We start from the raw sequence: 67927 nt of genomic DNA, 5'->3' as shown, positions 1-67927 counted from the left end.
CGCTGCGCCTCGACAGGGATGGCGATGGTGGAGTTGCTCGGCGCCTGGACCGGCGGCATGGTGGAGTTGAACGCGGCCGGCAACGCGACTTGGCCGGTGAACACGAGCTCCGATACGAGGAGGACGATGTGGAGGCTCATGATGCCGTGCGGTGGAAGAGGGGAGATGGGATGGATAGATGAAGGCGGAGCAAGTGGTATTTTATAGGGAGGGACTAGCTAAGCGCTTGTAAATAAATTATATTAAGCCAAATGCGCGCCCGTTTCTCAATCTCACGCGCATGCACTTGCACTTCCGAGTGGACATAGTCTCTGTTCTTGTCTTTTCTATGATACACAGACCCTCTCCCTCTAGTTGAATTTGCATGATGCACGTAGAATAATAAGATGCATGCATGATTATCAAGAGGGTGCTTGGATCCAAAGAACTTATTTTAGTCTGATTAAAAATAGTCTCTTTAAGAGGCTAAAGTTTTAAGCTCCCCTGACTAAAGAGGGGCTAAAACTAGTCTTGAGACTAATTTTTTTTAGTCAGAGGTACCCCTACTAAAATGTGGATTAGTCCTCTCTCTCTTCATTTAACTCTTCTCCTTTAACACAGACGAGTTCTGGATTGGAAGGGTTGGAGGATAATAAATGCTCATTAACTTGATTTTAGTCTCTTTAGTGTTTGGATTCAAGCATGGGTGAGGCTAGGATTGGAGGGGTTGGAGGATAATAAATGCTCATTAACTTGATTTTAGTCTCTTTAGTGTTTGGATTCAAGCATGGGTGAGGCTAGCAAGTTTTAGTCCCACTATTTTTAGTCATGAGACTAAAACGTATCCAAGCACCCTTCAACTCCCTTTTTCTCATTTCTATGAGTTATTAAATGTGCATGTGCCACGATACTCAAAGCATTTTAATTCAATTGGACTCCAAGTTTGCCTAATATAATGGTAATCTAAAAGATTTAAGACCGGAAAGGAGGATGTGTAATACCTTTTTAAGAGGTCATCTCGTGTAGTACTCCCTCCGATCCTTTCTATTCTGCATATAAGTTTTGTCCGAAGTACTTTGATCAAACTTAAAAAAACAATATTCACGTTGCCAAATCAATATTGTTAGATTCATCGACATGACCAAAGTACCGCCCACTTAAGACCGGCGGGCCATGGGTTTTGCGGGATCGTAGGATTGCATCCACACAAGGACGTGCTCCTTCTCCACGTCAACCGCAACTTCATGGCTTACCATTCCAGCACCTCGAGGATGCAATACCCATGCAAACAACCCATCGACCTCACCCAGAGCGATCATGTCGACCGCCCGTTCCCTCACCGCCTTGTGCCACGCTGATGCGCTCCCGGCAGGGAAGACGCCCCATCGCCGACATATATACTTTCAAGCAAGATGTACTTTTTCCCTGCGAATGAAGATGTAAGCATTTTGGTAGAACAGGATGTGATGGATAATATTGTGCGCTGCTGTGGAAGGCCATTTGAAATTTGAATTTCATAAGCGGCAGCGCACCGTAGCAGATCCTTTCTTGGGGCGGAGGTTGATGGAACGTACCAAAGTGCAAAAAGCAAACAGAAACGAATAAAGCTGGCGAAATAAGCGCATCCTGAGGGGCATAATCACAAAAAGACACGGGCAGGTGGTCTACTCATACCCACCCCGTGCTCCATTTCCTCCTCGTCATCTCAAAACGGAAGAATAGTACTACATGTAGTATATACTAACCAGATTAGATTCTTATGCACATTTTGTACAGGCACACCTAGCCTCGCTGCACAAGAATTGAAACTAACAGCAGCAGGTATTTCGTCACTACTTGATGCCTAGTTGATTCAAACATGTTGTGTCAAGATGCAAAGTCACGCACTGACCAACGAAAACATGCATAGTCAGAAACATACATATAAGAAACCCAAATCTTTCTAAAAAAAGAAACCCAAAATCAATTTTAGCCAACAACGTACCGAGACATGCAAAGTCACACGCTGACCAGCGACATCTTATGATAAGGAATCACATGCATGTAACAAGCAAATAATGCGATTATGTATTTTATTCAGCACAAATAACATTGTCCACGAATAAAAGGTCAAATCCTGAGATTCGAGTTACACACCACATATAACAAAACAAAAGTTTCTGTCATGCTTCCTTAGCAGCCACAAAGGAGATGGTCCGCAAACAACATATTACATTCTCGAGATCCAAGAATTACACACTATGACTGCTTAATCTTCACCTCTACTCTTATATAGATCCTACCACCAATAACAAATGGAGTTGCTTCACCAGTTAACTGCGCCCAAGAACACTAAAATAAATTGTAATTGCCACATAATTTCCTACTAACAAATGTGGTGGTGATTTTTATCTTTGTAATGTAATCCTCAGAGGGCTTTTGTGATTTATACTAAAACATTTTTACTAAAACTTTAATTATTTACGATATATTTTATTAAACACATGGTCTTGAGTAGAATGTTTATTATTTCCTAGTTAGTATAATTGACAACACAATGAAATTCTAAATTTAATCAACATACAAAATTGTTGACTTCAAAATATTTATTTCTCAATCACATGAGAAATAGTCTCTTTGTGTGTGCCTCTCTCTCTATGTGTGTGTGTGTTGCACCCATTTAATATTATTAATTAATATGGTAGAGAGCTCTAAAGTGTGTGATGTAGCAAAATATCTTGTTAAGAGTTTCTAGTGTTTGACTAGATATAAGCAATTAGACAGATCTGCATGTACATAGTGTTTACGAGGAGATTGTCAATTATTATTGACTTTAAAAATTAAATATATAATATCAAGGCGTACCAAGTACATACTGCGATATGTAACACCTCGGGGTCAAGGCACAATACCATGTTTTTTTTAGAAACGTGTCATTCAAGTATCATGTCGAAGCGATCAATGACACATAGCAACAAAATGAAACAACCAACTACTGTCCTAGGCAGCACACTACCTACAATACAGGTTATCTGAAAACATGTTCATTGCTTTTTACCGGGCGTGTCATGCCACCATGAGGTGTTCTTATTCCCCTAAACATTGACACCTTTGCGCCCCCCCCCCTAAAAAAAGGTGGTCCCACCATGTGATGTCAAAATAGAGAAGACATGTATGAAAATCTTCTTGAGGCAACTACTCTCATGTCGTTTGTTCAATGGAGAAGAGCAAATAACTGAAGAAGAAGAAGAATCAGAGGCGATCGAGGAGGAGAAGAATCAAAGACGAGGTTTTGTTTTTACTAGTGTTCTCATCACAGACTAATAGGGGGGGGGGGTCAAGAGTTTCTACCCAAACATTGTGCTCCCAAGCACCCATGTGACATATTCCACACTATGGTCACGAGGAGGCCTAATTAAATGAAATATATATAGAAAATTGGCTAAGTACCTGCGTGACCGGGGGTGGGGGGGGGTTGTTCTATGAGCATTGTCACAATAACATCCTTATGGCCGTACACAACTCACAAGAGGAGAACCTCATGGACATGGACCAAGTACTGCTCACCTAAGAGCGTCAGACCATGGGTTTGGCAGGATCGTAGGATTGCATCCTCCTCCACATCACCCGCGACATCACAACTTACCATCCCGACACCTCGAGGATGCAGTACCCAAGCAAATTAAACAACCTATCGACCTCACTTAGAGCAGTCGCGCTGACCGCCGGTTTCCTCACCGCCCCCTGTGCTACGCCGACGCGCTCCCGCCAGAGAAGACGCCCGTATCACCGACATATATACCCGCAAGCAAGAAGTACCTTTTTTTTCCTCTGAGAATGGAGATGCAAGCCTTTTTGGGAGAACAAGTTATATTATATGTTCGCTGCTGCGATGGAGAATGCTGTGCGTTGTGTGGAAGGCCACTTGAAATTTGAATTTCGTATGGGGGCGGCGCACTGTAGTAGCTGATCCTTTCTTGGAGCGGAGGTTGATGGAATGGACCAAAACGCAAAAAGGAAGCAAAAATTGATAAAGCCGACGTAAATAAGCGCGTCTTAAGGGGTGTGATCGCAAAACGGCACGGAGCGGTGGTCTACTCATACCCTCCCCGTGCTCCACTTCTGCCTCGTCATCTCATTTCCAGAGAGAGAGGGGGGGTTCGAGAGTCTTCCAGAGAGTGGATCCAGAGAGTGCTAGGGTTTTCTCTCCCGGCGGCGAGGGCGGAGGAGATGTCGATGGCGAGGGCGGCGAGGGCGGCGGCGAGGGCCCCGGGCAGGGCGGCGGCGCGGTTCGTGCAGACCAGGCTCCGCTCCTCCGGCAAGGTGCTCAGCGAGGAGGAGAGGGCCGCCGAGAACGTCTACATCAAGGTATACCGCCCCCGTCCCCCGTCCCCTTCCCTCCCGCTCCGGCGCGAGATGGTTCCTCGTGGACCCCGTCTCGTCTCGTCGGCCCCGCGCGGGTTGGGCTAGGGTTCCCGGCATCGTCATGATCTCCATCGTCACCGGCATGACACCATGATCTCCATCATCTTGATCTATATCAATGTGTCGTCACATGGTCGTCTCGCCAACTATTGCTCTTGCAACTATTGCTATCGCATAGCGATGAAGTAAAACAATTATTTGGCACTTGCATCTTATGCAATAAAGAGACAACCATAAGGCTTCTGCCAGTTGCCGATAACTTCAACAAAACATGATCATCTCATACAATAACTTATATCTCATCATGTCTTGACCATATCACATCACAACAAGCCCTGCAAAAACAAGTTAGACGTCCTCTACTTTGTTGTTGCAAGTTTTACGTGGCTGCTACGGGCTTATCAAGAACCGTTCTTACCTACGCATCAAAAACCACAACGACTTTTCGTCAAGTATGTGTTGTTTTAACCTTCAACAAGGACCGTGCGTAGCTACACTCGATTCAACTAAAGTTGGAGAAACTGACACCCGCCAGTCACCTGTGTGCAAAGCACGTCGGTAGAACTAGTCTCGCGTAAGCGTACGCGTAATGTCGGTCCGGGCCGCTTCATCCAACAATACCGCCGAATCAAAGTATGACATGCTGATAAGCAGTATGACTATTATCGTCCACAACTCACTTGTGTTCTACTCGTGCATATAACATCTACGCATAAACCTGGCTCTGGTACCATTGTTGGGGAACGTGGTAATTTCAAAAAAATTCCTACGAACACGCAAGATCATGGTGATGCATAGTAACGAGAGGGGAGAGTGTTGTCCACGTACCATCGTAGATCGAAAGCGGAAGCGTTATGACAACGCGGTTGATGTAGTCGTACGTCTTTACGATCGACCGATCCTAGTACCGAACGTACGGCACCTCCGCGATCTGCACACGTTCAGCTCAGTGACGTCCCATGAACTCCGATCCAGCAAAGTGTCGAGGGAGAGTTTCGTCAGCACGACAGCGTGATGACCGTGATGATGATACTACCGACGCAGGACTTCGCCCAAGCACTGCACCGATATGACCGAGGTTGATTATGGTGCAGGGGGCATCGCACACGGCTAAGAGATCAATGATCAACTTGTGTGTTCTAGGATGCCCCCTTGCCCCTGTATATAACAGAGGGAGGGAGGAGGAGGCCGGCCCTCGTAGGGTGCGTCCAAAGTGTGGAGTCCTACTAGGACTCCCTAGTCCTAATAGGACTCCACCTCCCACATGGAGTAGGAAAAGGGGAAGGGAGAAGGAGAAGGAAGGAAGGGCCCCCCCTCCCTAGTCAAATTCGAACCAGTCCATGGGGAGGGGTGTGGCCACCCTTGAGGCCTTTTCTCTCCTTTCCCGTATGGCCCTTTAAGGCCCAATACGAATTCCCGTAACTCTCCGGTACCCCAAAAAATACCCAAATCACTCGGAACCTTTCCGATGTCCGAATATAGCCTTCCAATATATTGATCTTTACGGCTCGATCATTTCGAGACTCCTTGCCATGTCCCCAATCTCATCCGGGACTCCGAACAAACTTCGGTCATCAAATCACATAACTCATAATATAAATTGTCACCGAATGTTAAGTGTGCGGACCCTATGGGTTCGAGAACTATGTAGACATGACCGAGACACATCTTCGGTAAATAACCAATAGCGGAACCTGGATGCTCATATTGGCTCCTACATATTCTACGAAGATCTTTATCGGTCAAACCGCATAACAACATACGTTGTTCCCTTTGTCATCGGTATGTTACTTGACCAAGATTCGATCGTCGGTATCACCATACCTAGTTCAATCTCGTTACCAGCAAGTCTCTTTACTTGTTCCGTAATGCATCATCCCGCAACTAACTCATTAGTCACATTGCTTGCAAGGCTTATAGTGATGTGCATTACCAAGAGGGCCCAGAGATACCTCTCCGACAATCAGAGTGACAAATCCTAATCTCAATCTATGCCAACTCAACAAGTACCATCGGAGAAACCTGTAGAGCACCTTTATAATCACCCAGTTACGTTGTGATGTTTGGTAGCACACAAAGTGTTCCTTCGATATTCGGGAGTTGCATAATCTCATAGTCATAGGAACATGTATAAGTCATGAAGAAAGCAATATCAATATACTAAACGATCAAGTGCTAAGCTAACGGAATGGGTCAAGTCAATCACATCATTCTCCAATGATGTGACCCCGTTAATCAAATGACAACTCATGTCTATGGCTAGGAAACATAACCATCTTTGATTCAACGAGCTAGTCAAGTAGAGGCATACTAGTGACACTCTGTTTGTCTATGTATTCACACATCTACTAAGTTTCCGGTTAATACAATTCTAGCATGAATAATAAACATTTATCATGAAATAAGGAAATAAATAATAATTTTATTATTGCCTCTAGGGCATATTTCCTTCAATCTCTAGTTAGAACAACGTCCTGAAAGAGTTGTCACAGGAGAACTTGAATTTTAAGGGGGTTTTGGATTTCCAAATCCACTTATAGCTACAATCAGCTATGTTCCTCTCCAAATACTCATAGACTGATTTAGTTGTAAACCTTTTTATTTCCCAGGGTCCAGATCACTTGGTTTGGATCCTCGGAGAGCAACCAAGATTCTACCATAGGTTGTAGTTCTTTCCATTGTTCTATCAAAGGAGAGTGAAGTTGCCTTCTAAAGAAATCACCATCCACCCCCCTTTTTAAACCCAACCATCGTAATCTCTTGATCATTACAAATATTGTAGAGAACTTGATATTTAGAACATAGAGGCGGATTATTATTCAGGGAATCAATCCACATTCTAGCAATATTGCTGGAATTCAGGACCACTCCTCTCCTAGCCAAGTAGTGATCCTTGACTTTCAGGATAGCTTCCCAAATAGGAGAATCGCCAAAATTACATTTCGTTGTGCTTACAGTATATGTTCTAAGGTACTTGGCTTGTATCACCTCTTGCCACAAGCCCTGTTGTATCTCAAGCTTCCACCACCATTTCTCTAAGGTTATAGCATCTTTTCTAAGATACTTGGGTTTAGTTCATCCAATCTCGTGGTGTATCAACTATGTAATGATCATACTGCACATCAACACAATCAAGGGAGGCGTAGGGTTTTACCTCCTCGAGAGGGCTCGAACCTGGGTAAACGTTGTCCCTACGTTCCTTGTTGTCCATCGATCCTAGACCCACAGCTCGGGACCCCCTACCCAAGATCCGCCCGTTTCGACACCGACACTACATATAATAAAACAAAAGTTCCTGCCATGCTTCATTAGTAGCCATAAAGGATATGGTTCGCAAACAACATGTTACATTCTTGAGGTTCAAGAGTTACACACTATGGCTGCATAATCTTCACCTCTACTCTTATATAGATCCCGCCACCAATGACAAATGGACTTGCCTCACCGGTTAACTGAGCCTAAGAGCACTGGAACAAGTTGTAATTACCACATAATTTTTCACTATCAAATGTGGTGTGATTTTGCCCTTGGTAATGTAATCCTCAAAGAGCTTTTGCCTCATGGAAAATGCAATCTCAACATTTATTGATGGCCAGGTGAAAGGGTGAATAGCTAGAAACAAGCCAAGAGAAGTAGGGGACTTGGTAGCAGCATCAAATCTAGTAATTGCTTTCACAGTTAACCAAAACTATCAAATGGAAATATCTCTAAGTCAATAATATTCTTGCCAGGTACAGTCATCTGAAGATAGTCATGAAGACTAAGGTCCAAGTACACAACAACCCCAGGGAATGGATCAAGGTTGACAAACTTGACAGGCCTCACAAGATAAGTTCTGCTCTCATAATTCCATTATGGTTCTAGAGTATACGAGTTAATCGTCTTGTACTGCAGGGCACTTATAACTCTTTCGACTGTTGAAAGCATATTAGTAAGGTGAAAACCTGCAAATAGTCGTAAAGCTGGGACTAACATGTGCATAAATCTAATCAAACTCACCAGGTTTGAAGTGAAGACAATCCTGATCTCATTATAATCCCGGTATTTTCCTGAAATTTTTCGCATCTTACAAGTCCTAGTAATTAAGAGTCTACGAGCATTACCTGATTAGACTACGACTGTTTAATGGTCACTTGGACTCTCAAATGGAATCGACCATCGATAACATAAATGATGTCATCGTTAATCAATTGAGCCCATGGGATTAAGAGTAAGGTTCCCTATCCGAATGACATGCCACTTGCAAAACTCATATTTAACATTTCCAACAAGTACTAAGAGTGGTTATAATTTAAATTTATACTGAAACATTTTTACTTATTTACAATATATTTTATCAAACACATGGTCTTGACTAGAATGTTTATCATTTCCTAGTTAGTATAATTGACAACATAATGAAATTCTAAATTTAATCAACATACAAAGTTGTTGACTTTAAAATATTTATTTTCTCAATCACATGAGAAATAGTCTCTTTGCGTGTGCCCCTCTGTCTCTATGTGTGTATGTTGCACCCATTTAATATTATTAATTAATTTGGTAGAGAGCTCTAAAGTGTGTGATGTAGCAAAATATCTTGTTAGGGGGTTTCTAGTGTTTGACTGGATATAAGCAATTAGACGGATCTGCACGTATAAAGTGTTTACGAGGGGATTGTCAATTATTATTGACTTTAAAAAATAAAAATATAATAACAAGGTGGTACTAAGTACATCTAAGATATGTAACACCTTGGAGTCAAGACATGGTATTATATATTTTTAAACGTCGCATCCAAGTATCATGTCGAAGCGATCAATGACACACAGCAACAAAAGGACCAACCAACCACTGTCCTAGGCAGCACATTACCTACAATAAAGGTTATATGAAAACATGTTAATTGCTATTTACTGTGCGTGTCATGCCACCATGAGTTGTTCTTATTCTTGGTATTCCCTTAAACATTGTCACCTTTCCACCCGCCAAAAAAAAGTTGTCCAACCATGTGCTGTCAAAACAGAGAAGACATGTATGGAAATAATCTTCTTGAAGGAGCTACGCTCGTGTCGTTTGTTCGATGAAGAAGAGCAACTATCTAAAGAAGAAGAAGAAGAAGAATCAGAGGCGATCGAGGAGCCCAAAGATGAGGTTTTGTTTTTTACACAAGCATTGTGCTCCCAAGACTAATGGGGGGGGGGTCAAGAGTTTGGACCCAAGCACCCATGGGACATATTGCACACTATGTCACTAGGAGGCCTAATTACATGGAATATATAGGAAATTGGGTAAGTACCCGCGCGAGGGGGTGGGTGAGGGAGTCCTGGATTAAAGGGTCCTCGGACGGCCGGACTATGTAGCGTGGGCCGGACTTTTGGGCCGTGAAGATACAAGATAGAAGACTCTCTCCCGTGTCCGGATGGGACTCTTCTTGGTGTGGAAGGCAATTTTGGCTCCCGGATATGAAGATTCCTTTCTCTGTAACCGACTTTGTACAACCCTAATCCCTTCCGATGTCTATATAAACCGGAGGGCTTAGTCCGTAGAGGCAATCATAATCATACAGGCTAGACTTCTGGGTTTTAGCCATCACGATCTCGTGGTAGATCAACTCTTGTAATACTCATATTCATCAAGATCAATCAAGCAGGAAGTAGGGTATTACCTCCATAGATAGGGCCCGAACCTGGGTAAACATCGTGTCCCCTGCCTCCTCTTACCATCAATCCTAGACGCACAGTTCGGGACCCCCTACCCGAGATCCGCCGATTTTGACACCGACAGTGGGGGCGGCGTTCTATGAGCATTGCCACAATATATAACATCCTTATGACCGTAACACAACTCACAAGAGGACAACCTCATCGGCATGGACCAAGTCTTGCTCACCTAAGACCGTCGGACCATGAGTTTTGGAGGATTGTAGGATTGCATCCACACAAGGAGATGCTCCTCCTCCACATCGACCACCAGCTTAGCTTACCATCCCAGCACCTCGAGGACGCAATACCCACGCAAAGAACCCATTGACCTCACCCCTCGCCGACCGTCCGCTCCCCCACCTCCCCGTGCCACGCCGGCACGCTCCCACCAGGGAAGACCCCTCATCGCCGACGTATACACCCGCAAGCAAGGTGTAAGCTTTTTTTTCTCCCTGCGAACGAAGATGCAGGCATTTTGGTACAACATGATACTACTATCTTTTTATGTACTTGTCGTCAGTTGTGAATTGTGATGGATAACGACGTGCGCTGCTGCGGGAGGCCATTTGAAATTTGAATTTCGTATCGGGGGTGACGAGTCTGGCGGAGCCTTTCTTGGGGCGGAGGTTGATGGAATGGACCAAAACGCAAAAAGGAAGCAGAAAACTGGTAAAGCCGGCGTAAATACGCGCGTCTTAAGGGGTGTGATCGCAAAATGGCACGGAGCGGTGGTCTACTCGTACCCACCCCGTGCTCCGCTTCCGCCTCGTCATCTCATTTCCAGAGAGAGGGAGAGAGAGGGTTCGAGAGTCTTCCAGAGAGCGGATCCATCCAGAGAGTGCTAGGGTTTTCTCTCCGGGCGGCGGCGATGTCGATGGCGGCGGCGGCGAGGGCGGCGGCGCGGGCCCCGGGCAGGGCGGCGGCGCGGTTCGTGCAGACCAGGCTCCGCTCCTCCGGCAAGGTGCTCAGCGAGGAGGAGAGGGCCGCCGAGAACGTCTACATCAAGGTATACCGCCCCCGTCCCCGCCTCCCTCCCTCCTCCCGCTCCGGTGCGAGATGGCTCCTCGTGGACGCGACGCGACGCCGCCCCGTCTCGTCTCGTCTGGGCTAGGGTTCCCGGCGCGATCCGCGCGCCCGCCGGGGGATTTCCGCCGGTCGCGTGGTCGTTTTCATGTCGCGTACTTCGTTAGCGATTTACGTACCCCGCGTTGGTTGGCGATTTGAAGCGCAGGGTTCAACTCCGCGCCAGCACCGGCTGTTTGGTTGGTGGCGTTGAGCCCTGCGCGGGTTGGGGACGGTGATTTGAGGCGCCCCTGGTCGAGTGGCAGAGCGTTCTCGGTTATGTCTCGGATTCATGATTGTTCGCTCGGTTATGTCCGTTGATGCAGTATAGCTCCTCTGTTCGTGTGGGTTTGGCCTTTGGGGGACCTTTGGCCACTGAAATTACTTTTATGTGTTCATCGAATTGGGTGGTTGCTCTGCTGTGTGAAGTTTCAGGTGGTTTGCTAGTGGGGATTGATTTGGGCAAGTGCAAATCATACCAGTATGCACTGGCAACAACCTGTCAATGTCAGCCTTTTTGTGTGTGATTATTATGTGAATCTTCTGATGCAGGTTGGTTGCTTTAGTTATGCCCATGGACATGATAGCTGTTCTGGTGGTGTAGTGGGGGAATTGGGGATCTGTGCAAATCTGCCTATAAATTGATTATATTTGCTCATCATGCTTTTTTACTACTACTATTGGAGATTCGGTTGGATGGTTGCTGCGATATGAGGCTTTAGTTTGCTTGGAATTGATGTTTGGTTTTGGGTTATACATATAGGATTGCAAATAATATCAGTAGGCACTGGCAACAATGTGTCAGTGTTGGCCTTCTGCGATTATGCGAACCTTCTGATGTAGGTTGGTTGCTCAGTTATGCCCATTGACACAGTAGCTGTTCTGACGGCGAAGTGGGTGATTTGGGGATCTTTTGCAAACCTGCGTGTGAACTTATTTTATTTGTTCCTCATGCTTTTTTTACTATTGAAGTTTCGTTAGATGGTTGCTGTGATATGGGTTTTAATTCGCTTGGAATTGGGGATTGATATTTGGATATACAGATATGATTACCCATACTATCAGTAGGCACTGGCTACTGCCTACTGATAGGCACCGTGATATGTGTTGGTGCTGTGTTTTTGAGGTTACGAAAATCTTCTATTATGTGTAGAGTGTTGAATTCTCGCCACTGCTGACCTGTTCCCTGAACCTTTTTCTTTAATTTTGTGGTCCAGTTGGGCTATAATTTTTGCTGTGGCTCTTGTGAACCCATCAGTTATGTTTATTGTTCATTATGGGAATGTGTAACTAGATGATTATGTTATAGCATAGGTTTGTGGTGAGAAGAAAAATTCTACCACCATGCTAGTTACTTGTTTGTGTGTTTTCTGTTAAGTCTCCTGAGAACCATTGTTATTTCATTATTTCTTCCGAACACTATTGGAAACCCTGTGCTTGATGCAATACCTCATTGCTTTAAATAATGCTTGTCTTACTTACCATATGTAATCATTGAACTGGAACTGTTACCTTATTAGTGGTTAAATTGTTTATACTCAGCAGTGACATTGTTCGGAAAGTACCATGTTCATATCATATAGTTATATATATGCCATTGTATATCCTGTGTTGAGTTGACAAATGAAGCACTATATGTTGAAGTAAAATTCAGCTAGGAATCCTTGATAACATTTGTACGGGTAGATGTAATTGATACTTCTTTCTGCAGCACATTAATTAACCGGTGCTTGATGCACCCATTGCTTCAGATAATGCTTGTCTTACATATATAATCATAATCATTGAGTTGGATCTATTACCTTGTTAGCTGCTTTCAGTTGAATTCTTGAACAGTAAAATGTTTATCTCAGTCCCTAGGATTCCTAGTTGTAGTCTTTCAGCTGTAATCATTATTGCTTGGACTGTAGTATGTATGTTCATATATGTGTATATATCACTTTCTATATGGTGTTATGCCCTGTTATCTCTGTTCAGTTGACGAATGAAGCACTAGGCTCATCCATAGTACAAGTTCAACTATGAACACTTGAAATTAGCCAGGACATCCAGAGGCACCAGTTTTTCCTGTTTCTAACTCTGAATCTGATATAAGCCATACTGTTGGGATAAGTGGTCTTTTGTTTATGTGTTGGTGCTTTGTTAATATAAAGCTATATTGTTGGCATAAGTGGTCTTCTGTGTATATGCTGATGCTTTATTAATACTTAATAACATGTCTGATGGCCTATTTCTGGTCTGTTTATGCAGAAAATGGAACAAGAGAAGCGGGAGAAGCTCGCACGCAAGGTATGTGAACACACAATTGCTTGAACCTCTCAACTCAACTGGGCATTGGTTGTTGATGTTATATTTCCATGATGCTTGTCTGCTCATGTTGCCATGTACAGCAAATTAGCATCCTTCTCTACAAAATTATACTCCTATATGCCTAATGGATATGTATGTTTTAGCTTCCTAAGTTGAAATGCATTACCCGTTTGTATGTGTTCTGCGTGGTTCATGGATCTGACTAGAGATTTAAAGTCTTGTGATGTCATGCACAATTTATTAGCATCCTTATTAACAAAGTTATATATGTCTAATGGATACATGTGATTTAGCTTTCTAAGTTAAGATACACTACTGCATATGTTCTGTGTTGGTTGTGAAACTGACAAGAGATGTGAAGTCTTTTGATGTTGTGTACAGCAAATTAGCATACTCGTTGGCAAAGTTTAGATGCACTAGTTGTGTCTGTGTCATGAAGCTGACAAGAGATACGAATTCCTGCGTTGCTTTGCACAGAAAACTAGTATCCTTTTGGATTCTGCACAAAATTATATATCCAGTGGATGTGTTTGATTTTGAAAATGTGCACTAGTGTATATATTCTGTGTGGTTGGTGGAACTTACTGACAAGAGCATTAAATTCCAGCAGGGTCCCAGCACTGGGGAGCAAGCTCCGTCCACCCCAAGCGCCGGAGCGGGTGACGTGAACACCGCAGGCGCCGGTTCGACCGCGTCGGCATCCGCAGCAGGCACCTCGACCGACAAGAACAGGAACTACGCCGTGCTGGCTGGCACCCTGGCCGGCCTGAGCGCCCTGGGCTGGTACCTCCTGTCGAAGCCCAAGAAGACGGAGGAGGTCGTCGACTGATCTGCCCGTCTCCGTCCTGCCCTGGTTTTTACTTCCTTACTGCACATGGACCTGCGCGATGATGATGATGATAATAAGTTTCAAACGTCGCCGAACAGCCTTGCCTTTGCCTTGTTAGCTGCCTGCTTCGACAGAATCTGAGACTTGAGATGATGATGATGATCTGTAGCGCTAGTTGCTTTGCTACCTGTGGTTGGTCTGGTATCGTATGGTGGTGGTTAACGAGTGAGGCGTCTTGGATGATGCGGTTTGGTCCTTTTGAAAAATATGCAATGCATGGTTTTTTCTGGTGAATTTTGTTGGAGTTGCTTACTTAGTTTGTTACCTTGGCCAGAGTGTGCATGGTTTCGAATGAGTGTCCTTACAGTTTGAAGCAAGTCTTCACCAGGAAATACATACAGTACATAAATGAGAAATACCAAACAAATATTTTGAAACGAAGGGTTTATTTTGGTGTCACATTGAAGGTACGGAAGAAACGTTGGCATTTCATTGATTAAGTAGTAAATTCATACAAGGTCTCCCGGATATGTTGTGGAGCTGGTGCGAAACAGAAAACAAACTAGAATTTTTACGAGTGTTGGCCAAAACATGCACCACTAAATTGCATTGCCGACAAACATGCTTGAAGGCCGAATGGAAATGTTCATCTCTAGCCAGAATGACCGCATGGCGAACCGCCATCTCTGGCTCGAAGCACGCGAGGATATACTGTCCCTCATGATCCAGCGCCACCACACCCAAGCCGCCTTTTTGAGATTAGCAAAGTCTCACGCCACATCTATATCTATACTTAATCGTAATGAAGTCATTAGTGCTTCTGCCCACCGTCTGGAAATTACTGTCGAAGTTGCTATAAATTACTAACTATGTCATCCATGAGTGAGGAAAACGATATACTCTCATATATCACAAGGCATCGGAATGGCTAATACCCCAGTCTCTCTTCCTTTTTTTGTGCCTTTATCTTTTAGCAAGCGCCTTTCCACCTCCCTGCACACATTCATGAGCCGGCCCATGTGCCCCTGTTGTTTTCATTTCATTTTTTGTCTTTTATTTTTCTCATTTATTTATTTGTTTTCCTTTCTTAAAATTAGGTAAGAATTTTCAAAATTTCAAAAAGTTGTGATTTTTGGGAAAAAAAATGAGAAATCATAAAATGTTTGTGATTTTAAAAAAATGTTCGCATATTATAAAAAAATTCACGACTTCTGAAAAAATGTTCATTATTTTAAAAATGATTGTGTATTCAGAACATATTCGGGAATTTGAAAAAACAAGTTCATGACATTTTAGAAAATGTTCAGAAAAATTCAAATAGATCCTTTGAAACAGGTCCGCAAATAACGAACAAAATGAACCGCCGCTTACATAGAGGTTTTTCTAGGGATTTGTAGAGGTTGTTTTATTATTATTTTTAGTCCATCGCGTGTCGGGTAAAAAAGCTTTATGTGTTTTGTACCACGCTCTGAGCCCCAAAAAGATTGACACACCTTCATATGGGTTAGCTTCCCTCCATACACAGTTATGTTATTCTGGTACCACAGTTTTACTGCTCATGGAAAACACCACGACGCTAGGTCAGGCGAGACACATCATTCATCAGTCTAGCTCAGGTAGGGTTCATAAATGCAGTTTGCTCAGTCAAAACATATTTCTTTGTGACACCTTAGTAAATCAAGTCGTGATGAGACACCATCAATTTTTCAGTTTTTGAAATGACTTTTTTAAAAGCCCATTATCTCATCATGACATGATTCGGACGTAGTTTAGGAAATGATATTTTAAAAGTCCTTTTCTCTTCCTGGCATATGTTTCATACTTCTTCTGATATCTAGCACATTTGTATAATTTATTTCTCCTGATGCAACACACAAGCATATTTGCTAGTTTAATTCATAGAGATAAGAGAGAGGGAATCAACGGTGGAGGGTGCTACACTTCTCCGGGAGTCGAATGTGTGGGAAATATTTCATTGGACAATTTTGTATGCACAAAACTCGTGCCATCCAAACACATTCTACCTTGATTGATGAGATTTCAGAGCCATCTGAATGGTAAGTGAGGGAGTATTAGTTAATTAGGCTGGCCGTAGTGGGGAGTATCATATACTAATATCATACATATGATACTAGTATTGCATAGGATAGTTCATTTATTATATTATCATGGATAACACATAGTAAAACATCATTTAATACTCCCTCCGTTCCTTGATATAAGGTGTATAGATTTTTGAGGAAAAAGTTCCGGAATATAAGGTGCATTGAGTTGCACCACTCGTTTGAATATATTTTTTAGGAATTTGATTACATTTCCTTATATCAGGCAAGCTCCTCTATTTACTCATGTCAATTAGTCAGGTGTAATCTCACCCAAAACTTGTGAAATTTTCCCTCCATGTGCGTTCTTTAATTTCCGTGCCAAAAACTATACACCCTATATCTAGGAATGAAGGGAGTATGATACAGTATCATGATATGATACTCAACCCTCTTTTTCTCCATTTAACTCTATGTCACCTCATCAAAATTTCCTAATTGGCATGCATGATACTACCTCCGCCCGGGCTTATTAGGCCCCTAATATTTTGAGTCAAACTTTGACTATTTATATGGCTAACAAAATAAAAAATATAGGCTACAGAAAGTACACTGTTGGTTTGTATTTGAAAGGGCTTTCTGAAGGTATAATTTTTGTGACATGTAGTTTATATTTTATTTGTTACTTTCTTTGGTCAAATTTTAGCCTAACATAAGAAGGGGCTTAATAAACCCGGACGAAGATAGTACTACCTATAATACTTCCATCACGGACAGCGTTACGCAGGGTTACAAGAGAAACGTCAGAGTCAGCACTAAATTGTGTGTCCAACAAACACATTAAATCCTCATAAATCGACCCAAGTAGCCACGATCGAGTATGATACACATGCATGCATGCACAAGTAGGAGGAGACGTACGTGGAGGCCGCGCATCCACGCAAACCAACTACTCTCCTCCCCTGTGTGTTTGCTGCATATAAAATCCAATTCAACTTTCCTGCCTCATCAGCTCAACTTTCCTTTCTATCGGTGCTTCAGTCGCTGTGCGGCCGCGCGAGAGTTTGTTAACGAAATGGTATGTCCAAGCCCTATCATGCATGCTATGCTGTGCTATCTTCTTCGCAGGAGGACGGCTCATGGCGGCTGGTTGTGTCTGTGTGTGCGTGCAGGTGCAAGGGCCGAGCCCGGTGGTGAAGCTGGGGGCGTGGGGCAGCGACGGCGGGGCTGCCCGCGACATCGATGTCGCCGCGGCGCCGCCGCACCGGCTGCAGAGCATCGCCCTCCGCTGGGGCAAGGTCATCGACTCCCTCGCCTTCACCTACACCGACAAGGACGGCCAGCCGCACGCCGCCGGGCCCTGGGGCGGCGCCGGGGGCGTGTCGGAAGACCTGGTGGGCCTTTTCTTTTAAATTCAAATTCAAATTCAATTGTTTATTTATCTCTTATTCCAAAACTCCTCGAAAAATTCCTTGGTATGCACAGATCACCCTGGGGCCCTCGGAGTACGTGACGGAGGTCGGCTGGACGGTGGGCCCGTTCAAGCTCAAGGAGATCGAGGCCTGCGTCACCTCGCTCAAGTTCGTGACCAACCTGGGGGCCACCTACGGCCCCTTCGGCAACGGGGACGGCACGCACCACAGCCTGCCCGTGCTCGACGCCGGCAGCGTCGTCGGCATGTTCTGCCGCGCCGACGACTACCTCCATGCCATCGGCTTCTATGTCCGACCCTTGGCCATCGTCGAATCCACCACGGCCTCGCCAGCCAAGCCTCAAGGGGAGAGTTTGCCTGCCCTAGCCATCGAGGGATAGGAGAGGAAAAGATAAAATAAAAGGCCATTTGAATGTTTGCGATGTCGAGTCTCTGAATTACATTACATGCACATCATGTGCATGTATCTATCTCTGCGCTAGCTCCTCATGTCATTACACTATCACTTCCTGTGTAAAGAAATGTAAGATCCTATGGAATCACAGAGAGATATTTTGCTGTTGATTGCTACGATTATACCGGATCATAGCCAACTGTTTTGATGCAAAATAATAATAATAAAATATCTATCATTGTCACGGCTCTTAATTCATACACCATGAGAAGTTTCAACCACACCAACTAATACCCAAGCAAATTAGATATATTCATCCTCGCAAAAAAATATAGATATATTCAACTCAGAGCAGGCAGTTCTCGTGACTAAGCAATAAGCATCTTCTTCTTTCCCCTGCCCATCAGCCAATTCTCGTGACTTTGCTACCTGCAAAAAAATTATGTGACTCATGGCCCTTGCGCCGTGAGAAAATTCAACTCCGTGCAGATCAGTACTAGTAGAATTATCTTCTAAACAATGTAGGTATATTCTAAACAATGTACAACTTATCTGAAATAAAGGTCACATGCATGCGCTAGCTGATGACAACACATATGCTTGCTAGATGCTTGATCAGTACTGGTACAAACATGCAGAGAGGGGGAGATCGATGAGCATGTTGAGGATTTGAGATACCATAAACGTACTTGCACAATTCAGTCATTTTGGATGTACTTACTTAACGTATGGTTGAAGCACACTCCTGATTAACTAACCTGAAAATTAATCAATACTCCGGTTGAAGGACTAGAGTACATTGGCGGGAAGAAATTTTGTTGAAAAAAATTGACGGGAAAAATTGGCGGGATGAATTTATGGCGCAAAAAAACTGGCGGGAAGAAACTGTCACATTTTATTTCAAAGCTACATTTTTTTCGTTACGACAAGGCACGGCTGAAAATAAGATGGATTGAACTATTGAAATAAAGTTACACTGAACTATGAAATAAAACTACATTAAACTACCGAAATTAAGATACAAACAGTTGCGAAATTTAAGATACTACCAAAGCAATCTACCGAGTCTAGCGTGGATATTGTTCTTTTTCATCACCAGCTTCTTCTGCTACCTTGGCCTCACGAGCCCTTTTTTTCTTTCTTTCCTCTTCTTTCCGCCTCACGAGCCTCCTTTCGCTGCCGTTCCTGCTCCTCCATGCGACGAGCCTCTTCCCTAAATCCTGAAAGAAACGCTTTTTCTCGGCATAGTACTCTTTTAACTCTCTCTCTCTCTTGCTCTGCTTTCTCCTCTGCTGCCGCCTTTTTGTGTTGCTCTTCCGCATAGAAACTATCCCATGCACGGTGACTTCTTTCACGAATCTCAGTCACTGCCCAAGCCAGCATCTTCGTGTCATTCCAATGGTACTACATGCACATAGGCAGATGAGACCACAATAAGAACAAGAATGTTAATAAAGAATCAACCAAAAAATCAACAGTATGTCTATTCATGATGGTTAAAGCATACCAGAGGCTTGTCGTACGATGAACTAGCTACGGGTGGATCTTCTTCATAATTAACGCACATGACAAACTTCATGCCCAACCAATCTGAAAAATCCGTCACCTTGCAAAGACCGCCACACCAACACCGTAGGACTGCCACCCCCGAGGCGAACTCACATTCTTTATTTTTCACGGCCTAATGCTTTGATCTGAGTAAAGCAAACTCATATCAACTAAAAAAAGTGTGACACATTGAGCGCAGTGGCGATTTCGAGGGTGGCTGGACGATGAATGAAGAGAGGTTCAATACCTCATTTTATCGGCTAAAATGACAAATGTGATGGCGAGAAAATAGGACGTGAATGGAAGAAATTTTAGGTGAGAAATATGCGTGATCCAAAACACTGCAATCAGTGTCAGCAGAAACATCAAACGCCACCAACCGACAGCTACGACGGTGTCGTTTCGCGCGCCGCAGCAACAGTGATGTCGCCTCGTCTGCAGCCTGCCGCCTGGCCGGCTGGCGGCAAGGGTTGACACCTCACACCGTGGCGGCAGGTGCCACGTGTCGGCTGGCGCACCTGTCGCCACGGCCCAGCTGGTCCTTTTCAATGTGTCTCAGACGAGGTCTTTTTTGTCAATTCCGTTGGCTGTGGTTCTTTTGGATAAAAATTCTTGTTTGGGGCGGAGGAAGTAGTTTTTTTTTCTTTCAAAAATCACCCCAGAACTATATTAAAGAACGACAATGATACAAGGCACCCCACAAAATAAGAAAATTACAATCAGGCCCCTACAAAGCCCGACCAACCACAACACCATCATAAAGTGAAGGCGCGTAGTCATTGCGGCTCCTGCATACGCGGCTCCTCCCTCGGATCTGGAGACGGATTTACCGGAGACGGGAAGTCTTCGAAGTTGCGGTCCACATAGACCAGCACGTCGGTGAGGAAGTAGATCAAACCACCTTCATCGAAAAACATCAGAGTCGGCACTAAATTCTGTGTCCAACTAACAAATTAAATCCTCACAAATCGATCCAAGTAGCCATGATCGAGTAGGAGGAGACGTGGAGGCTGCGAATCCACCCAAACGAACTACTCCCCTCTCGTGTGTTTTTGCTGCATATAAAATTCATTCATGTGCCTGCCTGATCAGTGCTCAGCTCAACTTTCCTTTCCATCGGTGCTTCATTCGTTGTGCGGCCTAAGTCCTAGCACGAAATGGTATGCCCAAGTCCTAGCATGCATGATGTGCTGTGCCATCTTCTTCACAGGAGGAGGGCTCATGGCGGCTGGTTGTGTCTGTGTGTGCGTGCAGGCGCAGAGCCCGAGCCCGGTGGTGAAGCTGGGGGCGTGGGGCAGCGACGCCGGGGCCGCCCACGACATCGACGTCACCACGGCGGCGCCGCACCGGCTGGAGAGCATCGTCGTCCGGAGGGGCAAGGTCATCGACTCCGTCGCCTTCACCTACACCAATGAGGGCGGGCAGCTGCACACCGCCGGGCCCTGGGGCGGCGCCGGAGGCGTAGAGGAAGACACGGTGAGCTCTCTTCTTTCAAATTCAAATTCAAATTCAATTGTTTATCTATCTATCTATCTCTTATTCCAAAATTCGCAGATCATCCTTGGGCCCACGGAGTACGTAACCCAGGTCGCCTGGTCGGTGGGCCCGTTCGAGTTCAAGGAAATTGAGGACTGCGTCACCTCGCTCAAGTTTGTGACCAACCAGGGGGCCACCTACGGCCCCTTCGGCCGAGGGGACGGCACGCACCACAGCCTACCCGTGCTCGACGGCGGCAGCCTCGTCGGCATGTTCTGCCGCGCTGGAGACTTCCTCCACGCCATCGGCTTCTACGTCCGACCCTTGGCCATCGTCGAACCGACAGCCTCGCCGGCCAAGCCTGAGGGGGAGAGTTTGCTTGCCGTAGCCATCGAGGGATAGGAGAGGAAAAGATAAAATAAAAGGCCGTTTGAACATTTGTGATGTCGAGTCTCTGAATTACTACATTACATGCACAACATGTATCTATCTATGCGCTAGCTCCTCATGTCATCGTACTATTACTTGTTTAGCCCAATCAAATTTTGTCACATATCAAGTTCGAGAAATAAAAAAAAGGCTTTATGTTCAATATTTTGGATACTGGTCATGAAAACAAACCGAATTCTAAAATCAAATGAATTTCACCGTCTTATGTGTGTGCTTGAACACGATTTTTTCCTACTCATATATGCTTAGTTGAAAGAAACCAAGCTCTAAGTTGCCTTGCCACCAGCCAACTGTTTTAATGCGAAGTAATAAAAACAAATCTGTCATTGTCTCGGCTCTTGTTTCATACTAGTTCATACACCATGAGAAAGTTCAACCACACCAACCAATGCCCAACCAAACTAGATTCAACTCAGAGTAGGCAGCCTGCCTGCCTGTGTAAGCAATAAGCATCTTCCCATTTCTTTTTAACGAGAGAAATTTTTGATCTATTCATAATCAATGATACCAATACAATAAACACCAAAGATAGTAAAGATTACAATCAGGTTCATTGACCACCTAGTAATGACTACAAGCACTAGAGCGGGCCGAAGGCGAGGCGCACCATCAGCATCGGCCGGGCAAACCTTGTTGTGCTAGACAGTCGGAAAGTTGTGGTGCTATGTCCACAAAGGACCAGCGCAACCATCACTGATGAAGAGAGTCGTAGATCGGAAGAATCAAACGTGCAACCATACAGACGAAAAATGGATCCAAATAGATCCATCGAAGACAAGCATCGACCGAATCTCGTGAGATCCGATGGAGACACCTCTACACGCTCTCCGACGACACTAGACGAACCATCAGGACGGGGATTGGACATGTGACACATTCCTACCGATGGACATTCCACGGTCTAGTCCCAACCAAGACACTGAACCTATTAAAAAATGAGAGCTGGGTCCCTCCCATCGGCGTGGGGTCGAGATCCTCCGCATCTCGACGGCCCAAAGGCCATCAGAGGCGCCGACGGGAGGAGGAAGAAGACTTTTCTTGGGGAGGAGGAAAGACAGGTGTTGTTGTTAACACCTACTACAATTATTTGAAACAAGATCACACACAACTAACATATATAGACTAAAAACCCATAAGCTCTTCATCTACTACTTTGATCTAAGCTCCCCAGCAGAACTAATCGGCCAAATCAAAGTAAATATTGGGCAACAGAACTGGCATGGCAATGGCATGATGAGTTTTCAAGCACAAGGAAATTAATCAAGGGCCCTGCATCAAGTTGTAGATAACTTCACACTGCAATCGGTCAGAACCTTGAACGAATAAAATTGTAAGCAGCGCCCTCTGATGCGGAAACGACCTAAAAGATAACGGTAACTGAAAAACTACCTAGTTCTGACCTGTCGCCGTAATTTTGGGTCGTGCAGCCCCATTCCTGGGTCCACCCGTCCGTGAGATGCTGCTAAACCAGAAACGGTGCTGTGCACAGGATGATATACCCTTACCTGCTAGGGGTTGCTGATTGAACTTGTCGATCAATCAGCCTTTATGTTTCCTGAGAAATGCCTCACTTTGTTATATTACCCGCAAAAATATGTGCGGCTCGCCATCCTGGATAAGGCGAAGGCGGCTGACCATATTCGGGGGATCACCCCCCATCTCGCTGGAGGGTCTGGGATTTTCCTCTTTCAGTATGTGGATGACACCATCATCATGGTGGAAGGCTCTGAGGTGGACATCTCCAACCTCAAGTTCCTCCTCCTATGCTTCCAACAAATGTCTGGCCTCAATATTAATTTCGACAAGAGTGATGTTATGGTGATGGGCTACCCGCCCGAGGAACGCATCACCATTGCCAACCGGTTTAACTGCCGCTTGGGCTCCTTCCCCACGACTTACTTGGGAACGCCTATTAGGGACTCCCGGCTCACCGTCGCGGACTTGCGTCCGACCGTGGCCAAGCTTCAAACTCGCATTGAGCCTTGGCAGGGAAGATGGCTATCTAAGGCTGCCAGGACTATTCTCATCGACTCTTCCCTCTCCAGCCTCCTCTTGTTTCTTATGAGTTTCTATAGCCTCCACGAGACTCTGCACACGGAGATTGCCAAAGTCCAGTCTCACTTCTACTGGGCTGGCGAGAATGACAAGCAGAAGTGTCATATGGTCAGTTGGCCGGACATTTGCAAGCCCAGGGAGCAGGGCGACCTGGGCATTATGTGTTCTAAGCGGATGAACATCACCCTTCTTTCCCGTTGGCTTTGGCGCATCTCGCAAGGCATGGGCGATCTTTGGCTCGACATCATCCGGAACAAATATCTGCGCGGACAGCCCCTCGCCTTCTGCCAGCAAACTGGCGGCTCCCAGTTCTGGCAGTAGGTCGTCCAGCTCCTTCCGGTTCTCCGCATCGGGACTTCCATCTTGGTTGGCTCCGGAACGGCGACTTTGTTCTGGTTTGATCGTTGGGCTGGTGACGCCCCCTTCGCGGCGCGCTTTCCCGGCCTATTCTCCATCGCAGTTGACCCCGTGATCTCTGTCGAGAGGGCCCTTATTAACTTAGGGTGTCTCGCGTTCCGGAGGCCATTTGGGCCTCCGGAATCTGCTGCTTGGCGCGAGTTGCTGGATTGCGTTGCCTTGCACGAGCCTAGGGTGGACGGTGGGCCCGACCAGGTGCGTTGGCGCCTGGAGCCCTCCGGCATGTTCTCCACCAAGTCCCTCTACCTGGCCATCGCCCCCTCCTCCGCCCCCCTCCCCCTCTCGATAGTGTGGTCCATTCGCCTACCTCTGAAAATCCGGATCTTCATGTGGCAATGGATTCGCGGTCGGGTTCCGTCCGGGGTTGAGGTCCGCAAATGAAATGGCCCGGGCTCGGGCATCTGCCCCCTCTGTGGTGTCCCCAAAGACTCGAATCACATCTTCTTCTCATGCATGTCCGCTCAGTTCGTTTGGAGCTGCTTTCGGGAAGTGGTTGGTGGTGACTTGTGCCACAACAACTTCCCCGACTTATTTGCCGGACTCCAGAACTCCCCCGTGTCGTCTCGCCACATTAGGTGGCTTGAGATTGGGGTCCTAGCCTAGACCCTCTGGACGGTCCGCAATAAGCTTGTGATCCAGCGCACCCCCCTTCGACGAGCTACTGACGCAATCTTCAAATTCTCTGGTTTCTTGCAGCTTTGGCGGCCGCTTAGCCGCCCTTAGGACCGCGACGCCATCTCCGCCTTCATCGCCGATCTCCGACAGATGGCCGTCCGCCTGCCACCGCCGCCCCCTCCGCCTTCGCCAGAGCCTGATTAGGCACCTTCCTCGCCTGTTGGCGGCTGCCTAATTTTTTTTTGGGCTTGTTGAGCTGTACCCTCAGCAGAACCTATGTACTTTTATGTGAGACTTGGGTTTGTGCGTGTGGACTAGTCCGTGTATGTGCGTTCTCTGACGGTTTGCTTAATTTATAAAGCGAGGTGAAAGCCTTTTACGGTAAATATGTGCGGCTCATCGCCCTTGCGCCATGAGAAAGTTCAACTTACAGTGCAGATCCAGATTCTGCCTGTCTAAGCAATGTAAGTATCTTCTTAAACACGTACTACAATTATCTTAAACAAAGATCACATGCTTAATCAGTGATATGACAGACATGCAGAGAGGGGGAAATCAATACTCCGGTTGACTGGACTAGAGCACATCGTTTGCTTCCCACGCTACGCTTTATCTCGCAGCACGCAAGAGGAGTTTACTTACCACCAGTTGGTCGATCTGCATTCAGCCAGCAAGCAGCACCAAAAAACTCGTGCGTGTTTAGTTTATCCAGCTCAAGTCGACCCCTACTTCCTCTGGCTAGCTAGAATCCAAGGATATCGCTTTACTTGCAACTCAAGCTCGGTCGATTTCCTTCCTGTCGACGAAGGGCAGCACTGGTAGCATGCATTATCTATTGGAGCTCTCCGAATTGTAAAAACGGCTACACTTTGCTTCGCTGCTACTCCGGGGTGTTCATCCTTTTTACCCGTCAAACACACTGCCCAGCTGGCCTTGCTGTTCTTGGGTTCAAGAGTATTATTTTGTTGGTGTAGGTTGCTTCTGTACTTAATTTAGCTCGCTCAGTAATTGAAGTGGCAAGTTGTAATTCGTAAGACGCAAAGTGAGACAGTTTGAAAGTGTTTCCAATAAGTGCCACTTCTATGCCATATCACTCATAAATTATTAGCTCGATTAAATTGAAGATCAAATCTTGTCACATTAAAGAAAGGCGAATCTGGATGTAAAGTGTTTGTTACTGTCAAGTGTATGCTACCTTAAGTACCAGGCTCATGTATTAGTGAGCGTCATGCATGTTACCACAAGAAATTTTAAAGCGTTCCACTATATATCCACTGAGATGAGAACTGCATGCATGGCCAAACATTTTTTTTCTCCTAAAATGATGAATGTCCCAGGCTAATATTAACATGATATTTCTTGTGACAGTATTGTTATGTGTAATATACTTGTTAACATGTCAGTCAAAATGTATGAAATCTCCAATCCATTTCTTTTTCGATGAACGTCCATTTAATTCATTTTTCATAGAAAAACCTAGAAAGATCTTTAGCTTGACGAGGTGTGTCCATGAGCCCTTTCAATAGTTGTGAGGGTATGGTTTAGTTGCCTCTTGCCTGATGAAGGATCTGATCTTGGATATTTACATCTATTGTTATGTGTAGTGTCGTTGTTAAATTGTCAACCAAAATGTATGAAATCTCCAATAATCATCCGTTTTTTTCCCGATGAACTGGCATTAAATTCATTTTTCGGAGGAAAGAAAGCTAGAAAGATCTTTAACTTGACGATGTGTGTCCATGAGACCTTTCAGTAGTTGGGAGGGTATGGTTTAGTTGCCTGATGAAGGATATGATCTTGGATATTTACATCTATTGTTATGTGTAGTGTCGTTGTTAAATTGTCAACCAAAATGTATGAAATCTCCAATCCATTTCTTTTCCCGATGAACTGGCATTAAATTCATTTTTCAGAGGAAAGAAAGCTAGAAAGATCTTGAAGTTGACGATGTGTGTCCATGAGACCTTTCAGTAGTTGGGAAGGTATGGTTTAGTTGCTCGATGAAGAATTTGATTTTGGATATATACATCTATTATTCAGATTATAACCATCTTTACAGCATGTGCCACAACCATTCAGCGATCAATAGTGATGGTCGCAAGTTGACATATTTCTTGTAGTGCCTTTGGCTTGTGGCAACATCAAAATTTCACTTTCAGTCGAATATGCATACAGGGTAGAACTATCCTGAGGTCAATGTGTGATTTTCCCAGTAGCCCCTATAAAAGCATGCCAGTTGCTCTCATGCATGGGCACTCTGCTCACCAATTAACCTAGCTAGGCATCACTAATGGGGGATCTCACAGACAAACACCAATCCACCATGAAGTCCACCACCACTAGCCCAAGCCATCTCACGAGGAAGGTGCTCTACCTCACCCCTCCCATCCTGATACGACCAGTACCGGTCGTACCAATGACAAAGACGACATACAAGCTGCCTCTCATGATCAAGTTGACATATGTGTGTCGATATATTTATGCGGAAGCTGCAATGACGAAGAACTAGTTGTGGTGCAAAATACATGGTGTGCGGGTCAAGCGGAGACTGAGGTGTTTATTTCAAGAGGTAAACAAACGAGTAACATTAATCCCTGTGAAGAAACTAGATCCTGCACGTACATGTTTGGAGGAAAGGTGTACACGTACAAGAATTATAATAGTTGTTATGTGCATGGCTACGTGAGAGAGATGGCTGGATGGAGATACTATTATCAAGGAGACCAATTAATTAAAGTTGAGGATCTATGTATTGCATGTACGTGGTTTAGATGGCAGGTGCAAGAAATCATATTTCTGTTCCTATTTTTGCCACGCAAGGAACATGCGAGAGGACATGTACGTGATGTAGATCAGCTCTCTCTCAAGGACATTGGATGGGGCCCACCTACAGCAAAAGTAAAGACGGTGCATCAATTAGAGAGAGTCCAAGTCGGTTTAGGTAATATAGATATTCGTACTGTGTTTTTGTTTAAGAAAGAGATAGCACGCGTTAGGAAAGAGGAGTCCATCAAATTTGTTTTCCAAGTTGGTCTAGCAAGTCCGGCTGCTACAAATAGCCATGATACGTTAATTGTAAAACAGGTTATATTTTTATGAATAGACACGATGTGTTTTTAGGGTAAATACCCGTATTGAGTTTTGGGGGAAGCTGTCTAAAAATCCCTAAGTTTTGGAGGAAGCTTTAGAAAACCTCTGTGTTGCGATTTTTCTTCGTGGAAATTGTTTTGTGCGTGAGTACCGTCGTCGAGATTGGTTTTCTCGTGCTGGACCGTAAGGTTCAATCCCTCTACTTCGCGTACATCGCGTGCGCGGGCGAGAGGCTACTACTGCTGAAGGTGGAGTGTCGTGAAAGGTCGGGCCGCAACAACAGACCGGAACTCGCCACGAGGTTCAGTCTACATCAGGTGGTATTCAGAGCAAGGTTGTTCACGACACTGTGCAAAAGATGACTGGTTTATCATGGAAGCTAAGCTATGGATTTCAATTGGAGGAGGAAGGCCGATGGGATGGACTTTTTCATACTCGTGTTGTGGTACAAGAGAGATCGTGTGCTATGACAATCGATCACATGAGTTTGATCAACGCGGCAAGCATCGAGATGGTGGAGAAGTTGGAACTACCGACGACACCACGCCCACAACCATACTCGTTCCGTTGGTGTCATGAAGAGCTCAGTGTCACACATCAGACCGAGGTACCATTTTTGTTGGGAAAATATTTTTGCACGGTTTTGTGTGACGTGATACCGGCACCGATGGTTTCATGTCATTTATTGTTAGGCAAGCCATGGTACAAAGAGCACGATGTTGCCTATGATTGTCAAACACACATATATACTATCAAGAAGGGTAAGAAGTACGACCTCGTGCCCATGGGTGAGGATCGTTTCATCGCTTGGAGGAGCGACCATCAGAAAAATATAAGAGAACAGTAAGATGCAAAAAAGAACATGGTCGAACCTACTGAAAATTCTGTGGTCACCGTTCAATCAATACATGAAAATATTGCTCAAGAAATTGAGTCAAAACCGAGGACGGTTTTGCTTCAAGGGGGAGAGGATGATACGACCAGTACCGGTCGTACCAATGACAAAGACGACATACAAGCTGCCTCTCATGATCAAGTTGATGTATGTGTGTCGATATATTTATGCGGAAGCTGCAATGACGAAGAACTAGTTGTGGTGCAAAATACATGGTGTGCGGGTCAAGCGGAGACTGAGGCGTTTATTTCAAGAGGTAAACAAACGAGTAACATTAATCCCTGTGAAGAAACTAGATCCTGCACGTACATGTTTGGAGGAAAGGTGTACACGTACAAGAATTATAATAGTTGTTATGTGCATGGCTACGTGAGAGAGATGGCTGGATGGAGATACTATTATCAAGGAGACCAATTAATTAAAGTCGAGGATCTATGTATTGCATGTACGTGGTTTAGATGGCAGGTGCAAGAAATCATATTTCTGTTCTTATTTTTGCCACGCAAGGAACATGCGAGAGGACATGTACGTGATGTAGATCAGCTCTCTCTCAAGGACATTGGATGGGGCCCACCTACAGCAAAAGTAAAGACGGTGCATCAATTAGAGAGAGTCCAAGTCGGTTTAGGTAATATAGATATTCGTACTGTGTTTTTGTTTAAGAAAGAGATAGCACGCGTTAGGAAAGAGGAGTCCATCAAATTTGTTTTCCAAGTTGGTCTAGCAAGTCCGGCTGCTACAAATAGCCATGATACGTTAATTGTAAAACAGGTTATATTTTTATGAATAGACACGATGTGTTTTTAGGGTAAATACCCGTATTGAGTTTTGGGGGAAGCTGTCTAAAAATCCCTAAGTTTTGGAGGAAGCTTTAGAAAATCTCTGTGTTGCGATTTTTCTTCGTGGAAATTATTTTGTGCGTGAGTACCGTTGTCGAGATTGGTTTTCTCGTGCTGGACCATAAGGTTCAATCCCTCTACTTTGCGTACATCGCGTGCGCGGGCGAGAGGCTACTACTGCTGAAGGTGGAGTGTCGTGAAAGGTCGGGCCACAACAACAGACCGGAACTCGCCACGAGGTTCGGTCTACATCACATCCTGCTCACTGTCTTCTTCTACCTCCACCTGGAGACCCTCACCATCTTCTTCACCGTGCAATGCGCCAGCCGGCTCGGCAATGGCGTCGACGACTGCCTCCGTGCGTCGGCCACCTTCCTCCCGCTCAAGGACACCCGTGAGGGCGCCGACACGTGGTTCATCAGCACCCTGAATGACACCTCCGAGCCTCCGGGCGAGGCGAGGAACCTTCAGTTTCCGTCCGCTGCCTCCGCGGGCCGCCTCCTCTGCCTGGCGGCCCCCTCGCGCCGCGACGGCACGAAGAACGCCTACGCGCTGGCGTGGCCGGGGGCGCTACCCCGCGGCGCGGAGTTCCGGCCGGGCCTTGCTCTCCTGTCCGAGACCTTCTACGACCACTCCAACCCGTGGCACGGGCTCACGGCACTGGTGCCGTTGGTGTGGTGGCACGCAAGGCGCGGTTGCGGTCCCGCCCCCGCGAAGTGGGCCTTCTTCCACCATGGCGAGGTCAGGTCCGGGATGAGTGGGTGGCTGATGTCACTGGCCGAGGCGGCTACCGGTGCACCGGTGGCTGTGGAGGAGTTTGGGGCTTCCCCGGTGTGCTTCGAGGAGGCCGTCATCTTCAGGAGAAACCTGGCCGGTTTGAGCACGGAGAGGCTCCTGGAGGCGTTTGACTTCATCCGGTGCAAGGCCAGGGCCAAGTGTGGAGAAGGTGAGGTTGCTGAGCAGGACGGACGTGTTCATCTCGGCGCACGGGGCGCAGATGACGAACCTGCTCTTCATGGACCGGAACAGCAGCATCATGGAGTTCTACCCGATGGGGTGGAGGCAGCGGGCGGCGGGCGGGCAGTTCGTGTTCCGGTGGATGGCGAGCCGCGCGGGAATGCGGCACGAGGGCTCGTGGTGGGACCCCGCCGTGACCCTTGCCCGGATGGTAACCCGGATATCTTCAGCTGCTACAAGAACCGGCGGATCGGGATGGACGAGGCCGCCTTCACCGAGTTTGCGGCCAAGGTCTTCACCGCTAACAAGGAGCGCAAGTCCACGAAAGCGCGGCAAGGGGAAGAAGCAGGAACTAATTGCCAATGCAGCTAGCAAGCCCTCCCTCTATTTTTGACTTTTTGTGGTAACTAAGAACAGGAAAAATGGAAATAACTAAATGTGCACAGCTACTAAAACAGGCTCGCTACCCGGCGGATCTTGGGCCGAAGCGTAGCACGTCAGGTGAAAAACACATAAACTGGAAAATAAATCGTAAGCAAGATCTACTACCTCAAGTCGTTGTCTCCTTGGAAGAACTCCAGTACTCTCCGTAGCTAGCACCACATCACAGACAAGTGGACGTGCTAAAAAAGTTGGTTCAACGATGCCGGCCCTAAACATTGATTACGTCCAGGCCTTGTAGAAAATGTACCGTGATTACGTCGAGGCCTTGTAGAAGCGTAGCACGTTAGCGAATCCCAGAGCCGGCTGAGTATAGTACTCCCTCCGTCCGGAAATACTTGTTGAAGAAATGCATAAAAATGAATGTATTTACAACTAAAATACATCTAGATACATCCATTCCTTCGACGAGTATTTCCGGACGGAGGGAGTACTATAGTATTCCCAATCGCGCGATCCCTGCAGCTCCTCTTGTCCCATACACATGCTGTATGCACCATTCGTATTAATCAATCAAACATGCTAACTCCAGGCTAGCAGCCTTGACGCGATCTACCAGCATTAGCGTATGCACACCATCTGCGGCAATGTCCCTTTACATACTGCATGCCGGCCGGAAGCACACGTACCATCTGCTAGCTGTTCAAGTCTAGCCTCGAGTCGAGTCCAATCAAATCACTCACTAGTCCGACACGGAAGTGTAGTTTTCAGCAGGAAATCAAACTCTCGTATGATTTCCAGTTCTCCACTAGCGGTTCAGACTTCGGACTTCCAATTATATATGCACATGGAGTCATGGACGGACACCAATCTGCACGCAGACGACTCCATCTGGCCCCATCTGCACTGGTCTTCTTCCTCGGACGGCCGACGACTCCATCTCCATGGAAGTGCGTGCTAAGTCTCTTGTCTCTGGCCCCACGGTGAGAGGTACACCCATTGACCTATGGGAGTGTACCTGCTACATAACAAGACTCCATGGAGTTTCACAAGCACAAACCAAGAACCTACTCCCGCCATGCCAACAGCCATGGACACCTCCCCTCACCTAAAGCTCGTCTCGCTCGCTCTCCTTCTAGCTTTGTTCCCCTACGCCATGGCAGCGCTACCCCCTTCCCTCCTAGAAGAACAGGCGACCGCCCTCCTAGCCTGGAAAGCCACCATACAGAACCCCCCGGCCCAGCTCCAATCCTGGGGAAACACCACAACACGGCCATGCGGCTGGTATGGCATCAAGTGTGGCGAGCATCAAGCGATGCACCAGGAGGCGGTGATCACCGAGATCTCTCTCCGGGGGCTGCGGCTAAGAGCGAGGCTGGAAGACCTCAACTTCATGACGTTGCATACTCTCACGAGTATCCGTCTCCCCTACAATCAGATAAGCGGCCCCTTTCCACCCGCTTTAGCATCATCCCTGCCAAACCTGCGCCACCTTATGCTTCAGGGCAATAACATCTCCGGTGAAATACCGAGGCAAATAGGAAAACTAGGGAGTCTAGTGGGGCTGGTCTTGTCAAATAACCACTTGTCTGGTCACATCCCCACTGAAGTAGGGTACCTAAAGAAGCTCACTCGGTTAGATTTTTCCAAGAACAATCTCACGGGCCCCATTCCAAGAAATCTGGGGAGTTGCACTAAACTCACTATTTTATACCTTTATGGTAATCAGTTATCCGGATATCTTCCTCGGGAACTAGGTTACCTGGTGAATCTGGCAGGTTTGGGTCTTGGCATAAACAAACTCACGGGGTCCATCCCCAATACTTTTGGAAATTTGACGAAGCTCACTAACTTGTACCTATGGGGTAACCAACTCTCTGGATATATTCCTCGAGAACTAGGTGCCCTGGTGAATCTCAAAGACTTGGACTTCGGTGAAAACAAACTCATGGGTTCCATCCCTGGTACCTTTGGAAATTTGACCAAGCTCAATACCTTGCAACTATGGGATAACCAACTCTCGGGCCGTATTCCTCGAGAGCTATGTTCCCTAGTGAGTCTAGAATATTTGGCACTTGACAAAAACAAACTCATGGGTTCCATACCAAATACATTTGGAAATTTGACCAACCTCAGTGTGTTGTACCTATCACAAAATCAATTCTCTGGACATGTTCCACTAGAACTAGGTAACCTGGTGAATTTAGAACAATTGAGTCTTAGTGCTAACACACTCACGGGTTTTATCCCCAATACCTTTGGAAATTTGACCAAGCTCACTATCCTGAAACTATATGATAATCAACTCTTCGGACAAGTTCCACGAGAAATTGGCACCTTAATGGATCTCAAATCTCTACAGTTTTCGGGCAACAATCTCTCTGGTCCCTTGCCACCTGAATTGTGCCTTGGAGGCATGCTGAAGAACTTAATAGCATTTGACAACAATCTCAATGGACCTCTTCCATCAAGTTTGGTGAACTGTAGAAGCCTTGTTAGAGTTCGTCTTGAAAGGAATCAAATAGAAGGAGATATTTCAGAGATGGGGGTTTATCCAAATCTGGTCTACATTGATATGAGCTCAAATAAACTATTTGGTAAATTACATGATCACTGGGGGGGATGCCATAATCTTACGATGCTACGCATCTCAAACAACAACCTTACGAGGGAAATACCCCAAAGTATGGGGCAACTATCTCAACTAGGGCTACTTGATCTTTCATCAAACAAGCTTGAAGGAGAGATTCCAAGTGCACTAGGCAATCTACAAAAATTGTTCAACCTGAGCCTCGCAGACAATTTGTTGCATGGAAGCATTCCAAAGGAAATTGGATCAATGTCCAATCTGGAGTTGCTGGATTTGTCATCAAATAACCTAAATGGTTCGCTACAAGATTCAGTTGAGCATTGTTGGAAGCTTCGCCTTTTGAAGTTGAATCACAATAATTTTAAAGGAAACATCCCTGCCGAGCTAGAGCTCTTGCGGAATTTACAAGACATATTGGATTTAAGTGATAATTCATTTACTGGAGAAATACCAAGCCAACTTAGTGGTCTGATCATGCTCGGTACTCTGAATCTGTCACACAATGAACTTAATGGCTCCATCCCGTCTTCATTCCAGAGTATGAAAAGCTTGACATCCGTTGATTTGTCCTACAATGAATTGGAAGGGACAGTCCCGGATAGTAAGGTCTTCCAAGGAGCTCCATTCCAATGGTTCATGCATAATAAGATATTATGTGGTGTGGTGAAAGGATTGCCCCCTTGTATTAGTGCAACTCAAAGCAAAGGCAAGAGGAAAGGATACAAAATACTTGTACTAGCTACTGCTCCCGCTCTGATATCTCTTGTTCTTATTGTGGTGATATTAATGTTTTGGCATGAAAGGAAGAAAACTAAAGCCACTAACACTGATGAAGTAACTCAACTAGAAGCAACACTTTTCTCTATTTCCGGTTTTAATGGGGAAAATGTGTTCCAGAAAATCGTTGATGCAACCAACAATTTTAGCAAGATGCATTGCATAGGTACCGGGGGATATGGGTCTGTCTACAAAGCTAGACTTGCAACGTCCGAAATATTTGCAGTGAAGAAGATACACATGATAGAAGACGAGTCTTGTGTGAACGAGCTAATCTTCAATCGTGAAATTGAGGCATTGGTGCAAATTCGTCATCGTAACATTGTAAAACTATTTGGGTATTGTTCCTCTAGCCAAGGCAGGTTCCTCATCTCTGAATATATGGAGCGAGGAGACTTGGGAAAAACACTGAAGGACAATGAAAAGGCAATTGAATTGGATTGGAGAAGGCGGTTACATATTGTGTTGGATGTGATTCATGCTTTGTCGTACATGCACCATGATTGTTCATCACCAATAGTCCATAGAGATATAACAAGCAACAACATTTTGCTTGATCTAGAATTCAGAGCTTGCATCTCTGACTTTGGTACGGCTAAAATACTCAACATTTATGGCCAAAATCTCACAAGGCTTGCTGGGACGAAAGGCTATCTTGCACCAGGTAAACAAAAACAAAACCTCAACTACTATTTTTGTAGTTTTGGAAATAAATATATGGGTAGATGTAAACTTTGATGTAATCTACTAACGATGATTAACTTTGAACTACTTAGTTGCAACATGTAAACTAATTGATATTTATTAATTGCAGAGCTAGCATATACAGAAAATGTGACGGAGAAATGTGACGTATACAGCTTCGGAGTGCTTGTTTTGGAGCTATTTATGGGATCTCATCCAGGCGATTTCCTCTCATCCCTGTCATTGGCCACCAAGAACAATGGCGTGTGCCTGCTAGATCTACTGGACCCCAGGCTTGTGATTCCAGATGCCGAGACTGCTAGAGAAATATACCGCATTCTCAGTGTTGCAGTTCAGTGCCTAGAGCCGAATCCATCACATAGGCCAACGGCACGACGCGCGAGCGACGAGCTATCTACGATTAAAGGTGGTGAAGGTCAGGTTGATTTTTTGCAGGCTGGCATCACCTTTCCGGCGCTGTAGTGCCTATGGCTATGAGGATGAAATAGTATCATGTGGTTTGGTCTCTACTACCTACCTAGCTACTTGGTCAAAAAGTGTTGTTTTACCTGTAACTGATAAGAAAAGTAACATCTGATGGTGTATATGGAACTAGCAAACATGTACTCTGGTATCATTATAAACCGCTTTGGTTTGCTTTCAAAATTGTATGAAGAGATAATTCACTGCTGCAAAACAACTCTGCACTGACGGGTTCATAAGTAATTTGGTCGTGAATAAATCAGTTATCTCCATGGTTATTTTCCTCCTTCGGAGAGGGGAGCATATATATATATACCTGCTGACCTGCAACTAGCATATGTGCGTTCCCTGCCGTTTGCCCAGAATTACTGCTGAAAACCTAAAGAAAAAGGATTGGGGACTTACCTGAAGACGTCGGATTTTTTTGTCATGCGCGTCGCCATCGATCTCCCTCACGCTTCCGACCATTGCACACCATGGTCGCAACGTGGTCCAGCGAGTTCGACCGAGTCGTGCGCACCATCCAATGGATGCACACGCGCGCCAGCGAACAGGCCAGCCGTGTCGCCGTTTTGTGGCGAACATGCATTCTCTCCTCCGATGCCGCGGGCGCCGGGAGAATCGTGGCGAGAGGAGAGAATGGCCTAGGCTTTTTCCGGATCGCCGGTTTTTGTTAAGCCCATGTCCACCATGGACCAAAAAAGAGCCTTTTGTGGGGCTTTCCCAATTTTTGAACATTTTTCTCTGCCTCAAAAGGATCTATGGTTTTCATTTTATTAAATTATGGAATATTTTTTTGCAAACGCATGATCAATTTTCGAATTCCAGGAATGTTTTAGGAAATCTTGAGCTTTTTTCAATTCTGGACATTTTTTGTTATCCAAGAACATTTTTTGAAATTTGTGTACTTTTTTTTAATCCAAGAGTATATTGAAAATTTGTGAACATTTAACTGTGACAATATTTTAGAGATTCATGAATATTTTTTGAAATATGGGAAAAAATCAAATTCGTTAATGAAATTTCAGAAATTTCAACGAAATTACACCGAAAGTGAAAACAGTGACAATGATACAGTGAAAGTAGAGGAATTGAATGAGGCATCAATCAAGGGATAACCACCAGATCAGTGCACCAGACTTCTTCTATCGAAGACTCGCTCAAGGAGCAGTTCAACTTGAGCCTTCTCACTTGGGACGCATACTTTTGTTATACACAAGTTATGGCTGTAATTTCTTGAGATTAGGACACGCAACCATATAGTGATACAATGAAAGCGTAGGAATTAAATGAGGCATTAATCAAAGCATAACCATCAGATCAGTGCGCCATGACTTCTACCAAAGACTTGCTCAAGGAACAGTTCAACTTGAGCCTCCTTCCCAGATCAGGGATGGAGTAATTTCTACAGAGACACCTCTTCTTAGATTCTTCCAGTTGTAAGTCTGCCAACAAGCCGTCCCACCCTAATACCACCGGTAAGAGCAATCACTATTTTTTTATTGTGCGGATGAAGTGGTGTATTCTACTGAATTTTCGAGGTTATGCACAATTTTAGCTAAACAGTGAGCAGTGACTAAACGGCCATTTAGGTGAATGTTTCTGATACCCAAAGAATTAATAAACATGTCATTTGAGTGATTAGGAGTGTGTGATCATAGTTGTTGTCCTATTTAAGACTACGATGGCTTTGCGCAGTTCAGCTGTGCCGGGGTTTTTTTTTTGCAAAGAGTTTTGTTAGGAACACGTTAAACAAAGATACATGTTGTCTAAAGCCAAACAGAAATGTGTATTTTGAACGCAAAAAACAAATCAGACGGAAAGTGTTACCATTTAATTTCAGAACCAAAGTCACTATTTTTTGATCCTAATTTGGCATCCTATTCGTCCACAGTTGTGAATCTATTGCAACACGAGTCTGAAACTATTAACAGTTTGATTGAAGTCATAAAATACATTTAAAAGGAAGAGCTATTTTAGGATGGACCAACTTACTCCCTAAAGAGGTAAGTGTTGTTTTGAAACCGAGACGTTGATTTTATGCTATTTATTTTGCACAAAAAAACACAACTGGCTCTTTTCGTTGATACACCATAATGGAAAGTGGAAGGTGCCAAACCGTGATCATGCATGCCATTTGGGACACAGGAGCACGAGCGAAGGTCACTTTACATATTTTTTACGAGAAAACATCCGATCTATTCATCTTCAATCATGACAGTATGATGGACACCAAAAATAATAAAAATTACATCCAGATCCGTAGACCACCTAGCGACGACTACAACGACTGAAGCGAGCTGAAGGTGCACCGCTGTCATCGCACCTTCCGCACCGGGGTCGGGCACAACTTGTTGTATAGACAATTGGGAAGTCGTCGTGCTAAGGCCCAATAGGACAAGCGCACCAGAACAACAATCGCCGCCGATGAAGAAAAATGTAGATCGAAAGAATCCAACCCGAAGACACACGAATATAGATGAATAACAACTAGATCCGAGCAAATCCATCAAGGATAGATTCACCGGAGACACACATCCACACGCCCACCAACGATGCTAGACGCACCACTGGAACGGGGGCTACGCGGGGAGACCTTTATTCCATCTTCAGGGAGCCACTGCCGTCTCGCTTTCCTTAGCAGGACACAAACCCTAATAAATCTCAAAGAAATGACTAACAACGGAGCCCTCCCGCCGGCCCTTGCCAGGATCCATCGCGCCCCCATGGCCCTACGGCCACCGGAGACGAGGTGGACCTGCGGCGAAGCTGGCGAGAGGCACAAACCCTAACTTTTTTGAGGAGACGGCGCCGGGTGCGTGGCTCCTCGTCCCGAAGGAACGCTTTTGCTATAAGGTCACTTTACGTTCATGGTGCGCCTGCATACATTCACTTTTGTTTTTTTAGTAAGACCAGCCTTCAAACACACGGGAAAGTAGTGGTTGAACCCTAGCTCGGTGCACCCACGCAAGAAAACATAGCAAAACATTTCAAAAAATTCTGAAACTTTGTGGGAATGATCATCAACAAATGTTGTGGGCACTTGCAAACTTTGGTGGTCAAATAACATTCGAGGAACCATAAAAAAAAGACAAAATTACAAAATCTGCTCAAACTGTGTACTTAGATTTTGACTAATTTTCAGTGATTTTGTCTTTTTTATACAAAGCTCCTAGGGTGGGTGCACCGAGCTAGGGTGCAGAAAAACCACTCTCCACACACAGAGTGCTACAGCATATGATTTGTATTTACTGTTGTTATACAGTCGAGAAACATGTCGGCCATCACTGTATACAAGAGCACAACATCTGCTGTTCCGGAGCTAAAAAAAAGGTATCCACGAGTCGAGTCAACCGTATCACAATCTACCAGTCTAGCACGGCAGTGTATTTTTCAGTAGTAAATCAAACAGGGATAGATATCTGTCCGGGTGACCTATCTCGATAGGGGTTTTACAAATATTTTTCTTAAAATCAAATTGTGTACACGACGAGTCCAACAAAATCTACTCTCGCCTCCGGTCCCATGATGAAAGGTACTCCCTCCGTTCCTAAATATTTGTCTTTTTAGGATTTCAAATGGACTACCACATACGGATGTATATAGACACATTTTAGAGTGTAGATTCACTCATTTTGCTCCGTATGTAGTCACTTGTTGAAATCTCTAGAAAGATAAATATTTAGAAACGGAGGGAGTATATGGGAGTGCACTTGCTATATAAGACTCCATGGAGTTTCACAGGGACAAAACCAAAAAGTTACTCCTGCCATGCGACTAGCCATGGAGACTTCCCCTCACCTAAAGCTCATCTCGCTTGCTCTCCTACTAGCCATGTTTCCCCAGGCCATGGCAGCACCACCACCATCCCTCCTGAAAGAACAGGCAGGAGCCCTCCTCGCCTGGAAAGCCACCATACAGAGCCCCCCATCCCAGCTCCAGTCCTGGGGAAACACCACCACACGGCCATGCGCCTGGTATGGTGTCAAGTGCGGCGTGCATGGAGCAACACACCAAGAGGTGGTGATCACCGAGATCTCTCTCCGTGGGCTGCGGCTTAGAGCGCGGCTAGAGGCCCTCAACTTCACAGTGTTGCATACTCTCACGAGTATCCGACTACCCAACAATCAGATAAGGGGTCCCTTTCCACCCGCTTTCGCATCATCCTTGCCAAACCTGCGGCACCTAATGCTCCAGGGGAATAAAATCTCCGGCGAAATACCGAAGCAAATAGATCACCTAAAAGGTCTTGTGACACTGGAATTGTCATACAACCATTTGTCTGGTTCCATCCCCACTGAACTAGGCTACCTAAAGAAGCTCACCAGGTTAGTGCTTGACAACAATAAACTCACAGGGCCCATTCCAAGAAATCTAGGGAATTGTACAGAACTCATTATCTTGTACCTTCATGTTAATCAGTTATCTGGATATGTTCCCCAAGAACTAGGTTACCTGGTGAAATTAAAAAATATAGCTCTTAGCGACAACAACCTCAATGATTTCATCCCCAATACCTTTGGAAATTTGACCAAGGTCACTAGCTTGTACCTATGGGGGAACCAACTTTCTGGGTGCATTCCTCGAGAACTAGGTTACCTGGTGAATCTAGAAGATTTGGAACTTAACGAGAACAAACTCATGGGTTTCATCCCCAGTACCTTTGTAAACTTGACCAAGCTCACTACTTTGTACCTATCGGATAACCAACTCTCCGGGTGTATTCCTCGACAACTAGGTTCCCTGGTGAATCTAGAAGATTTGGAACTTAACGAGAACAAACTCATGGGTTTCATCCCCAGTACCTTTGTAAACTTGACCAAGCTCACTACTTTGTACCTATGGAATAACCAACTCTCCGGGTGTATTCCTCGACAACTAGGTTCCTTGGTGAATCTAGAAGACTTGGATCTTAGCAAAAACAATCTCATGGGTTCCATCCCCAGTACCTTTAGAAATTTGACCAGTCTCATTACCTTACACTTATCTTATAACCACCTCTCTGGACATGTTCCGCGAGAACTAAGTTACCTTGTGAGTCTAAAAGACTTGGAACTTGGCAGCAACAAACTCATTAGTTCCATCCCCAATACCTTTGGAAATTTGACCAAACTCACTAAATTGTACCTATGGGGTAACCAACTCTTCGGGAGTATTCCTCGAGAACTAGGTTCCCTAGTTAATCTAGAACATTTGGAACTTGGCGAGAACAAACTCACGGGATTTATTCCAAATGCATTTGGAAATTTGACCAAGCTCACTAACTTATACCTCCATTATAACAAACTCTCTGGTCCCTTGCCACCTAACTTGTGTGTTGGCGGCATGCTCAAGAGATTAACAGCAACTGACAACAATCTCGATGGACCTCTGCCATCAAGTTTTGTAAACTGCAGAAGCCTAGTTAGAGTTCGTCTTGAAGGGAATCGATTAGAAGGAGATATTTCTGAGATGGGGCTTTATCCAAATATGGTATACATGGATATGGGCTCAAATAATCTGTTTGGGCAATTATCTGATCAATGGGGTGGATGCCATAATCTTACGATGCTACGCATCTCAAACAACAACCTTACGGGAAAAATACCTGCAAGTATGGGGCAACTGTCTCAACTAGGGCTACTTGATCTTTCATCAAACAAGCTTGAAGGAGAGCTTCCAAGTGCACTAGGCAATCTAAAAAAATTGTTCAACTTGAGCCTTGCGGATAATTTGTTCCATGGAAGCATTCCACAAGAAATTGGAAGACTATCCAGTCTAGAGTTATTGGATTTGTCATCAAATAACCTAAATGGTTCGGTACAAGATTCAGTCCAGCATTGTTTGAAGCTTCGTCTTTTGAAGTTGAACCACAATAACTTCAAAGGAAACATCCCTGCCGAGCTAGGGTTATTGCGTAACCTACATGACCTATTGGATTTAAGTGATAATTCATTTACTGGGGTAATACCAAGCCAACTTAGTGGTTTTATAATGCTAGATACTCTGAATCTTTCACACAATCAACTTAATGGCTCCATCCCGTCATCATTTCAGAGTATGAAAAGCTTGACATGCATTGATCTATCTTACAATGAATTGGAAGGGCCAGTCCCGGAGAGTAAGATCTTCCAAGGAGCTCCAATCCAGTGGTTCATGCATAATAAGATGCTATGCGGTGTCGTGAAAGGATTGCCCCCCTGTAGTAGTCCAACTCAAAGCAGAGGCAAGAGGAAAGGATACAAAATACATGTACTAACCACTATTCCTGCTATGCTATTTCTTGTTCTTATTGCGGTGATATTGATGTTCTGGCATAAAAGAAGGAAAACCAAGCCAACGAACACCGATAAAGTAATACAAGCAAAAATCTTTTCTATTTGGAGTTTTGATGGAAAAAATGTGTTCAAGGAAATCGTTGAAGCAACCAATGATTTTAGCGAGACGCATTGCATAGGAACTGGGGGATATGGATCTATCTACAAAGCTAGACTTGCAACATGCGAAATATTTGCAGTGAAGAAGATACACATGATAGAAAATGAGTGTTGTGTGAACGAGCTCGTGTTCAACCGTGAAATCAGTGCATTGCTGCAGATTCGTCATCGGAACATCGTAAAACTATTTGGGTATTGTTCCTCTAGCCAAGGAAAGTTCCTTATCTATGAATACATGGAGAGAGGAGACTTGGCAAAAACACTGAAGGACAATGAAAGGGCAATTGAATTGGACTGGAAAAGGCGGATACATATTGTGTTGGATGTGGTCCATGCTTTGGCATACATGCATCATGATTGTTCGTCACCGATAGTCCATAGAGATATAACAAGCAATAACATTTTGCTTGATTTAGAATTTAGAGCTTGCATCTCCGACTTTGGTACGGCCAAAATTCTCGATATTTGTGGCCCAAATTTCACAAGGCTTGCAGGAACGAAAGGCTATCTTGCCCCAGGTAAACAAAAATAAAACCTCAACTATTAATTTTTCCTGTTTTTGCAATGCATATGTAAGTAGATGTAAACTTTGATGTCTAATAATTATGTTGAACTTTGAATTGTATAGTTGCAACGTATGCACTAATTATTTTGTATGAATTGCAGAGCTAGCATATACAGAAAACGTGACGGAGAAATGTGATGTATACAGCTTCGGAGTGCTTGTTTTGGAGCTATTTATGGGATCTCATCCAGGCGATTTCCTCTCATCCCTCTCATTGGCCGCCAAGAACAATGCCGTGTGCCTGCTAGATCTACTGGACCCCAGGCTTGTGATTCCAGATGCTGAGACTGCTAGAGAAATATACCGCATTCTTAGCATTGCAGTTCAATGCCTAGAGCCGAATCCATCGCACAGGCCAACGGCACAACGCGCGAGCGACGAGCTATCTACGATTAAAAGTGGTGAAGATAAGGTTGATTTTTTGCAGGCTGGCATCACTTTTCCTGTGCTGTAGTGCCTATGGCTATGAGGATGAAATCGTATCATGTGGTTTCTTCTCTACTACCTACCTAGCTATTTGGTGAAAAAGTGTCGTTTTCTCTGTAACTGATAAGAAATGTAACATCTGATGGTGTATATGGAACTAGCAAACATGTACTCTAGTATCATTATAAACCGCTTTGGTTTGCTTTCAACATTGTACGAAGAGATAATGCACTACTGCAAAACAGTCTGCACTGATGGGTCCATGTGTAATTTGGTCGTGGATAAATCAGTTATCTCCGTGGTTATTTTCCTCCTTCGAAGAGAGGAGCATATATATCTGCTAACCTACAACTAGCATATGTGCGTTCCCTGCCGTTTCCCCAGAATTACTGCTGAAAACCTAAAGAAAGAGGATTAGGAACTTGCCTGAAGCCGTCGGGCCTTCTTGTCATTCACGCCGCCATCAGCTCCTCATGCTCGGCACCCCGTCTCTTCCTCACTCTCCTCGCCAGTGCCCAACATGGTCGTGACGTCATCGGGCAAGCATGACGGAGTCGTGCGCATCGTCCCATAGATGCACACGCGCAGCAGCGAACAGGCCAGCCGTGCCGCCATGTTTTGTGGCGAACATCCATTTTTTCCTCTCATGCCGCCGGGTGCCGAGAGAGAGAGAGAGAGAGAGAGAGAGAGTTCCTATAGGTCGCCCGCGGGTGTAAAATTGTTGAACCTTCGCACCAGGTGCAGTACTGTAGCATCTGTTTCACTGTAGTGAACCGTTTATTTGGCCTTTCTTGTTTTGATTGTTTTTTGAAACATGAAATTCTTGGATTTTCTCTACATTTTTTAAAACAATGAAAATTATTGTAATCTACACTTAACAATTTTAAATACACATTGAACATTTTCGTAATATATGTTGACCATTTTCTTATTATACGATGAACATTTTATAATCACGATGAGCCTTTTATAAATATACGGAGAACATTTTCATAATGCATATTCTTATTTTTGCGGTCACATTTTATTAGTATATGATGAAGATTTTTCATAATGCACTATTAACATTTTTGTAATATACAGTGAACATTTTCTTGTTATACAATGATTTTTTTTGTAATACATGGTAAATTTTTTTCCCATAATAAAAAAATAAGGAAAGTAGAAAAAAGAATAAAGAATAAAACCTAGAAAAAAACCATACATATAGGAAAAAGTGCAAATAAAATGAGAAACCGAAAAGGAAAACCCAAAACAAAAACCCGAAATAAAACAACAGAAAGAAACGGAAACCGAAAATGTAGCGCTAGCGAAAGAAACGATTGCATGTGAAAACACTTTTGGGCTTGCCCATGGGGCTGTGCTGCAGGCCTGGACCAAAAAAGAGTCTCTTTTGGGCTTCTCCAAATTTTAAATACTTTTCTCTGCCTTAAAAGGTTAAGGGGCGGAGCCAAAAAATTTGGCCATTGGGTTCGCTTGTTCACTCTATGAGAATTTGATACTAATTTATGAAGATTATAAAGTTTAATTGCAACAAAAAGTATAGTACCCATAAACAATATAACAAAAAGAAATATAGTATCACATATCACATACTTTGTCGCATTAAAAACTGAAAAGTGCAAGACATACCTACTTCTAATTGGTGACCTTGATATGTCTGTATAAAATATCTGGGTCTGATGACCGAGTTCTCTTCAAATAATACCATTCGATAGCCTAGATCAATCCAAGTCCATGGAGAGAAACTAGGGCACAAAAGAACTATCACACTAGGCAATTAGGATAGACAGAACATACTACAATAGAGGAAAGATGTGGCAACATAATCTAATTACCACAATTTTTGGGCTATATTTGTTGTTGTTGTGGATCTGCAGCGGCCTGCTTGCCGGTGGCGTGCGACGGCTGAGGCGCCGAGCAACACAAATAGAAGAGAGTCGAGCAGGAGAGATGCGAATTGGAAACGGCTGTGCGCGCTTTCTGTTAGGCTAATCATGTTTTAGGCCTGGGAATGGACTCATTGACATTTGCTCATGGGCTTTTGGGCCCTTTATTTAGCTATTCATGTGAGTCTCTTTATTTGATGGGGTCAGCGATCACTTTTTACTGGGTTCACGTGACCAAATAAGTACCTACACGCTCGGACCAGCCATATTCCATTGGGCTCACTTGAACCCAACGCTTATACGTTGGCTGCGCCACTGTATGGTTTTTTTGGCACTTTTAAGCCATATAAATGTTCAACAATTACGTAATTAATATTTAAGTAAAAGGGAAATTTGATCAGGGAATTTTATTTATGTGGTATTAGGATCGATGTCACTTTTTGCGGCATTATTTAATGGTGGTCTCTTTTTAGTATCATATTAACGTTGTAAAATTGTATTGATCCCGCGAATGGTTTTGAAATTGATGATCCCTCAAGTTTTGGGGCATCCTGTTTTTAACATTTTTTTCATGGACTGATGCCATATATTTGGTGTTTTTCAGTGGTCACATGTTTAGGCTTTCCACACCGCTCCACGCGGTCGGCAATATTGGGCTTGTGGGAAATTAAAGTTTTGGCCATGCATTTGGTAATTATTATTGGTGCCTAATAATAATTTAGTGTAATTCTTAAACAGGGATGTTGGGTTGCCCCAAATAACGTTGATGAGATTATGATCACATATTCATGACAACCTTAATGTTTATTTAATTGTCATTTGTTTCATAGTTGTGGTATGGTAGATATTATTTGGAGATTTTTTTATATCATTTTAGCATCCAATTTTCATTATTCCAAAAGATTGTTGATATTTTGATGTTAATACTAAGTTTCCAATAAAAATACCATTTTTATTAATTATTTTAATTCCAATGAAAATGAAAATAATAATTTTCACATATCCACTTAATGATATAACCGAAGGCAACTCTAGTGCCAAAATTTAATGCCAATAAGTCTATTAATTGGGATTCTTGTGTTTCATAGACATTGGAGTGCATAATCTTATCTTTTGAGCCAATGTCCTCGATAGACATCATATACATTTAAGTTAATTTAACCAACATGAAGTGTTGATCAGAGAAATAATGGGGACACATTCTTGTGCCATATGATGATATTTCGAACTACACTGCTTATTTGTCCATGGTGTCATTAAAAAAACTAAGGTTCTCTTTTCATTTTTATCCATTGTGAATCAAACTAGAATTAAGCATGTCTTTAATCCGACAGCTGCATAATTCATGCCTAATGGTTTTTACGAGGGTCATGAAGTTGCATATCTAATTTCTTTTCATTTTTATCCATTGTGAATCAAACTATTTGTAGTTTTGATGGATCAAATGTGTTCAAACAAATTGTTGAAGCAACCAACAATTTTAGCGAAATGCATTGCATAGGAACTGGGGGATATGGATCTATCTACAAAGCTAGACTCGCAACATGCAAAGTATTTGCAGTGAAGAAGATACACATGGTAGAAGATGAGTGTTGCGTGAACGAGCAGGTGTTCAATCGTGAAATCGAGGCATTGGTGCAGATTCGTCATCGAAACATTGTAAATTTTTTTGGTTATTGTTCCTCTGGCCAAGGCAGGTTCCTTATCTATGAATATATGGAGAGAGGAGACTTGGCAAAAACACTAATGGATGAAGAAAGGGCAATTGAATTGGATTGGAGAAGACGGATACATATTGGGTTGGATGTGGTTCATGCTTTGGCATATATGCATCATGATTGGAACTTAGTGGAAACAAACTCATGGGCCCCATCCCTAATACCTTTGAAAATTTAACCGAGCTCAGTACCTTGTACCTCTTTGATAACCAACTCTCCGGACATGTTCCTCGAGAACTAGGTTCCCTTGTGAGTCTAGAAGACTTGGAACTTTCCAACAACACACTCATGGGCCCCATCCCCAATACCTTTGGAAATTTGACCAGGCTCACTACCTTGTACCTCGACGATAATCAGTTCTACGAACATGTTCCAGAGGAAATTGGCACCTTAATGGATCTCAAATATCTACAACTTGATGGTAACAATCTCTCTGGTCCATTGCCACCTGAGTTGTGTGCTGGAGGCATGCTCAAGAGACTAACCGCATTTGGCAACAATCTCAAGGGACCTCTACCATTAAGTTTACTAAACTACAAAAGCCTAGTTAGAGTTCGCCTTGAAAGTAATCAAATAGAAGAAGTTATTTCTGAGATGGGAGTTTATCCAAATTTGGTCTACATGGATATGAGCTCAAATAAACTTTTTGGTCAATTATCTCATCATTGGGGAGAATGTCATAAACTTACGATGCTAAGAATCTCAAACAACAACCTTATAGGGGAAATACCATCCAGTATGGGGCAACTATCTCAATTAGAGATACTTGATCTTTCATCAAACAGTCTTGAAGGATGGCTTCCAAGTGCCCTAGGCAATCTAAAAAATATGTTCAGTTTGAACCTCGCAGACAATTTGCTCCATGGAAGCATTCCACAAGAAATTGGAGAACTGTCCAGCCTGGAGTTGCTGGATTTGTCCTCAAATAACCTAAATGGTTCGATACAAAACTCAATCAAGCGTTGTTTGAAGCTTCGCCTTTTGAAGCTGAATCACAACAAATTCAAAGGAAATATCCCCGTCGATCTAGGCTTATTACTTGCAACATTGAAATATTGGATTTAAGTGATAATTCGTTTAATGGGCCATCTCAGGAGAGAAATCAAGTCATATATGACAGATACGGAGCTAGGCAATCAAGACCAATCAACCGGAGGTGTGCAACACCTTCCAGAGGAGAAGACGACGCCTTGTATGAGCGCAAGTGCTCATACCAGCTCTAGTTCCGCACGATGTTGGATCCCTGACGTCAGCAACAACAAATTTAGTAAAAGCTATGTGGCGCAATTATCACCACACCATCATAGAAACCGTATTGCGAACCAACCTGTGGTTGGATGGTTAGAGGAACTGTGGTATCCTCAGCCCACCAGGGTTCAAATCCTGGTGGTCGCATTTATTTCAGGATTTCCGGCGATGCGCATTCAGTGGGAGGAGACGTTCCCGTCGACGATGAGGCGCCTACGGTGACTTCGTAAATCTCAAGATGATATGCCGGCTCAGTCTTTCGGAGGCGCTCATAGGGGTAGGGTGTGCGTGTGTGCGTTCATAGGGGTGAGTGTATGTGCGTGTATATAAATGTTTGTGTCTGTACTGATGTTCAAAAAATCATAGAAACTGTATTCCACACTCCAGAACTATAAAGGGGAGGAGAAAAACCTTCACGAGAGGAGGACGTGGAAACGACGAGGAGAGGAATATATCAGCCACCACACCACCATCCATCTTCATTTCTAAAATTATTATTTATAATTCATTTTCAAATCCAGTAACATTTTTTAATTGGCAACTATGTTTTAAAAATTTACTGACAATTTTCAAATCATGAACATTTTGTAAGAATCGTGAACAGTTTTTAATTCATGAACAGTTTCCAAATTCACAGACACTTTTTTATTCATAGACATTTTTGTAATTCAAAAGGAAAAACGAAAATATGAACATTTTACTAAAATCAGAAACATTTTTTTTCAAATACGGGATGATATTTTTAGTATCTCGTGAAGTTTTTTCTAAATTAAACATTGGATATTTTTGTGTATACGACGAATTGTTTTGTTATAAACGTTTAACATTTTATAAGTATATGATAAACTTTTTTTAATTATATGACAAACATTTTTGTTAGTACACATTGAACCTTTACTAATTTACTTCTTAAGATAATTTTTACTTGTTTAATAGATATTTAAGGAACTAGCTACCTCGTAGCTGCGTCATCCAGAAAAAAGACTAGAGTTCCTCTGCTTCCTATCGGCGCTGTCGGCGGTCCGTCTCGTCTCCGGTGGTATTAGGGCCATGGCGGCACGGTGGATCTCGGCCCTTACCGGCGCGAGGGCTTTGTTTTTATATGTCCGTTTGAGTTTTCTTAGGGTTTGTGTCCTACTCAAGAAGACGAGAGGGAGGTGGCTCCCTGAAGATGGAAAAAGATTCTCCCCGCCTAGGCATTGTGTCGATGGTGCGTTTAGCATTGTCGGTGGGTGTGTGGAGGTGTGTCTTTGGCGGAGTTGTCCATGGTAGATTTGCTCGATTCCGGACGTAGTTTGTCTACGCCTGTGTATGTTTAGGTTGGATCCTTCCGATCTACGCTACTCTTCAACGATGGTGGTTGTTGTTCTAGTACACTGGTCCTCTAGGGCCTAAGCACAATGACTCTGTTGGGGAACGTAGTAATTTTAAAAAAAATCCTACGCACACGCAAGAACATGGTGATGTATAGCAACGAGAGGGGAGAGTGTTGTCCACGTACCCTTGTAGACCGAAAGCGGAAGCGTTAGCACAACACGGTTGATGTAGTCATACGTCTTCATGATCCGACCGATCCAAGTACCAAACATACGACACCTCCGAGTTCAGCACACGTACAGCTCGATGGCGTCCCGCGAACTCCGATCCAGCAGAGCTTCACGGGAGAGTTCCGTCAGCACGACGGCGTGATGACAGTGATGATGTTGCTACCGACGCAGGACTTCGCCTAAGGAACGCTACGATATGACCGAGGTGGAATATGGTGGAGGGGGGCACCGCATACGGCTGGGAGAGATCAACAGATCAACTTGTGTTATTAGAGGTGCCCCCTGCCCCCGTATATAAATGAGCAAGGGGAGGGGCCCGGCGGCCTCATAGGGTGCGCCCCAAGGGGGGGAATCCTACTCCTACTAGGAGTAGGTTCCCCCTTTCCTAGTCCAACTAGGAGGGGAAGCAAAGAGGAGGAGGGGAGAAGGAAAGAGGGGGCCGGCCCCCAAAGCCCTAAACCAATTCGGTTTGGGCCTAGGGGGGCGCACCCCACACTTCCTTGCTGCCCTCCATTTCCACTAAGGCCCATTGACCCTCCCGGCGAATTCCCGTAACTCTCCGGTACTCCGAAAAATACCCGAATCACTCGGAACCTTTCCGGTGTCCGAATATAGTCGTCCAATATATCGATCTTTACATCTCGACCATTTCGAGACTCCTCGTCATGTCCCTGATCTCATCCGGGACTTCGAACTACCTTCGGTACATCAAAACACATAACTCATAATATAAATCGTCACCGAACTTTAAGTGTGCGGACCCTACGGGTTCGAGAACTATGTAGACATGACCGAGACACGTTTCCGGTCAATAACCAATAGCGGAACCTGGATGCTCATATTGGCTCCTACATATTCTACGAAGATCTTTATCGGTCAAACCGCATAACAACATACGATGTTCCCTTTGTCATCGGTATGTTACTTGCCCGAGATTCGATCATCGGTATCTCAATACCTAGTTCAATCTCGTTACCGGCAAGTCTCTTTACTCGTTATATAATGCATCATCCCGTAACTATCTCATTAGCTACATTGCTTGCAAGGCTTATAGTGATGTGCATTACCGAGAGGGCCCAGAGATACCTTCCCGACAATCGGAGTGACAAAACCTAATCTCGAAATACGCCAACTCAACATGTACCTTTGGATACACCTGTAGACCTGCTTTATAATCACCCAGTTACGTTGTGACGTTTGGTAGCACACAAAGTGTTCCTCCGGTAAACAGGAGTTGCATAATCTTATAATCATAGGAACATGTATAAGTCAGGAAGAAAGCAATAGCAACATACTAAACGATCAAGTGTTAAGCTAACGGAATGGGTCAAGTCAATCACATCATTCTCCTAATGATGTGATCCCGTTAATCAAATGACAACTCATGTCTATGATTAGAAAACTTAACCATCTTTAATTAACGAGCTAGTCAAGTAGAGGCATACTAGTGACACTATGTTTGTTTATGTATTCACACATGTATTATGTTTCCGGTTAATACAATTCTAGCATGAATAATAAACATTTATCATGAAATAAGAAAATAAATAATAACTTTATTATTGCCTCTAGGGCATATTTCCTTCAGACTCCTCGACTGCCTACAACAACTAGTTTTGACCGGCTCCGATGAGGGAGGGGATGATGGCGGCACACCTTCAGCTCGCTTCAGTGCTTATAGTCGTCGTTAGGTGGTCTATGAATTTAGATTTTGTTTTTATTATTTCTGATGTTCATTGTACCACCATGATTGAAAACGAATAGATCAGAAGGTTTCTCGCAAAAAAGAAACGAATATTTTTTTCTGTAAAACTGGCTGAAATCCAAGGATTTTTTTTAGAAATAATGATCACGGGGCAAACTGGGCCAGCCCAATTTCCCTGTCACGCGGGAAACAACTAGGAGCTCTATCTCGGAGGGCCAGTCCTATCCAACGCATGTTTTTTATTTTCAGTTTTTCTACACAGTTTTCATTATTGATGTTTCATTCCTTTTGCTAATTTTTTTCTATTCTTTTATATTTCAAATCAAGGAACATTTAATGAAACCTGGATATATTTTTAGATTTTTTTGAAATTTAGAACATTTTACTAAATGGTGAACATTTCCCAAAAATGTATCATTTTCTGAAAGTTCGGCACATTTTTTGCAAATGCACTAACTCTTTAAAAAATCCCAGAATATTTTCTGAAATAGCGAACATTTTTATAATTTGTGAACATTTTTTAAAACGAAAAGCATATTTAAAAATGTGTGAACATTTTTATCAGAACCGTGAACATAATTTAAAAATTGGTGAACTTTTTTAAAAATTGGGAACATTTAATTCGTGAACATGCAAGGGATAAAAAGTGAAGAAAAAATGGACTCATCACCATGCGACTAGCCATGGCAACCTCCTTTCACCTAAAGCCTGTCTTGCTCGCCCATGGCTAAGGCCGGACATCCCAGCCGACCTGGTCGCCGCTCCATGCAAATCATGCTCTACCCGAGACATTACAAAGATGAGCTGAGGTTCCTTTTGGGGCACATTTGGGCCTCGAGCCGAGACCTGCTTGACTTGATCCAGCTCGGTTTTTTTTTAGGTAGGTGAGAAAGAAGCCCATAAGCCATGGCCGGATTGCCCCTCCAAAAGGAGGAGGAGGTAGGCAGTGATAGATCAGACAACTCCGACAGTGAGCAGATCCGACCCGATCCATTTTGCGTCCTCGGCCGCTACTTCCATGACAAAGACGACAAGAGCAAGGGCGGCCGTGGGTGAACTTTCTCCATAATTCTATGATGTAGAACATGCCAATTTTTTTTGCGGGTACAATTTTTTGGTAGTCTGATAGCATGTAGTCCAGCATCAAGATGTAGTACATGAGTTTAAGTTTACATTGCATGTATTTCTATGGATTTCAGGTTTTGCTAATGAGGTATCCGGTTGTGGAAGCGAATATTTGAGGGGTGACCGATCACTGTCTGCTGACACGCCCAGATGCGTTCGCAGACGTTTACGTGGCCGGATTAGCTTGGTCCGGCTGTAGATGCTCTTTGAGAAACATGACATCTTGGAGCCAGAGTTGAAACTTAAAAAAGAGTATCAAAAATTCGGAAAAAACTTCTTCGTGTACACATTGATGTATTGATCTACATGTGTAACATTTCATGCTGAGATAATCTAAGATGTAAGCTATGCAAAAAAGAACAATTTCATAGATTTTTTGCATACATGCATTATTCACCATTAAAATCTATGCTTTTTTGGGTATAGCTCACGTACTAAAGTATTTCAACATAAAATTTTACATGATGTCGAATACCAACTTATGTACTTGTGGGTTTGTTTTCAGAAAATTTTAAGTTTTAAATTATGATTTTCTAATTTTCTGGATATGAAGCTCCAAGACGCCTCACCCAGTGAAATGCCCAATGGCTCCAACAAGAAAGTGTTAGAGATGAATGCAAACTTGCCGGCGTACACCAATTGGTAGTACATTCGAGAAAGAGAAAGAGAGATCGATCCAGGTTCGGTTACAGGAGGTTTAACAGAAGAAGAGATAAGAGAGAATAAGATTACAAGAGTTTAAACTACTCTCCTATCTCTATACAATATATTCTAACATTCCCCCTCAATCTGAACCGAGTGACCTTTACCAAGATTAAGATTGTTCTTGAATTCATTCAATCTCCCTGTAGTAAGAGGTTTTGTGAAGCCATCAGCGAGTTGGTCACCAGTTGGGATAAACCGAATATCAAGTAGCTTGCGAGCTACTCTTTCTCTGACAAAGTGAAAATCAATTTCAATATGTTTAGTTCGTGCATGGAAAACAGGATTAGCTGAGAGGTAGGTTGCACTAATATTATCACACCATAACCTGGCAGCTTGTGGAGCCTTGATCCCAAGTTCATATAACGGAGCCTGTATCCATATTACCTCAGCTGTAGCATTAGCCAAAGCCTTATACTCAGCTTCTGTACTGGACCTAGAAACAGTGGCCTGTTTTCTTGCACTCCATGACACAAGATTAGTTCCCAGAAACACAGCAAAACCACCTGTGGACCTTCTGTCATCAGCATGCCCACTCTACATCAGAATAGGCAGTAACAAGCAAAGACATTGACTTGATAATCTGAAGCCCAAGACCTGTTGAGTATTTGAGATACCTTAAGATCCTTTTTACTGCAGTCCAGTGTGTTGTTCTAGGTGCATGCAAATACTGTAAAGCACCAACAACACTTCTGTACTTTGTTGCATCATCTGCGCCAAGTGCTTCTCCACTGTCAATTGTAAGTTTTTTCTGAGGTTGAAATTGGTGTACTCACAGGTTTGCAATGTTCCAATCCTACTCTCTTGAGTATATCAGTGGTGTATTTTTCCTGTGTAAGAAGTATTCCATCCTTTATCTGTTTAACTTCTATACCAAGAAAATAATGAAGATCACCTAAGTCTTTGAGAGCAAATTCCAACTTCAGATCCTTAAGCAAACAAGTGGTGGCATGTGCACTTGAACTAGCAACAATTATATCATCAACATAAACAAGCACAAATATAGTAATCTTGTCTTTATGATAAAAGAACAATGAAGTATCTGCCTTAGATGGTATAAACCCAAGTTGTTGTAATTGCATGTTTAACCTGGAATACCAAGCTCTTGGGGCCTGTTTCAAGCCATATAAAGCCTTATCCAACTTACAGACATAATGTGGTGCACTTTGATCCTCATATCCTGGTGGTTGCCGCATGAACACTTCTTCCTCAAGAACACCATGAAGAAACACGTTCTGAACATCTAGTTGACGTAGACTCCAACCTCTGGAAACAACAATGGACAGTACAAGTCGAATAGTAGCTGACTTAATAACAGGACTAAAAGTATCTTCATAATCAATACCAAACCTCTGTTTGAAACCTTTAGCCACTAGTCTAGCCTTGTACCTGTCTATGCTTCCATCAGATTTTCTCTTAATCTTATATACCCATTTACAGTCTATGATATTATGACCCTGCCTTGGTGGTACTAAATGCCATGTTTTATTTTTCATGAGTGCATCATATTCATGATCCATAGCGTCTTTCCAATCTTTATGTGCAAGAGCATCATGCAAACAGGTTGGTTCTCCAACATGACTGAGAAAAGCACGCTTGACTTTGTCATACCTGATCGTACCATCAATATATTCCTTTTTCTTGATAATACCTGTCTGTGATCTAGTGTGCCGGCGCGGAAGTGTTGATGACGTGGGCGCATGCGCAGAGAATCCCGGTTCAGGAGCTGGCGTAGGGGATCCTGTGGCGGACGGTGACGTAGAGTCAGGCGCAGAAGATCCCGGCTCATGATCCGACTCCTGATCCAAGACAGATATCCGCGCAGGAGCTGCAGCGAATCCTGGCGCATCCGGCATGTGATCCAAGGAGGATCTGGCCCGCACAGGCGCGTCGCTGTCGTCGTCTGGTTCGAAGCGCGGGCTCCCGTCGATTGGTGCGCCATGTGGCGACGCGGTTTTCCCCGCGCGGGCGCAGGCGCGTGGGCTGGCGGGGTCCACCAGGCGCAGCCGGTCGGCCACATCCGCTGCGGGAGAGCTGGGAGCCTCCGGATTGGCTGCATGGGAATCCGGCTCGGGGCGAGGGACTGACGCAGCCCTGACGCGCGGATCAGCGCTGGATCATGCGCCGCTGCTGTCAAGGAGATCGTCCTCGTGTCCTGCGCCACTTTTGTCCTGGCCTGCACACATGAAATCACGTCCTGTGCATGGACTAACATCATCAGAACCACCGTTTTGAGTGGAATTTTGCACATTGTCAGCCTTATATAATTCACCCCGTGATCGGAAAGGAGGGCTATCTCAGCACGAAGAAGAGCTCCGGCGTTGGGATGAAGTTTAGCAAACGGAAAAGGCGTTTCATCAAACACAACATCCCGGGAAATATAGATTCGTCCAGTAGCAACTTCTAGGCATTTATAACCTTTGTGAAGATTACTATAGCCAATAAAGACACATTGAGTAGAACGAAACTCAAGTTTATGACGATTGTATGGACGCAGGTTGGGATAGCAAGCACACCCAAATATTTCGAGAAAAATGTAGTCAGGTGTTTGATGATAGAGACGCTCTAATGGAGTGACATTGCCAATGACTTTGCTAGGAAGACGGTTTATAAGATATGTGGCAGTGATAAAAGCTTTGTCCCAATATTTGAGAGGCATAGATGCATGAGCAAGAAGGGATAAACCAACTTCAACATTGTGACGGTGTTTCCGTTCAGCGGAACCGTTCTGTTGATGAGCATGAGGACAAGAAACGTGATGTTCAATGCCTATGCTACGGAAAAAAGAGTTGAGCTTTTCATACTCCCCTCCCCAGTCACTTTGGACTGTCAAAAATTTTCGATCAAAGTGTCGTTCAACAAGTTTTTGAAACTCTTGAAACACAAAGAAAACCTCAGACTTATACTTAAGCAAATAAATCCATGTAAACTTGCTATAATCATCGATGAAACTGACATAGTATTTCTTTCTACCAAAGGAATCTCTTGCATGTCCCCAAACATCACTGAAAATAAGTTCTAAAGGAGCATGAGATATACTATTCGACTTGGGATAGGGTAGTTTGTGACTCTTGGAATATTGACAAGCTTCACAAACAGACTCACTACTTGAACTATGTGACAACGAGAGGTTACCTTTATTGACTACTTGTTTAACAATGATCGAAGATGGATGTCCTAATCTTTGATGCCACCTTGCCAAAGAGGGCTTGATGACAGAAAACACTTGACGACGCTTGCGACTAAATGCTCCGGATGTGATGGGGTAGAGACCTCCAATGCATCTACCGTGATGAAGGAGTTCCCTCGTTGCCCGATCCTTGATAAAAATGTAACGAGGGTGAGTTTCAAAGAAGACATTATTGTCATGAGCTAAACGAGACATGGATGCAAGATTTTTATCAGCTTGAGGTACATGAAGAAGATCTTTGAGGACTAGATCACGTTTAAGTGTAGGGGAATTAATAAGGGCTTGACCAATGTGTTGAATATCCATACCTCCATCGCTTGCGGTGTGAATTTGATCGCCGCCATGGTACTGTTCACGAAGAGCAAGCTGTTCTAGCTCGCTTGTGACATGATCCGTGGCACCAGAGTCCACGTACCACACCCCGTCTCCTCCTTGTTCGCGCATGGCCGTGGCAACATGTTTGGCATCAGGAACAAAGTTCTCATCGTAGCGATGCTAACAGTCCATGACTTCATGGCCCGGCTTCTTGCAGAGTTGGCAGCGAGGACGTGCTCGGGAAGAAGGAGAAGGGCGACGGCCGTTGTTGTTGTGGAAGCCGCCACCCCTAGCCCTGTTGTTGTAGTTGCTGCCGCCGCTGCCGCCGGTGTTGGTGTAGCTAGCGTTGCCGTGGTTGGATTAGTCGGTGTTGCTGCGCCCATGGCCGCCGCTGCGCTGCCCCTGGTGACCGCGCCCACGGCCGCGGCCACGAGAGACGGAGTTGGCGGAGGACTGCCGGATGTTGGCGCCGTGAAGAAGGCTGAGGCGGGCGTCGAAACTCAGGAGCTGACTATACAACTCCTGTACGGTGATCGGCTCCACCCGAGCGGCGAGGGCGGAGACCACAGGGTTGTAGTCCATGTCGAGGCCGGCGAGGATCTTGGACACGATCTCCGGATCGGAGAGCGCGGTGGCGGTGCAGGCGACTTCATCGGTAAGACTTTTAATTTTTCCAAGGTATTCTGCCATAGACATATTACCTTTTTGAAGATTCGTAAGCTCAATGCGCGTGTTGATGGCTTGAGCTTGGCTTTGAGCAGCAAACATGGCGTGGATCGCACTCCATACTTCGGCCGGCGTCGAGACTGTGGCGACCTGTGCGAGGATCTCGCGGGATAGGGATCCCATCAAGAATCCTTGGAGCTGCTGCTGCTGTGCATACCAGAGGGAGCGTGCAAAGTTGACGACCTGCTCGTCCTTGCCTTCCTTGGTGATGGTGAGCGTGGCCGGTGGTGGCGGGCTCTGCGCGTTGAGGTGGTGTTCCATCTGGGCCCCCTTAATCTGGGGCAGCACAATGGCTTTCCAGAGCAGGAAATTTCCCCTCGTGAGCTTCTCTTGCGGTGGCGATCCGAGCAGGGAGGTGTTGGTGGAGTTGGAGGAGGAGGAGGCAAAAGCGGATGATGATGATGTGGTGAGCGTGCCCATGGTGCTGGCCGTCATGGCGGCGGTGGTGGTGGACATGCTGCTCGGTTGCTGCGGTAGCTAAATGCGATCTATTCCTGATCTATGAGGAAGAGGCTCTGTTACCATGTGAGATGATTTGGGAAGCGTAGAACCCTTCGTCTGGGCCGCATTGTATTATATCGAGAGCATGCCGTGGCTTACAAGGAAGGGATCGATCGAGAGAAAGAGAGATCGATCCAGGTTCGGTTACAGGAGGTTTAACAGAAGAAGAGATAAGAGAGAATAAGATTACAAGAGTTTAAACTACTCTCCTATCTCTATACAATATATTCTAACACATGTCGGCATGTTGTATTTCATAATACATACAATACGGGAAGCAGAACCATATTATTATTTTTCATGTCTGCTAGCTCGGCTCGGCAGAGTCCAACGGTCATACTTCCTCCGTTTCTAAATATATGTCTTTCTATAGATTTTAACAAGTGATTATATACAGAACAAAATGAATGAATCTACACTTTAAAATATGTCTATATACATCTGTATGTGGTAGTCCATTTAAAATCTCTAAAAAGACTTATATTTAGTAACAGAGGGAGTATATTTTTTCAACAAGTAGCCAGTGTCGGCAGTATATTTTTCTAGTAGGAAACGAGTAGCTTGTCCGAGTGAATTTTCTAGTAGGAAACAAGTAGCCAGTCTCGGCATGGACTTGTCTCGATCGGGATTCACCAGTGCAAAAAATCTTCTCCCGCATGTTTTTGATACATCAGCGATTCAGAGTAATACAATCTCCACGTAAATATGCATGGACGGTACGAGAGCCCAGCCCTTGAGGGCAGGGAAACCCCGCCTCCAGGGCATACCATGCAGCGTCGGACGCACGGATGGAATCTCGCCCTCTTCTTCCTCCGACGACTCCATTGAAGCTCGTCGTGCACGCGGAGCTGTCCCTCGCCTCCGGCCCCATGGTGAGAGGAACACCTATGGAAGTGCACCTATAAGAAGAGGCTCCATGGAGTTTCACGGACACAAAGCCACGAAGCTACTCCTGCTAGTCATGGAGACCTCCCCTCACCTAAAGCTCGTCTGGATCGCCCTCCTGCTGGCCTCGTTTTCACAGGCCATGGCGGCACCACGTCCAACCCTCCTGGAAGAACAGGCAGGAGCCCTCCTCGCCTGGAAAGCCACCATACAAAGCCCCCCAACCCAGCTCCAGTCCTGGGGCAACACCACGACATGGCCATGCGGCTGGTACGGCATCAGGTGTGGCGAACATCGAGCGAGGCACCAAGAGGTGGTAATCACCGAGATCTTTCTCCGGGGGTTGCGGCTGCGAGCGAGGCTAGGCACTCTGAACTTCACAACGTTGCATACTCTCACGAGTATCCGACTCCCCTATAATCAGATAAGCGGCCCGTTTCCACCCGCTTTAGCATCATCCTTGCCAAACTTGCGACACCTAAGTCTCCAGGGAAATGAACTCTCCGGTGAAATACCAAACCAAATAAAATACCTAGAGAGTCTCGTGGGGCTGAACTTGTCACACAACTACTTGTCTGGTCCCATCCCCGCAGAAGTAGGCTACTTAAAGAAGTTAATAAGGTTAGATTTTTTGTATAACAACCTCTCGGGCCCTGTTCCAAGAAATCTAGGCAATGTGACTAAACTCACTATCTTGCGCCTTGGTGCAAATCAGTTGTCTGGAAATCTTCCTCGAGAACTAGGTTCCTTGGTGAATCTAGAAGACTTGGAACTTGGCAAAAGCAAACTCAAGGGTTCCATCCCCAATACCTTTGGAAATTTGACAAAGCTCACTACTTTGTACCTATGGGGTAACCAACTCTCAGGGCCTATTCCTCGAGAACTAGGTTCCCTGGTGAATCTAGAAAACATTGCACTAGAAAATAACAAACTCATTGGTTCGGTACCCAATACCTTTGGAAATTTGACCAAGCTCACTACCTTGTACCTATGGGGTAACCAACTCTCTGGGCCTATTCCTCAAGAACTAGGTTCCCTGGTGAATCTAGAAAACTTTGCACTACACAAAAACAAACTCATTGGTTCCATACCCAATACCTTTGGAAATTTGACCAAGCTCACTACCTTGCACCTATGGGGTAACCAACTCTCAGGGCCTATTCCTCGAGAACTAGGTTCCCTCATGAATCTGAAAGACTTGATACTTTCCATAAACAAACTCATTGGTTCCATACCCAATACCTTTGGAAATTTGACCAAACTCACTATCGTGTACCTATCTGATAACCAACTCTCAGGGCCTATTCCTCGAGAACTAGGTTCCCTGGTAAATCTGGAAAGGTTGGATCTTAGCCAAAACACACTCCTGGGTCCCATCCCCGATACCTTTGGAAATTTGATCAAGCTAAGTAACTTATACCTTCATGATAATCAATTCACCGGATACCTTGTGTGATCAGGTGCCTAATTTTACTGGTTCAAACATTACATATATAACCGCATAGTGCTACGCTTGTATATTTTCCTGATCTCTTCTTAATTTGGTATGGTGAGAAGGTGAGGTTGCTGAGCAGGACTCACGTGTTCATCTTGGCACATGGTGCGCAGATGAAGAACTTGATGTTCATGGACCGGAACAACATCATCATGGAGTTATACCGGATGGGGGTGGAGGAAGCGGGAGGCGGGCAGGCAGTTTCGTGTTCCGGTGGATGGCGAGCCGTGCGGGGATGCGGCACGAGGGCTCGTGGTGGGACCCTGTCGGCGACCCTTGCCCCGACGGTAACCCAGACATCTTTAGCTGCTACAAGAACCAGCGGATTGGGATGGGCGAGGACGCACCTTCACCGAGTTTGCGGCCAAAGTATTCACCGCTTACAAGGAGCGCAAGTCAATAGAGGCGCGACAAGGGCAAGAACCGGGAACTAATTGCCAATGCAGCTAGCCAGCCCTCTATTTTTGTGGCAACTAAGAACAAGTGGAAATAACTAAATGTGCACGATAGACCCCCCTCCCGGCCCTCGCGTCGTCCCCTTGGGCGACTTGGGGGCGACTAGGGTTCCGCCACGCCACCCCCTCCACCCCCTTCACCCCCCTCGCCGCTACCAGAGACGGCCGCCGGGAAGCCCGCGCGGACGCCGGTGAAGGTGGTGGCGGGGATCTCGGCGCTCCTCCCCCTCTTGGAGGCCCGTGGTTCCTGGGGCGGCGGCCCTTGCCGGAGAGGCGACGTCGCCGGGCGGTGGGAGGCGTTCGCAGAAGGTGCTGGCCAGCGTGCCCGGCCGCGCGGGCGGCGGGTGGCTGGTGGAATCCGGTTGTGGCGAGAAGCTTTCTTCGTCAGATCTGGAGGTGCAAAATCCCTATTCCCTGCTGCCTCGCTCTCGCCTCAGGTGTGGGCTAGCCTATTCTGGCTCCGGCGTTGGTGCGTGTTGGTGGTCAGCTAGGGACCGGGGGAAACCTTGGCCAGTCCGGCCGGCCCGGCGGTGGCAACGCCCAAGGGCGCTGCTTTCCTCCATTGGGGCGCAGCCGAGGTCCCCTGCTCTCCACCCCGATCCCCCTGCCCGGGTGAAAACCTTTATCCTCGGCGGATTTGGGCGCGGCGGCGCCTTGCGCGTCGTGACCTTGCTGGAGGCGTCGTCAACGGTGCGGGGCTCGGTCGGGAGGTTATGCAGGTGAGGGATTGAGCTACCCCATCTGCTTCGTCCGATTCCTTGAAGCTTGTCTCCAGCTAGTTGGGCATGGTCCGTGGCGGAGCAGCCGGAGAGATATATCCCAAATTGATGTGGTCACCCTATGTCCACCTTGCGATGCGAGGGCGACAATCTTCCAGCTCTAGGGTGAGCTTCTCGAGATCCCGACGGTGCAGTGCCTACGAGCCATGGCGAGGGGGAAGGGTCCCTCTTCGGTGATTGAGAGGGAAGATGTTGGTTCCTTTCTTCTCTAGGTGTTCCTGGAGCACGGTCCATCCTCGAAGGTTGGCTATGTCCTGTTGTGCTGCTCCGTCTCTGCTACATATGATCCTAGTGTGGAGTGCTCGGCCTTTGCTAGCTGCAATTCATTTGCGGCTTGTGGAGCACTACAAGAGATCAAGCCTACTGTGACGTGCCAAAATATGTCATCGATTAGCTAATAACGTCACAAATTACCCTTGAGTGACGTTTTATGGGCGTCACAAGCATCGTCACGGAATCCCCGTCACAGATTACTCATAGTGACGCCATGCACAAAAAGTGTCACTGAAATTGGGACCTTCGGTGACGTTTTCTAGAACGTCAACAACTTGCTATTCCTGTGACAGTCGATTAATGTCACATGTAGGAGCAAAGATGCCATATTGTACTATATTCAGTGATGGAGCAACGTCACTGACTTCATGCCACGCCAACACCCACTACTAGCATCACTGCTTTCATTATTGATGAAAAGGATATCATCAAAATATATTTATTTTATTTCAAATAATTTACAATGGATTATAACATCTACTATATTGAAATGAAAAACAAATTATATTATACATCCAATCGTCTCAACCATATCATCCACTAAGTAGAAATGATAATAAAAATAACACTGACTCAAGTTTGATACGACAATAGACAAGATAAAAAGTAATATTTTGATAACTAAAAGATCACATGTGTTGTCCTAATTATTGCAATGTATGATTGAGCAACTATCTTTCTATCACAAAAGGATGGCCTTCATGCACCATCAAGTTTCGACTGATTTGCTTGAGCCCTTGAGAGAATACCAATCAGTTTATCCGTCTCATGTTGCTTCTTTTCCCAGGCTTCATTCTTCTCTTGTTGGCTCTTCTTCACAACTTCCAATTCTTCTTGATGCTTCATCTACATCTCTTCAAATGTTCTGTCTTATGCTTTAAGTCTCACGGGTAACTCCTCATTGTGCCTATAAATTGACGAAACACAACATGTTTCATCTTAATGAGATGAAAAGATAACAAGGTCTAATAGTACCACTAAGAATCTTACAAGCCATCAAATTATGAATCTGAGTTCATTATTAAATGACAGGCAAGCAAGAATAACTCATGACGGTTCAAAAAACATTACTACTACATATATGAAATCCTAACATTATTAAATGACATGCAAGCAAGTCTTGTTGTTTGCATGGGTGTCTTTGGAAAACTCAATGGGACTTGAGTCATGATTATTGTACTTGTCTTTTTTCTACACGATATATGAAATCCTAACATTACTACTCCATATATAATGCGGTAGACATAGGACTAGAAGTAAGGAATTTGGAATTCTTAAAATTTTACTGAAATGGGCAACATAAGACCTAGATCCAGTCTTTTGGTGATGCCTGACATCTTCTTGGTTTTCCTTGTTCAGTTGACATATTACCTATATGAAGAAAATGAATATTAGTGTGGTGAGGTGATGTATTTGTTGGACTTGGTCTATACTATTCTTGATGGTTTGTACCTTCAACTGACTCAATTATTGCGGTAGCTCTAGATCTTGTTATTCTTGAGGTAGGAGCTGCACTATTCGTGGATCTGGCAAACTTTTATCTTTTTTGGCATGGTAGAACCTTCAGGTGCCTGGGTCAAACACGTCAGGTAAAGCAAGGCAGCGAATCAACATTCACTTATGCAATGTCAACAGTAGTTCAAATAGGAATGTAGTGAACAGAAAAAACATAATCTAGATTAATTGGTAGGAGAGTAAAAGAGTGGAGGAACAGAAACTGTGAATCAATCTTTAGTCAGTTATTTGTGATACTTATAGTGCACAGTGACATACACATGGTACGGGCAATGCAGAATTAAAGCCGCTTAATCCACATTGAAGTGCATATTATTGAAGATGTATGTTCACACGATATATTACCATTGCTTTGGACATAGGAAGAGCGGCTTCCTCTTCATCTCCTTTCCCTTCCTCCCCTTTCCTTCAAATACGCCTCAGCCTTTATTTTCCGTTCCGCAAGATATGCCCTGCTTTCCTTCAAATAACATTACGGTAGGTTCTGGCATAGTTCAAAAACCAAAGAGTTTAATATACTGTTTCAAAACTAAGGCTCGATGGATGATGCTCTATGTTTCTAAAGTAGGAGCAGCTTATCAAGGAGTGGACACTCCACTTATAGCTAGACCTTTATGTAGCAAGTTAACAATCAACTTTGATTTTACCAGTTTAGTATGTCAGGATACAGTCACAAACTGAAGTTTAAGATTATGCATCTAAAGGAAAATTGAGTGTTGGTCAAAGCTTATTTTTTCGGAACTTGCAAGGTATCTCCCAATTTCCATGAATATAACTACCAGTGAATCATTTTTCACCAAGAGACCATGATTCCTCAAGGGAAAAATAAAGGAAAACTCGTACCAGCTTGAAGTGTCGACATGTGAGGAACAGAACAACCCACAAAGAACAAATAAAATTTACAGTAACCATTGGCAGTCATGCAAATATTGTCTACGGAGAGGTATGTCGGTACTGACTAATTCCTGCGGCTCTGCACTGGAAATCATGCAAGTGTAATCAATGATAATGGATCATAAGACCCTATGAAATGTACATCGACCATCCTATATAACATGCTGTGGTGTCTGGCAAAAATTCAAATCTTCACAGTACCTGTGCCGACTCAAATATACCAATACCAAAATTCTAATCCTGGAAAGCCCATGAACATCAACTTCACACTAACATATAATTTTCTATATGCAAGAGTATCCATACAAGCACATACCAAACAAACAGCATCTGTAATACGGCATCCAAACTGCCATCATCGTTACATATATTTAATTTATATACACATAATGTAAATAGTTAATAAGCTGTGAAAGATATGAGAACCATCAAAAATCTTACTCTGCTATTCTCTATGAATAAGGTTGGAAGCGCTTTGGAGTAACCTTCTGAAAGTCTAAAATAGAAAACAAAGCTCATGCCTTCCCCATCGGCTTTCATTCTGTAAGTGTGAAGCAGGATATAGTGGAACCTGATAAAAATGCATAAAAGACGACATTGTCAAACCACCGATTACAAAAGGTAACGACGGCAAAGAATGTGAGTACGAAAAGAACTCCAGTTAAGCAAAATTTCAATTTCATTAATCTTAATTACACAACTGATAATTCGCCGATTTACTGCAATAGAATTCAGGCACGTCATTCTCCTTAGACACAGTTGATCAGGGGCTCTATCATGCCCCTTTGTATCAGGACTGGGCAATAGCCCACTGGTTACTGGGAGCACTAGCGACTCCTTGGAGCCTAGTTCAAATCCCTATGGGGCGAAATTAAAGCTTGTTGATTTGTTTTGTAGAATGAACTAGACAAGCCGTAAAGAAATCCCTAAACTAAGGTCGTGCATCTGATAGTTAACTACATTTTGCGTAATGGCTAACTGACTGCAGTAGCATATCTTCAGATTCAGGCCTTTTTTTACCATAGCAGCTGCAGCAAACGCAAAACCAGGTTCACTACTGCAGTTTTGAACAAATCTATCAATAGGATATAAAGTAAAGTTATCTAGTAGGAGGCTCAGACTTTTTACCATAGCAGGCTGTGGGAAATCCTAATTACAGAGAAGGACGGGATGATGAGTAGTATGCATGAACCCTAACCATTGAAAATCAAGGGGTGGCGGGATGATGAAGTCACAAAGAGAAGAGAGCCGGGTGCTCGTAGGGCGGGTTGATGCGGTGGATCTATGTTCGGCGGTGCCGCGGTGGGGCGGCCTCCTCCAATCTTCCGTAGCCGGTCGCTGCAATTGGGGGGAGAAGAGGGCCGGGTCCTCGCGGGGCAGGATGTTGGGGTAGATACGAGCTCAGCCGGTGGGGCGGCCTCCCCCGATCCGCCGTCACCAATCGCTGTAATCGGGGCTGTAGTCGTGGGGAGAAGAGAGAGCCGGTTAAATCGGGGGAGAAGATAAATGCGGGGAGGCGGTGGCTCTTCGCTGGTGAAATAGAAGGGAGGAAAATTGGTTGTGCCTCTGACAGGTGGGGACACGGGGTCGATGCGGGAAAATTTAGAGGTGGAGGGAAAAGAATACTTGGGCGGAGGGAGAGAGTTTTTTCGTTGGGGATGGTTTATTTTCAGAATTTCATTTCCACTTTAATTCGAAATAAATAGAAAATAATTATTAAAAAATGTAAATCTTACATACACACTATGATGTGGTATTTTTCATGTATTTTTTTTGGAAAACTGTAAATAAATATGTGGAAGGTTGTACACCAGGGATCTTAACTACGAGTATGTGATTTGAAGAAAAAATACAAATGAGAGAAGATTTGCTTTAACTCTTTTAACGTAGGATGTATAAAACCTTTTTTATATGTATAAAACTGCTTTTTGATCACAACTCTCATTGGCGGTGGCATGTGCAAATAAACATCAGGTCGTTCGATCACTTTACCCAACACACTAATCAATTCACTTAAAATTGGACCTACTGTTCCTCTAAGTATCCACGATACACATCTTTTTTTTGCCGGCCACTACCTACCATTCTTATTTTGAGATAGAACCAAGCAACTACAACGCCATATGCATCACCAAACGAATGCCTGCAATATCCTTTTTCTGCCACTGGCTATTTATCTTAGATATTATAAAATAATTATCACTCGATGGCATGTGAAGAAACAATGGTGGGTCCCACTATGAACATTGATGTGTGGGTCCTACCATTCGATAAGTTGTGAAGCAGTTGCGGTTGGTCCCGTTGCTAGATGTTACATGACAAAAAAATTAGCATCACACATTCTTAATATTCGATGACTCCAATAGGTTCGTCATCAAAATTACCAAGTCGTCATAGAAATTGGCAGACAGGTGGCACTCAACTGTGGAGGCGATTTTGTGACGTTGACTGTCACTGATTAACAGAGATCAGTGACTCCACCTATAAAACGTCACACATCAGGTATTTGTGTGACGTTGTCCACCACCGTCACGAGGATTTTCGTCACAATATCTCAATTTTCTTGTAGTGGAGGTTGTAGTGAGTAGGCTTTCCAGTGTTTTCCGTTGTATCGTTCTGACCATTGTAAGTTGGGTTGATGGCTTTGTTAATTCAAAGCCGGGCTCTTCGCGAGCCTTCGTTCTAAATAAAATAAAATAAATGTGCACAGATTAACAGCTAGCCAGCCACAAATTAACAGCCATGACGTCAAAACATATGATGAATTTGCTGGTAAGAGATCAAGTATGGTTCAAAGGAGAAATTAACCAGGCGCATGCATGATACTCCAAATGCATAAAAAGCTCAGGCAATTGTGATGACCTTCATTCTCATATTCATCCATCGATGGTTCATATTTGGACTGAATCACTGAATCTATCTACATGCCTGAATTGCTACATGAAGATGTCCATGCATCCACCGACAGGTTAAGATGTCGATCATGATAATTCGGTTCTTTATATTTACCATTCGGTTAGCACAAATCACCTCGTTATCCCTTGTTGTGTGCTGATCGAAGTCGTAACCTTTTCTGGTAATGCCTTTTTCTTTTTTAGAAAAAGAGGATGACCCCCGGCGAGATGCATACGGCCACTTTATTGATTATTCTTGAAGACCTTACAAAGTATTACAACAATATGCCTGAATCCATCATCTTGGCAACATCTGCATCTACTCCTATCCATATGATGAAGGGGTACCAACTGGCCACTACCCAGACCACTCACCTAAGCCTAACATCAAAAGCCGGAAGCCCCAGCCGAGCCACATACCGGGTCTGGGGCACAACCCGGTCAGATGAACTCGTGTGTCGTCGCCACCATCTTCTACAGGCTCTGCCATCGACGTCATCATGACGCCAGACGACTACCTCCTCCTGCGCAAGTCCATCTTCGCGCATCGGACGCCGAGCCTTCACAGCGCCATGCCGCCGATAACCGCCGCCATCAATGTGTGAGATGAAGCACCGCTCCACCATCCCCCCAGCCATCACTTGCTCCAAAACGATGCCCCCAGGAGGGAAAGCGATAAAACACTATCATCATCCGATCCGAAAGACCCAGATCTAGGGTTTCCCCCGGAGCATCCCGAGCCTGATGACGCAGACTGCAACGACGATGCCTCGACAAGGGAACGACATCTAAGACGCCGCCATCGTCCGCCAACGTAGCCGGCGCGATTTTCATTGGCAGTTGCTCCACCAGACGTGCGCCGCCGACGTCGCTGGTCCCTTCAACCGGAGTAAACTCCGAAACGATGCCCTAAAGTGGGACTACGACGCAAAAGCGCCACCATCGCTCGATCCCAAGGAGATCTAGGGTTTCCCCCGGAGTTGCCCGCGCTGTCAAGGACCAGACAAGGATAGAATCCCGGCGGATCTGCCCAGTTGCCGACGAGTCACACCCGCCACCGTGCCGACGGCAGTCCAGCGATCAAGGCCCATGCTTGGGCATAGATCCGGTCGCGCCGCCTCGAACCGATCCGGTCACGTCGCCGCCGTCCCTGACGACCGCGACGCACCAGATCGCGAGGCCTTCTGCCGCGGGGGAGCGAAGTCGCCGAGGCGCCGCCACCCCCGCCGTGGCGTCTGGCCCAACCCAGCCACACACGAGCGAGAGGGCCC

General features: G+C 44.7%; 5 protein-coding genes and 1 pseudogene across 8 annotated transcripts; all 6 read left to right on the top strand.

The window, feature by feature from the left end:
• The first annotated feature begins 10845 nt into the window (after positions 1–10845).
• Positions 10846–14562, top strand: LOC119294497 (uncharacterized protein At2g27730, mitochondrial-like). 2 transcript variants are annotated; one of them, XM_037572690.1, is made up of 3 exons: positions 10846–11073; positions 13380–13418; positions 14047–14562. In XM_037572690.1, the coding sequence occupies exons 1-3, from the start codon at positions 10936–10938 to the stop codon at positions 14266–14268; spliced, it is 399 nt and encodes a 132-aa protein (XP_037428587.1). In that variant the 5' UTR covers positions 10846–10935; the 3' UTR covers positions 14269–14562. The 2 variants fall into 2 exon arrangements, with proteins under 2 accessions (XP_037428587.1, XP_037428588.1); XM_037572691.1 differs by having other exon boundaries at positions 10848–11073; positions 14050–14562.
• A 2760-nt stretch (positions 14563–17322) lies between these two features.
• Positions 17323–18320, top strand: LOC119294496 (horcolin-like). The gene is made up of 3 exons (XM_037572688.1): positions 17323–17388; positions 17483–17704; positions 17796–18320. Exons 1-3 carry the CDS (start codon positions 17386–17388, stop codon positions 18120–18122), a joined length of 552 nt encoding a protein of 183 aa, XP_037428585.1. The 5' UTR covers positions 17323–17385; the 3' UTR covers positions 18123–18320.
• Positions 18321–20784: 2464 nt separating this feature from the next.
• On the top strand, positions 20785–21754 carry LOC119293149 (horcolin-like). 2 transcript variants are annotated; one of them, XM_037571705.1, is made up of 3 exons: positions 20785–20844; positions 20939–21160; positions 21239–21754. In XM_037571705.1, exons 1-3 carry the CDS (start codon positions 20842–20844, stop codon positions 21560–21562), a joined length of 549 nt encoding a protein of 182 aa, XP_037427602.1. In that variant the 5' UTR covers positions 20785–20841; the 3' UTR covers positions 21563–21754. The 2 variants fall into 2 exon arrangements, with proteins under 2 accessions (XP_037427602.1, XP_037427601.1); XM_037571704.1 differs by lacking the exon at positions 20785–20844 and having other exon boundaries at positions 20854–21160.
• Positions 21755–23323: 1569 nt separating this feature from the next.
• On the top strand, positions 23324–30850 carry LOC119294397 (annotated as a pseudogene).
• A 2695-nt stretch (positions 30851–33545) lies between these two features.
• Positions 33546–35478, top strand: LOC119293148 (MDIS1-interacting receptor like kinase 2-like). Its single transcript, XM_037571703.1, has 3 exons — positions 33546–34050; positions 34453–34890; positions 35041–35478. The coding sequence occupies exons 1-3, from the start codon at positions 33546–33548 to the stop codon at positions 35391–35393; spliced, it is 1296 nt and encodes a 431-aa protein (XP_037427600.1). The 3' UTR covers positions 35394–35478.
• Positions 35479–39163: 3685 nt separating this feature from the next.
• On the top strand, positions 39164–43009 carry LOC119294495 (probable leucine-rich repeat receptor-like protein kinase At1g35710). Of its 2 annotated transcripts, none has more exons than XM_037572686.1 (2): positions 39164–42327; positions 42476–43009. In XM_037572686.1, the coding sequence occupies exons 1-2, from the start codon at positions 39165–39167 to the stop codon at positions 42826–42828; spliced, it is 3516 nt and encodes a 1171-aa protein (XP_037428583.1). In that variant the 5' UTR covers position 39164; the 3' UTR covers positions 42829–43009. The 2 variants fall into 2 exon arrangements, with proteins under 2 accessions (XP_037428583.1, XP_037428584.1); XM_037572687.1 differs by having other exon boundaries at positions 39164–39721; positions 42476–42570.
• Positions 43010–67927: the final 24918 nt, after the last annotated feature.

This window comes from Triticum dicoccoides, chromosome 4B, assembly GCF_002162155.2.
Source record: "Triticum dicoccoides isolate Atlit2015 ecotype Zavitan chromosome 4B, WEW_v2.0, whole genome shotgun sequence".
Lineage (NCBI taxonomy): Eukaryota > Viridiplantae > Streptophyta > Magnoliopsida > Poales > Poaceae > Triticum > Triticum dicoccoides.
This window is presented reverse-complemented; position numbering and strand designations above follow the sequence as displayed.

What these genes read in the sequence shown, in the direction of transcription:
- LOC119294497 (XM_037572690.1), top strand. Translation starts at nt 10,936, where the DNA reads ATGTCGATGGCGGCGGCGGCGAGGGCGGCGGCGCGGGCCCCGGGCAGG. An exon ending in CCGAGAACGTCTACATCAAG is followed by an intron (nt 11,074 to 13,379) that starts GTATACCGCCCC and finishes CTGTTTATGCAG; the next exon opens with AAAATGGAACAAGAGAAGCG. An exon ending in GGGAGAAGCTCGCACGCAAG is followed by an intron (nt 13,419 to 14,046) that starts GTATGTGAACAC and finishes ATTAAATTCCAG; the next exon opens with CAGGGTCCCAGCACTGGGGA.
- LOC119294496 (XM_037572688.1), top strand. An exon ending in GGGGCGTGTCGGAAGACCTG is followed by an intron (nt 17,705 to 17,795) that starts GTGGGCCTTTTC and finishes TGGTATGCACAG; the next exon opens with ATCACCCTGGGGCCCTCGGA.
- LOC119293149 (XM_037571704.1), top strand. Translation starts at nt 20,867, where the DNA reads ATGATGTGCTGTGCCATCTTCTTCACAGGAGGAGGGCTCATGGCGGCT. An exon ending in GAGGCGTAGAGGAAGACACG is followed by an intron (nt 21,161 to 21,238) that starts GTGAGCTCTCTT and finishes CAAAATTCGCAG; the next exon opens with ATCATCCTTGGGCCCACGGA.
- LOC119293148 (XM_037571703.1), top strand. Translation starts at nt 33,546, where the DNA reads ATGGGGCAACTATCTCAACTAGGGCTACTTGATCTTTCATCAAACAAG. An exon ending in GGAAGGGACAGTCCCGGATA is followed by an intron (nt 34,051 to 34,452) that starts GTAAGGTCTTCC and finishes AAATATTTGCAG; the next exon opens with TGAAGAAGATACACATGATA. An exon ending in GAAAGGCTATCTTGCACCAG is followed by an intron (nt 34,891 to 35,040) that starts GTAAACAAAAAC and finishes TATTAATTGCAG; the next exon opens with AGCTAGCATATACAGAAAAT.
- LOC119294495 (XM_037572686.1), top strand. Translation starts at nt 39,165, where the DNA reads ATGCGACTAGCCATGGAGACTTCCCCTCACCTAAAGCTCATCTCGCTT. An exon ending in GAAAGGCTATCTTGCCCCAG is followed by an intron (nt 42,328 to 42,475) that starts GTAAACAAAAAT and finishes TATGAATTGCAG; the next exon opens with AGCTAGCATATACAGAAAAC.